The sequence below is a fragment of the Lactuca serriola genome, chromosome 8 (assembly GCF_051521515.1).
Source record: "Lactuca serriola cultivar US96UC23 chromosome 8, Lser_US96UC23_V15, whole genome shotgun sequence".
Classification (NCBI taxonomy): Eukaryota; Viridiplantae; Streptophyta; class Magnoliopsida; order Asterales; family Asteraceae; genus Lactuca; species Lactuca serriola.
The window spans coordinates 69,323,979-69,396,067 of NC_136415.1; the positions used below are offsets into that span (position 1 = coordinate 69,323,979).

At 34.7% G+C, this 72,089-nt stretch overlaps 4 protein-coding genes across 4 annotated transcripts; 3 read left to right on the top strand and 1 right to left on the bottom strand.

The window, feature by feature from the left end:
• The first annotated feature begins 2,046 nt into the window (after positions 1 to 2,046).
• LOC145066988 (secreted RxLR effector protein 161-like) lies at positions 2,047 to 2,808 on the top strand. Its single transcript, XM_079014221.1, has one exon. The coding sequence runs from the start codon at positions 2,047 to 2,049 to the stop codon at positions 2,806 to 2,808; it is 762 nt and encodes a 253-aa protein (XP_078870347.1).
• A 17,526-nt stretch (positions 2,809 to 20,334) lies between these two features.
• BGLU40 (beta glucosidase 40) lies at positions 20,335 to 28,496 on the top strand. The gene is made up of 13 exons (XM_079013359.1): positions 20,335 to 20,643; positions 22,455 to 22,521; positions 22,886 to 22,944; positions 23,059 to 23,134; positions 23,698 to 23,769; positions 25,633 to 25,720; positions 25,820 to 26,075; positions 26,866 to 26,981; positions 27,172 to 27,395; positions 27,591 to 27,622; positions 27,732 to 27,834; positions 27,916 to 28,024; positions 28,117 to 28,496. Exons 1-13 carry the CDS (start codon positions 20,506 to 20,508, stop codon positions 28,289 to 28,291), a joined length of 1,515 nt encoding a protein of 504 aa, XP_078869485.1. The 5' UTR covers positions 20,335 to 20,505; the 3' UTR covers positions 28,292 to 28,496.
• A 2,022-nt stretch (positions 28,497 to 30,518) lies between these two features.
• Positions 30,519 to 33,319, bottom strand: LOC145065925 (putative mitochondrial-processing peptidase subunit beta, mitochondrial). Its single transcript, XM_079013042.1, has 9 exons — positions 32,532 to 33,319; positions 32,230 to 32,394; positions 31,992 to 32,129; positions 31,731 to 31,882; positions 31,521 to 31,629; positions 31,311 to 31,409; positions 31,154 to 31,219; positions 30,953 to 31,060; positions 30,519 to 30,870 (listed from the first exon to the last, which is right to left on the bottom strand). Exons 1-9 carry the CDS (start codon positions 33,195 to 33,197, stop codon positions 30,784 to 30,786), a joined length of 1,590 nt encoding a protein of 529 aa, XP_078869168.1. The 5' UTR covers positions 33,198 to 33,319; the 3' UTR covers positions 30,519 to 30,783.
• Positions 33,320 to 57,994: 24,675 nt separating this feature from the next.
• On the top strand, positions 57,995 to 60,744 carry LOC145069378 (uncharacterized). Its single transcript, XM_079016295.1, has 3 exons — positions 57,995 to 58,432; positions 59,091 to 59,238; positions 59,371 to 60,744. The coding sequence occupies exons 2-3, from the start codon at positions 59,097 to 59,099 to the stop codon at positions 60,441 to 60,443; spliced, it is 1,215 nt and encodes a 404-aa protein (XP_078872421.1). The 5' UTR covers positions 57,995 to 58,432; positions 59,091 to 59,096; the 3' UTR covers positions 60,444 to 60,744.
• Positions 60,745 to 72,089: the final 11,345 nt, after the last annotated feature.

Sequence of the window (72,089 nt, forward strand, 5' to 3'; positions counted from 1 at the left end):
AAAACAAGAAGATCTCATATGTTCCTAGTAGTAATAAAACATTAGTTCCTTTTGCAAAAATCCATTCCGATGTTCGGAGTCCAACTCGAATCGCCACCCCTAGTGGTGCACGGTATTTTGTAATCTTTATTGATGAATGTACACAAATGATCTGGGTGTCTCTGCTTAAAAGTAAAAAGGAGGTTTACTATGCCTTCAAGGAGTTGTGCCAATCTATAAAAATTGTATATAGAAAAGAGATCTAAAGTCTACAATTGGACAATAGCGGCGAATACATCAACAATGAAATGGAAAGGTTTTGTAGGGAAAATGCAATACAACACCAAACCTCATGAACTATGACACCACAACAGAATGGGCTAGTTGACAAACGAAACAGGCAAATTCTTCAGATTGTAAGAGCATCACTATTCGACATGAATATGCCACTAAAATATTGGGGTGTAGTCGTTCGTTCCAATACATATCTCATGAATCGAACCCCATCTAGTGTGATTGAATTCAAAACTTCATTACAAAAATCACATGAACTAGTAGATCTACATGTAAAGAATAGCCTTGAACCAAATATTTTTGGGTGCACTGCCTATGTTCATCAAAATATCGGAAAATTGGAACCAAGAGCAAGTGTATCTTCTTGGGCTATGCTGACCAGAAAAAAGGCTATAGATGCTACGATCCAGTTGCATATAAGATGCACGTGACTCGTAACGTAGTGTTTCATGAAACCATACCATTCTTTGGTAGTGAGGGCTCGCTTCATGGGGAGGAACACAAATGAAGTGAACCCAAACAACCCAAGAACAGAACCAGTGAAGGAGTAGAGAACACAGGCCATAACATCTTCCCTTGTCCAAGTAATAAAACCAATGGATCCAAAGATGATGATGGGTTTTTTGACTTTAGGTTTGAAGGTGAAGAAGTACAAGATGATGATGAGGTTTTCGAAGCGTTGGGAGATAGTACAACCACCGTAACAACCGAATCCACCACCATTAATGATGTAGAGGTATTTGATGTATCTAACAACCTAGATACTACATCTAGTTTTGGTTTGCAGGAACATGAAGGTGAAGGAATTCTTGAACCGAAAATTGAACCAAGATTTCTAACAAGGAGTAACCGAGTAATACCTAAGAAACAATATCAACCAGATCTAAATGCAAAGTCCAAGCATCCGATCAGTAACTACGTATCACAACATCCTCTTAAAGGTCTGCATGCTTCCCTGGTTGAAGAATTGTCCTCGGTCTCCATACCTAACAGTGTACAAGAAGCCTTAAAGGAAGAAAAATGGAAAAATGTCATGAACTAAGAGATGGAAGCATAAAAAAAGAATCAAACATGGGACATAGTAAATCTCCCACCTGGGAAGAAGACTACTGGATGCAGGTGGATTATACAGTGAAACTTGATGCGGACGGAAACGTAAGCAGGTATAACGCGAGGCTTATGCCTAAGGGGTATACACAATATGGAATAGATTATGGAGACACTTTTGCCCCAGTATCAAAGATTAATACAACTCTTATTTTGATGTTCGTTGCAATAAATCAAGACTGACCACTAAAGCAGATACTTGGAAGGAGAAGTCAACATGGAAGGATAAGTCAACGTGTTTCTAAACAAATACTTGGAAAGAAGTCAACATGGATCCACCATCACGTATCAATTGTAACAAAAAGGTGTGTAAACTGAAAAGGGCATTACATGGACTAAAAAAGTCACCCAGGGAATGGTTTGGTCGTTTTTCAAGTTTCATGAAGAAGAATGGCTACGCTCAAAGTGATGATGATCACACGTAGTTCATAAAATAAAATGGAAAAGGAAAAGTGACTGCACTTATCGTCTACTTGATGATATTGTAGTTGCTAGAAACGATTCCATAGAGTTTGAATTAAAGGATCTTGGAAACCTAAAATACTTCTTGTGTATCAAGGTGGCTAGATCGAAAGTTGGAATTTTCATGTGCCAACGAAATACGTTCTTGATCTTCTAACTGAAAGCGGAATGCTTGACTGTCGACCTATTGATACTCCAATAGAGATGAATCACTGTTTAGAAGTTCTTCCGGATCAAGTTCCCACCAATAAAGAACAATATCAAAGATTGGCGGGGAAACTTATTTATTTATCTCACACTCGTCCTGATATAGCCTATGTTGTGAGTGTAGTAAGTCGCTTCATGCATGCACCAAGTGAAGACCACATGAAAGTCGTGTATAGGATATTGAAGTATCTCAATTCTTCACCAGGAAAAGGTCTATTTTTGGGAAAGAATCAAGATCACGGGGTGAATGGATACACGAATGATGATTGGGGTGGTGATCAAACAAATGGAAAGTCCACATCTGGGTACTTCACTTTCGTTGGAGGAAATCTTGTTACATGGAGGAGCAAGAATCAAAAAGTGGTCTCAAGGTCAAGTGTTGAGGCAAAATTTAGGGCAATGGTGCATGGTATATGTGAACTTCTTTGGATAAGACGAATCATGAGAAACTTGGGTATAGAATTAAAGACGCCCATGCAGTTACATTGTGAAAATGAAGCATCAGTAAAAATAGCAAACAACCCGGTCCAACATGACATAACTAAACACGTGGAAATTGATAGACACTTCATTAAAGATCACCTCGAGAAGAAAACAACGAGACTTCCTCATGTTGCCTCGAAAGATCAATCGAATCATATGTTGACAAAAGCAGTGTGTGGAAGAATTTTTTATGACTCTCTTAACAATCTGAGAATGTTGGATATACATTCTCCACCCTTGAGGGAGAATGTTGGCGATAGTCATATTCAAAGATAGGATAAGTATTGTTGTTGTATAAGTTTATCAGTTGCTTATCTTGAAGATAGTTAGTTCATGTATCTTATGTATAAATATTTGTACTTAGTTTATGGTTTGATATACAAAAAATACATAAGTTTCTTTCTCATACTTGTATGCTCAGTTTTTAAAGTGGGTTGGTATGAAAAAATTGTGCATGATGTTTTATTACATCTTAAATTTATTTATTGTTAAAATAGTTAAGATGTTACCTTTTTAACATTTAAATTAAGTTTCAATGATTAAAATTTTGAAACAACAAACGTCTCACAAAAATAAAAATAAAAATTGTGTTAAATAATCGATTCACAAATGTACTTCGAACGGTGTACATAAATTGCACAAATGTACTCCGAATGGTGTACATAATTAATTACCTTAAATCTCAATCTTTGCGCCAAAATAAAAATAAGTTTTTGAAGTTTTTATACCAGACAAGAACAATTATTTTCTTAAAAGTATAATCTTGTTTTTCTTCTCAAAAGTGAACTCTCTTCTGCAATCAGTATCAATTATGACATTTTGGCTTAAATAAAGACGCATGGATATATTTGCGTTTTTTATACCTAAAAGATATGATGGATAAGGCTTATTAATAGATCCACATATATCCACACAACCTCCAAACCCGTGAAATTTTATAAGGCATCTTTAGTCAAAGTAGGGTGTAAATGAGTCAAGTCGAGGTGAGTACTGCCAAGCTCAAATATTGACTCGCGTAAAATACTCGAGCTCGAAGCTTGGCTTGAACTCGTGTCGAGCCAAAAATTGAAACTCAAACTCGACTCGTGAAATACTCGATACTATCGAGCCGAGTATCGAGCTCGGCTCAACTAAAATTTAAAAAAAAATCATCAAACATAAATAAACATTCCATATGTTTTTATATTGTCCAAACTAGCAAAAAATCACAATAAACCATTTATGTCATTGCATTTTAAATACATCCAAAAAACCAAAAATAAACATTCTTCAATGTAATATAACAGAATTCATTCAACCTTCAATAACTTTTTCAATAGTAGCAAAAAACAAATTATAGACAAACCACCAATTCAACACCAAAACAGTCTATTGTACCGGTTTAAATAGCAACAATTAACAAAAGCAACAGCAAAAAACAACAACAACAGTAAAAAAAACAGCAACATAACCTACAAACAACAAAAATTAGCAAAAAATTTACAGTTCTAAACATTGTAAATATACTTACTTCTCATGTATCTGTCATGAAATGAGAAGATTGATCTTCATTTGTTGCTTCTCTTTCTAAAATGCATAAACATGAGAACAATAAATATATTTAAATTAGAAAATATACATAAAAAGTAGGGTGAGAAACAAATGAATCATGCCTTGTATTTTACTAGCACTCGATTAAGCTTGCGAGCTTTACGAGCCGAGTATTTTACAACTCAAACTTAACTCGATTAGATTCTTGTGTAGCTCGAACTTGAACTCGGCTCAATTAACTCGAGTCGATTTCGAAAATTTGTCGAGTCGGTCTCATGTCTCTCGTGAGTTGGCTCGTCTCGTTTACACCCCTAAGTCAAATTTCTAAACTTATCCTATAGATATTTATGAACCCAAAACAATAGCAATACATCTGTCCATATTTGAACCCTCAACCATTTGAAAAATAACTTATTTTCTGGTTTTTCTACTTTTTATTTTTTGGGGAAATCTCCAATAAAATCCTAAAAATTTGGTCCGGTTTACGTTTTAGTCTTAAACTAATTTTTATTTACGAAAAAGTCCTAAAAACCGGCAAAAATATGCATTTTCACCCTTTTTGACCGGTTGGAACCGGCAACAAATTAATTTGGGACTATTTCATAAACTAACCCAAAATATTGGGACTATTTCACAAAATGACCCAAAATATTGGACTTTTCTGCAAAACAAATATTATGACTTTTCTACAAACAAAAACATTATTATTATTATTATTATTATTATTATTATTATTATTATTATTATTATTATATTAAAAACATAAACAAGTATATTGATTTTTAAATTCATTATTATTAATATTTTTAATAATACATATAAATACACTTAAAAAATATATATATTAAAGAAATTATTTAAAGGTGAAGGTGGTGGTGATGGTAATGCTTTAGGCATTGAAATCATGAATATCTGCTTGTATGTCTCACTTTGTATATGATCATTTCATATTTCTTATTATTATTTTCAATTCAAAATATTAAAACTTAACAATTTAAAAGAAGTTGTCTATTTGAAAAATTGTGTACAAATAGTTTAAGATAAAAAGATTTCTCACTTTGTATATAAAAGTTTTAAAGGTAGAATGATTTCTTTTCAAATCCAACATATCCACAATAAATATTTACATTGGTGGCCCATATCAAAGATCAAAAGTATTGATTATAATATCTTGTTTAATAGAATGTAATATGACTTGTTTTGCTTTATCACACTATATCTGCTATGTGTCCAAAAAAACCACAATGATAAAGTAATGAAAAAGTGCAACACACATGTTGGTAATTCAAATACTTACACACAAGACATACACGCATATCACACACTCGTTATTTGTAAACAATTTGAAAAATCAGTAGCTTCTTTTAAATTGTTAAATGTTAATATTCTGAACTAAAAACAATAATAACAAATATGAAATGACCATATACAAAGTTAGAATATACAAATTGACATTCATGATTTCAATGCTTAAAGCATTACCATCTGCTCAGCATTCACCTTTATAAAATGTCTTTAATATTTTTGTAATTTAAATGTATTTATATATATTATTAATAATATTAATAATAATAAATTTAAAAAATAGGAAACTTATTTATATTTTTAATATAATAATAACAATAATAATAATAATAATAATAATAATAATAATAATAATAATAATAAGGTTTTTTTGTTTGCAGAAAAGCCCTAATATTTTTTGTTTTTGCAGAAAAGTCCCAATATTTTTGGGCAATTTATGAAATAGTCTTAAATTAATTTGTTTCCGGTTCCAACCAGTCAAAAAGGGTTAAAATACAAACTTTTGTCGATTTTTAGGACTTTTTCGTAAACAAAAATTAGTTTAGGACTAAAACATAAACCGGACCAAAATTTTAGGACTTTATTGGAGATTTCCTTAACATTTTAAATTTTATTATTTTATTATTTAAATAACCTTAAATTTATGATATATATATATATATATATATATATATATATATATATATATATATATATCAAGGTTGTAAAAATCGTTCGATGGCAGCTCGGCAGTCGATTGGAATCAAGCGATTAATCGGTTTGTCGGAGATTAATCGGAGGATTAATCCCTATAGATGTTTATGAACCCAAAACAATAGCAATACATCTGTCCATATTTGAACCTTCAACCATTTGAAAAATAACTTATTTTCTGTTTTTTTTTTTCATTTTAAATTTTATTATTTTATTATTTAAATAACCTTAAATTTATGATATATATATATATATATATATATATATATATATATATATATATATATATATATATATATATCAAGGTTGTAAAACTCGCTCAATGGTAGCTCGACGGTCGATTAGGTCAAGCGATTAATCAGTTTGTTGGAGATTAATCGGAGGATTAATCGGGGATCATAAATTACTAATAAAACTATTATAAAACTTAATATATCCTAAGAAAAAAATAGCAATTGAAAATTGAAAATTTTTAAATTTTTAAATTTTGAAATATTTGGTATATTATTTGAATATTTGAATATTTAAAAATTTAAAATTTTTAAGTTTTGAAAATTTTGGTGTAATATTTGAAATTTTGAAATTTTGAATTTTTTAAAATCTTCTTGTCGAGGACAACCAAGGACCACCGAGGACCGTCTAGCCTGAGTTTGACCGATATTGACCAATTTTCGTCAAGACCCCTAATCATAATCAGTTGTAGACCGCCTAGCACCTAGGCGCCGCCTAAGCCGATATTTACAACACTGATATATCTCCTTAATAAATGAAGGTTATTTTGCCACATGTCAATCTCTCATGAGTTTTGACACTTGTCATTTTGTGATATTTTTGAAATAAATATTATCTACTTGTCAATTTTTTGTTTGTTTCAATTTTTAAAATTAAAATCATATATTTATATATGTAAAGTATTAAATATCATATATATGATATTAAATTACAATAAATACGTTTTCTTTCTTTTCTTATTTTAAAGTTTTACATTAAAAAATATTTTTTGTTACACTTTAATGTTTAATATTTTTTTAAATCAACCCGTGTAATACACGGGGCTCACACCTAGTATATATATATATATATATATATATATATATATATATATATATATATATATATATATATATATAGGAGGGTTCAATTGAGAAAAAAAAGTTTGATAATAGAAATCATTCTCAGCCACACATTTATTTTACCGCAAAACACTTAGCGTACCATCGAAAATGGATAACGAATAAAAATGTGTTTTCCAACCAAATATGTTTCCTTAAACTATGTTAATCATTACCTTAATATACACACAAATATATTTTTTTTGTTTTTTATTTTATTTTTAGAAAGCTATTTTTATCGAATAATTATTTTAAATTAAATATATCAAAATTCATAATTTTTTATTTTCTATAAATAGACATCCATATTGATATAGTTTTAAGATAAAATAAAAAATTTATTTTTTTAAAGTTTCAGCTCTTGTTATTCATAAGTGAACGTATTTTTATTACAGTATATTCGTTATTCACTTATGAATAAAACGCATGCTTAACTTTTTTTATAGTTTAAGTATCATTCATATATGAATATAACACGTAATAAAGTTTTCTTACTTAAAATATATTTTTTACTTCATCTTTCTTCATATATTATATTTATATATGAATAAAACGTGTATTATTTGTCATCATATTTTATATTCATATATAAATAAAACATTTATCAGATTTTTGTTACAGTTAATTTGCTATTAATATATGAATAACTAGTATAAATGATACTTAAACTGTAAAAAAAATTAATCATATTTTTTTATTCATATGTAAATAACGAATGTATTGTAGTAAAAATCTGATGAATTTTTATTCACTTATGAATAACGATAGCTGAAACTATAAAAAAATTAATTTATCTTAAAACTATATCAATATGAATGTCTATTTATAGAGAATAAAAAATTATGAATTTTGATATACTTAAAATCATTTTTGGATAAAAATAGCTCCTTAAAAATTAAAAAAAACGAAAAAACAATGTTATATATATATATATATATATATATATATATATATATATATATATATATATATATATTAAGGTAATGATTAGAATAGTTTAAGGAAACATGTTTTGTTGTAAAACATGTGTATTCCTTTCTCATTTTAGTCGATACGTTGTAAGTTTTTGCGGTAAAAATAAATGAGTGGCTGGGAATAATTCCCCCATTCTCAACATTTTTTATTTTCTCAATTGAACTTATATATATATATATATATATATATATATATATATATATATATATATATATATATCAAGATAATTTACACACACACATACAGGTAAGATAATTTATAAGAAAAAAAATCCCCCCAAAAAAACACATTATCATTTTTAAGTAAATCAAGAAAAAAAACCATTTTTATGAAAAAATTTTGGGAGTATCAACAAAATCATTGTATAAGTGAATCATTGAAATATTTTGTTCTCTAAAAAATATGCCGAAAAAAAAACTTCTTATATTCCTATCAAAAAAAAATTTCTTACAGGATATATATATATATATATATATATATATATATATATATATATATATATATATATATATATATATATATATATAGGTTTAGGTTCTATGGAAAATAAAAAACTCACTTTATGATATGTCATGTTAGGGTAAATCTCATAGCAATGATAATGTTTTTATTGTGTTAAGTGATGCATCCAAGTTTTGGAGGGAGAGTGTTATAAATGGATGTATATAGAGCTTAGAGTCTTCTTACTTAACTAATTGTTCAAAGACATGTTGCTCACAAAGACAATATTTAGGTCAACCATAATCTATAGAGTGTATGAGAACAATATAGAGAATTTGAAAGTAAATTGTTACTTGTTGATATCTCGTATGGAGGATGAAATATTTATAATGTTGGTGAGGAAATAGATTATGGCGTGTTTGTACATAGTATTGTCTTATTTTTTGATGTTTGTCTGCAATAAGGTTGTGTGAGGTGCACGATCTGCACGATGTCAGACATGTGGCAGACTTGGCTGTGAGTCGTGCCCATATAGTTATTTGGCCCAAATATGAGATGGAACCGACCGTGTCGGAGTAAGGATCTCTTAGAATGACTCACTACTACTTACGTTTGGACCTTTGACTTTTTTTATAGAATTTTATACATTTAGACCTTAGAATGACCCACTACTAATTAGAATGACCCACTACTAATTACGTTTGGACCTTTGACTTTTTTTTATAGAATATTATTGTAACACTCATAAAAATTGCACCAATTTAAAAAATTTTAATTCATTCAAAAGTCATTAAGTTATTACAATTTGTTTTCAAAAGAGTTTAAATATCAGAGTATCCCCAGAACCGAATCACAAAATCATGAAGTATGAGGAGCGGTACGATCACGCCTTCGCCTTGTCACGATTTCCTGAAGTACCTAAAACCAAAACACTACAACTGTAAGCCCGAAAGCTTAGTGAGTTACCCCCAAAATACCAACCACATATAACCATACTCATATCATATCACAATACATAATAGCCATGCTTAACGAGTCTACAATGTGACCGGTCTGCCCGCATCGGGCCTTTAGTCCACCTAGTCCACTCTCCGAGTCTATCCATGTATATCGAGTCTACAGTGTGATTGGTCTGCCCGCACTGGGCCTTCAATCCACCTGGTCCATTCTCTGAGTCTACAGTGTGACTGGTCCGCCCGCACCGGGCCTTCATGTAACATCCTAGAATATCAAGAGTAGAGTTGAAGGGCTAAAAGTGTAAATGGGAAAGGGCAACTCAGCGAGTAGGGTCGCGACTCTAGTCGCGTGTTAAGTGACCAACTCGGCGAGTAGCATGGATGGACTCGGCAAGTTGGTGCTGAGTGGAGAAAACCCTAATTTCGAGGGTTGTGCCCTATATAAAGAACATCATATCTTCTCCCCAGCCTCTTTACCATTCCTTGAGTTCCAGAAGCCCTAAATTCGTGAGGAGACCCCATTGTTGAGTGAATTAGAGTTTGGAGAAGGATCTTTGGGGCTTTAAGCTTGAAGATTGGAGGCTTGTTTCAGGAAGCTTGGGGAGATCAGGAATCTACAGTTGGTTGGGCTCATTCCAGGGGTAAGGAACCATTTCCTTAAGCTATTTCCTTCATGGGTTCATGTGTGGTGGTTGATATGACATCTAAATTGAGATAGAAGCTTGGATCTGAGGATGCTACTTCAGATCTAAGCTTGTGATGGTCCTATATGTAATAAAGTTCCGATTCTTGAGTGTTTGGTGAAGCTCTTTTGTCCCAAACCCTAGCCCTAGAGTGTAAAATGCCTAGATCTCTTTGGATCCACATAAAGTTTGCCACTTTACGTGATGGATGGCTTGTAAAAGAGTAGATATATGGTTTAGAGCTTCTGCATGGCTTGGAAAGCCTCTGTATGGTTTCAGATCTAGGGGTACTCGGCGAGTCACAAGGGTGTACTCGGCGAGTTGCTTGAAGATAGGCTGGAACTCGACGAGTTGGAAGAACAACTCGGCGAGTTGGTTGAATATGGGCAGGAACTCGGCGAGTTGGAAGAACAACTCGGCGAGTTGGTTGCAGATAGCCTTGGACTCGGCGAGTCTGTTCTTGGACTCGGCGAGTCTGGTCGTGAGGTCCTAACCTTTCTTCTGGTTGAGCTGTGAATCGGTGAGTCAAGGGATGACTCGGTGAGTTGAGTGTGAAAGGACTCAGAGTTGTTGGACTCGGCGAGTCTCGGGGTGACTCGGCGAGTTGAGTCACGGATTGGGGAAGTTCTGTGCATGGGGACTCGGCGAGTCATCGGGTTGACTCGGCGAGTAGAGTCAGTAAGGGGTTGACTTTGACTTAGACTTTGACCAAGGGTTGACAAGTAGATTTCCAGGGGCATTTTGGTAATTATTGGCTTTTGTTTTGAGTTTAGAGTTTTGGTGTTGGCCAGTGTTGGAGATCGTATCAGTGGTCGGAGCAGCTTGGGTTTATCTGTTCAGTCGGCAGTTGCGAGGTGAGTTATCCTCACTATATCGACAGGGTCTACGGCACCAAGGTCGGCCCTTTTATCGGATTGTGATCCGGGTATCGTTGTTATGTTTTGTTTGTTGTGTTGCATCCTGGTAGTTAGGATGGTATATGTTAGAGACCTGGTTAAGGTCGGTATCCTGGTATTTAGGATGATGCTATGCTAGTGACCGGTTAGGTCGGTATCCTGGTTAGGATGATGTTATGCTATGTGATCTGTTAGATCGGTTTGATTGGATGTGATATGTTATATGATTGAATGTTATGTGCACATGGTTGTTGGACTGGGGTTGGGTTGAGGCGGGACCTGCTTTGTGCGGTAGGCCAACATACCCAGGGGGACCGGTTATCCCGAAGGCCCAGCGAGCGGTCCAGATAGGCTGTAGGCCCCAAAAGGGCGGACCAGACGTGCCGAGGCTCGGAGAGTGGACTAGGCCGACTGAAGGCCCAGTGCGGGCGGACCAGTCATACTGTAGACTCAGAGAGTGGACTAGGTGGATTGAAGGCCCGGTGCGGGCGGACCAATCACACTGTAGACTCGATGTATATGGTTAGACTCGGAGGGTGGACCAGGTGGACTGAAGGCCGGTGCAGCGGACCAGTCACACAGTAGACCCGAAGTGCATGGTTGTTCTGTGTTCTGTTATGATATGGCATGTTATGCGTGTATGGTATATGTGGTTGGTATTTTGGGGATATCTCACTAAGCTTTCGGGCTTACAGTTGTGGTTTAATGTTTTTCAGGTTCTTCAGGAGACCGTGGCAAGGCAAAGGCGTGATCGTACCGCTCCTCATGATTATGTTTTGTGATGTGATTCTGGGAATACTCCGAAATAATTGTATTGAAAATCGTTTTGTAATAATTTCATGAAATCGGGTTGTTTTTGAAAAGTTTAAATTGGTTGGAATTTTATGGTCGTTACACTTCAGTCGACCTGGTCCACTCTCCGAGCCTCGGCACGTCTGGACCGCCCTCTTGGGGCCTTCAGCCTATCCGGACCGCTCGCTGGGCCTTCGGTCTTTCCGGTCCACCCTGGGTATGTTGGCCTACAGCACAAAGCAGGACCCGCCTCAACCCAACCCCAGCCAAACAACCATGTGCACATAAAACTGTTAATCACATAAAAATCCTCAGCCCAACAAACAAATCTATCAGATCATACAGCATAGCAAGTAGCAACATCCTAACCAAGATACCGACCTAACAGGTCACTAACATAACATTACCCTACATACCAGGATACCGACCTTAACCGGGTCACTAAAATAACACCATCCTAAAACCAGGATGCAAATCCAACAGCTCAAAAACATATTAAACAAATACCCGGATTCTCATCCGATAAAGGGGCGACCTTGGTGCCGTAGACCTTGTTGATATAGTGAGGATAACTCACCTTGCAACTACCGAACCGAATCACGAAAGCACAAACCCGAAGCATTGCCTCCAACTTCAACACCTATAATCATCAATGATCCCCATGAAATAAATATCTGAAAATTACCATAATACTCCTGAAGGTCAGACTGGTCAAAGTCCACCTCCTTGATTGACTCTACTCGCTGAGTCAACCCATTGACTCGCTGAGTTCTCAAACTCAGAAAACTCTCACAACACGACTCAACTCGCCGAGTCACCCCAAGACTCGTCGAGTCCAACGATCTCTGAGTCCCATTCTGTCCAACTCACTGAGTCGCCATCCGACTCACTAATCCGAGGCTTTAACCAAAAGAGTTTGGGGTTCTGCAATCAGACTTGCCGAGTCCAAGAACAGACGCGCTGAGTCCACGACAATCTTCAATAGACTCGTCGAGTTGTTCTTCCAACTCGTCGAGGCCATGCCCATCTTCATATGACTCGCCGAGTCCACCCATGTGACTCGTCGAGTCTCTTCAGTCCTTAATCCATACTGAGGCTTTTCGAGCCATGCAGGGGCTCCAAACTTTAGATCCACTCTTCTAGTGCATAACTCCCACGTAAAGTTGCAAACTTTACGTGAAATCAAGGAGTTAAAGGTCCAAATCACTCTAGGGCTAGGGTTTAAGACAAAGAAGCTTCACCAACAACTCATTGACTGATGCTTTATGACATTCTAGACCAACACAAGTCTAGATCTAGAGTAGCAACCTCAGATCTAAACTCCAAACCCGAAATAGATCTCAATCATACCAAAATGGCCCCAAATCTCATTCAAGAATAGATCTAGAAGCAACAAAGGCAAGGTAACAGCTTATTACCTCCAAGATGTGCCCACACTGTTGTAGATTCTGGATCTACACCACTCTCTTGATGCAAGCCCTTAATATCTTCAAGCTTCTTCCACTAGGACACCTTTCAAAGCTTCAATCTCCCTCCAATGGCCTCACACACGAGCTTAGGGTTTTCTTTCTCTCAAGGGAAATAAGGAGGCTGAGCGAAAGACATAAAGTCCTTTAAATACGGTGCAAACCCTAAGATTAGGGTTTTTCTCACTCCAGCACCAACTCATCGAGTTCAACTTCCGACTCGGCGAGTTGGTCACTTAATTCGCGACCCTATACCCGCTTCGACTCGGCGAGTAAGCATACCTACTCGTCGAGTCCCTTCTTCGAAATTTCACTTCTAACCCTTAAATCATACTTCTGAAATTCGGGATGTTACAACTCTCCTCCACTTAAATTAGGCTTCGTCCTCGAAACCTACTTCGGCACACGATTTCGGATAACACACCTTCGAACCAACCTTCGATCTCAATCGACCCAGGTCTCTTTAGACACTACTATCGAATCCCCAAAAATATCAATCCCTTCCCCTTCAGGGCCCTGACAACTGATCAAAGTCGACCACCGGCTTATTTTCCCCGATGACAACACATATCAACTAAGTACTACCTAACGATACTACCATATCCCTGACTTACGCATTCATTTGCCGAATGCGAAAACTGGACACCATTATCAACCACCAGGTCCTGACCCAGTGTTAACCTGCTAACCCTTGCCCAACTGACGCTACTTCTATCAAGATACATTGATGGAAACTCATCCCATTTCCTCCCTAAATCAAATCCATTACCACTAATATGATAATACATTCCACAGCTTCCGAGCAACTCTCATGAACACCCATCTATAACACATAAACACATCGTACCTAGCCCAAACAGCCTCGGGTTGGAAAACCAGGCACGCCTACGATGGGTCCAGCCACCCCTAGGATGGAACACCACCACACACATACCCATGACTACACCCCTAATTGGACCCCAAGGGTCTACCCTTGCATCACTTCCGAACCATCTGATTCGACATCAGCGATAACCATTCTACAACCTCAACGGACATCCAACCCGGATGTGCTTCCATACAACTGGTACCATCTCAGTGCTCACTGTCAATAACTGAACTACTTCGATCATCCATTTACACTACGACTTTCCCTTCAGATGACCAGCACTCCAACCCGGAGCTACATATCTTTCCCTTCCATTCTTCCAAGAAGTCTACTCAACGACCTTTACCACATCCGTAAGTGCCATGGTGCTAAAACTCCACTCTACATTACCCATGTAGAGCAACTGCTATTCTCTAACTCACATATACTTCGAATCTGATCATATAACCAACAAGCCCATGCACAGCCTTTAGCTAACTCCATCATCATGATCACTTATTGGGGCCATACCATATCGATTTCTATTGCATGGCGACATACTCACTCGTTCTTCGTATACCGGTCTACTAACACATACAGATTCTTCAACATGACTGGACCGCCTTACCAGGCCTTCAGCCTATCTGGACCACCTTCAGAACCTTCAGCATGTCTGGACCGCCCTCTTGGGCCTTCAGCCTGTCTGGACCGTTCTTCGAGCCTTCGGCCTAACTGGTACGCCCACCGGCCTTCAGTCTATCCAGGCCGCTCAAAATTATTATACATCTCCCTGATCCATTCTTCCCGAGAATCTCTCCCATGCAGTCTGTTCTAGCCCTCTAAAGGTTCCGAACTCCAGATCCATTCTATGAATTTTCACCCCGGCCTAATCCCAGGCCTCACGTTGATCAACAACCTTACCTGAAACCACGGTCTGTCTCCTGCCCCATGTGTCCATCACATGCTCTAACCATACCACACTCTCGGCTAATAACATTGCTGAATTCCAACAGCTAACTAACCTTGGATGCTTGTTGTTTTATCTGAGAATTTTTCAATTTTCCCCACTTAGCGCACCAACTACTAACTACCAGTGACAAAATTGACATGGCTCTATTGACGCCTCTTGGTATCGCCCCTTCTCCATAAACGGATTCCCTCTGGGGTGAGCAACCTCCACAGAACAACTCTCTCGTCATTGCACGTCCCAAACTCTAAGGAAGTTCGAATCTCAACTGAACACTTCTCACATCGCAACTGCTATTCCTAGCAACGAGATCATATAGCATACCTTTCTATCATCAATCCTCCTGGACACTAACCAACTACCACTCCTATCTACTAAGATCCTCAATCATACTACGAATCATGCGGGGAAATGCAGACAGGTTTACAATATCACACAAATAACAAGATAACAGGATGGAAACATACATGCAGCTGCATCTGGCTCTGCCCTGACCTCCTCTGCTATAAGCTGGAAAACGCGTCCCTGAGCCCCCGGAGGCTCCGCTCCACCCTGACTCCCGCCCGTAATCCTCAAATTGGCCGGTGCTGGAGCCTACACCGGTCTTGCAACAAGCTGTGGACAATTGACCCTCAAGTGTCCAACCTGATGGCGGTGATAACAAATCCTCATATCCTGAACCGGGGCCGACTGACAGCAATCCCTCGCATAATACCCCTCTCCCCTGCACTTGCGACACGCACCACCGGATCTGCAAACTTCGGCATGACCCTTCCCACACTTCTCACAAGTGGGGTTGCTCTGACCCCCAATCCTGGAGTCAACGGTTTTGGACCGTTTCGGCGCCGGCTGCGACTGTATTGGGGTCTGCCTCTGCTCTCGTAACTGCAACTCAATCTCCAACTCACGCCGTCTGGCGGCCTCCTGCAACTCTAACAAGGTATCACATCTCTGCGTGGCCACAAACTGTCGGATATCCCTCTTGAGCATACTCAGATCTTGCGACATCTGAGCCTGCTTCGAAGTAAACTTCGGGCAAAACATCGTCCTCTCAGTGAACATCCTGGTGATCTCCATCACTGGTTTTGAATGCTGCTTTAGCTCCAAGAACTCCTGAGCCAACCTCTCTCTCTCTCAACCCGTGGAACATAACGAGTATTGAACATCTCCCGGAATTAATCCCAAGTAACCGCAGCCCGTTGCATATCAGAATAAGATCCCGTAGTCAACCTCCACCAATCCTTTGCTCCGAGCCTCAAAAGGTTAAGAGCACACCTCACCCTCTGATCCATAGGACATGAACACGTGAAGAAACAACCCTCCACGTCTGACAACCATCTCATAGCAATGATAGGATCCTGAACTCCATCAAAGGTAGGGGCTTCGTATTATCGAAGTCCTGATACTGAAAACCTCGACCGGTTCCTCCCTCTGCCACGACTACAGCCGTCTCCGCAAGAGCTGCATAGCGCTCATCGAAGCACTCATCCATGGCAGTCTTAATCGACCCAAACATCTCTGGCAACTCAGCCCGGAACATAGCAGCAACCTCATCATGCAGGATCTCAAGAATCCTGGCATCCAACTCATCCGTACTCATCTGACCAATGACCTCAGGTGGTACTGATCCATCCTGATCACCCTCTCCTGATCCCGATCCCGAACCGGATCCTGCCCCGAAACGTCTTGTAATCACCATACTGCAATACACCAGCAAGCCCCTTGGACACATCACATACCCACCCGGGGAACTAACTCATAACCAACACCCTAGAGAGTTGTGACTTCCTTTATATGCATATGGGTCTTGTGCTTTCAGTAGTACGGGCCCATACTACCTTCCACACCTACCCGTATTTGTCTCAAGTATCATCACAACACCCTAACCATATACACACATAGCGAGCGCTCAATCCTCACTACTAGAGGAAAGCTGAATATTTCATATAAGGGAAACCCTAGGCTAGTAGGCATCACATAATCAGGCAATTCTATCATGCAATTCTTGAAGATTCCTAGCCTAGTACTAGCATGTTGTTCTAACATATCACATAATCAAATAACTTGTATGGTATTTTAGGGTCTACTTACTGGCTCTGGCTGATCGTACCCTCTGCATCCTCCTTTACTTATTTCGAAAAAACCTTTTGAAAACCATTTTTGAAAATCCCTCCTTGATTTGAGACTGGATTCACACGAATGTTCCTCCAGTTCACTCAAACCAAGGCTCTGATACCAACTTGTAACACTCATAAAAATTGCACCAATTTAAAACATTTTAATTCATTCAAAAGCCATTAAGTTATTACAATTTGTTTTCAAAAGAGTTTAAATATCAGAGTATCCCCAGAACCAGATCACAAAATCATGAAGTATGAGGAGCGGTACGATCACGTCTTCGCCTTGCCTCGATCTCCTGAAGTACCTGAAACCAAAACACTACAACTGTAAGCCCGAAAGCTTAGTGAGTTACCCCCAAAATACAAACCACATATAACCATACTCATATCGTATCACAATACAAAACAGCCATGCATAACGAGTCTACAGTATGACCGGTCTGCCCGCATTGGGGCTTCAGTCCACCTGGTCCACTCTCCGAGTCTAGCCATGTATATCAAGTCTACAGTGTGATTGGTTTGCCCGTACCGGGCCTTCAATCCACCTGGTCCACTCTCTGAGTCTACAGTGTGACTGGTTCGCTCGCACCGGGTCTTCAATCGGCCTGGTCCACTCTCCGAGCCTCGGCACGTCTGGACCGCCCTCTTGGGGCCTTCAGCCTATCCAGACCGCTCGCTGGGCCTTCGGTCTTTCCGGTCCGCCCTGGGTATGTTGGCCTACAGCACAAAGCAGGACCCGCCTCAACCCAACCCCAGCCAAACAACCATGTGCACATAAAACTGTTAATCACATAAAAATCCTCAGCCCAACAAACAAATCTATCAGATCATGCAGCATAGCAAGTAGCAACATCCTAACCAAGATACCGACCTAACAGGTCACTAACATAACATTACCCTACATACCAGGATACTGACCTTAACCGGGTCACTAAAATAACACCATCCTAAAACCAGGATGCAGATCCAACAGCTCAAAAATATATTAAACAAATACCCGGATTCTCATCCGATAAAGGGGCGACCTTGGTGTCGTAGACCCTGTTGATATAGTGAGGATAACTCACCTTGCAACTACCGAACCGAATCACGAAAGCACAAACCCGAAGCATTGCCTCCAACTTCAACACCTATAATCATCAATGATCCCCATGAAATAAATATCTAAAAAGTACCATAATACTCCTGAAGGTCAGACTGGTCAAAGTTCACCTCCCTGATTGACTCTACTCACCGAGTCAACCCGTCGACTCGCCGAGTTCTCAAACTCAGAAAACTCTCACAACATGACTCAACTCGCTGAGTCACCCCAAGTCTCGTCGACTCCAACGATCTCTGAGTCCCATTCTGTCCAACTCACTGAGTTTCCATCCGACTCACTAATCTGAGGCTTTAACCAAAAGAGTTTGGGGTTCTGCGATCAGACTCGCCGATTCCAAGAACAGACTCGTCGAGTCCACGACAATCTTCAATAGACTCGTCGAGTTGTTCTTCCAACTCGTCGAGGCCATGCCCATCTTCATATGACTCGCCGAGTCCACCCATGTGACTCGTCGAGTCTCTTCAGTCCTTAATCCATACTGAGGGTTTTCAAGCCATGCAGGGGCTCCAAACTTTAGATCCACTCTTCTAGTGCATAACTCCCACGTAAAGTTGCAAACTTTACGTGAAATCAAGGAGTTAAAGGTCCAAATCACTCTAGGGCTAGGGTTTAAGACAAAGAAGCTTCACCAACAACTCATTGACTGATGCTTTATGACATTCTAGACCAACACAAGTCTAGATCTGGAGTAGCAACCTCAAATCTAAACTCCAAACCCGAAATAGATCTCAATCATACCAAAATGGCCCCAAATCTCATTCAAGAATAGATCTAGAAGCAACAAAGGCAAGGTAACATCTTATTACCTCCAAGATGTGTCCACATTGTTGTAGATTCTGGATGTACATTACTCTCTTGATGCAAGCCCTTAATATCTTCAAGCTTCTTCCACTAGGACACCTTTCAAAGGTTCAATCTCCCTCCAATGGCCTCACACACACGAGCTTAGGGTTTTGTCTCTCAAGGGCAATAAGGAGGCTGAGAGAAAGACATAAAGTCCTTTAAATAAGGTGCAAACCCTAAGATTAGGGTTTTTCTCACTCCAGCTCCAAGTCATCGAGTTAAGCTTCCGACTCGGCGAGTTTGTCACTTAATTCGCGACCCAAAACCCGCTTTGACTCGGCGAGTAAGCATACCTACTCGTCGAGTCCCTTCTTCGAAATTTCACTTCAACCCCTTAAATCATACTTCTGAAATTCGGGATGTTACATTTATAGAATTTCAACCACCAAGTAGTAGTGTTGTTGGTCTATTAGATTTCTATGATATATGAGCATTTGATTAATAATTTTTTTTGGGTAAAGCAATATTTTCAAATTTGAGATAAAAAGATTAATACATATCAACGGAATGCAATCGAGCAACAAGCTGCGCGGTTAGTCCTTTCCGGATGGCAAAATCATTTCTTTTGAAAACAACATTAACGGATCTAAGAGATGTAACATTAAAAGACATCGTTGATAAAAACAAATTCATAAATTAAAACTGATATTACCAATGTGGTCTTAAGTAATTAAGAAAATCTACATTGAAATTTTATTAAAAAAAATTGTATTTTCTTGATACATTCGAAAAATCATAAATCTATTTTAAATTCTTATATACATACAAAGTTAGTAACAATTTATACATTTTGAGGTTGTTGTAAATATATATATATATATATATATATATATATATATATATATATATATATATATATATATATATATATATATATATATTATTTATTATATAATAAAGAAAAACAAAAATACATGTTTGAATTTTTTTGTCAATTAGTGTTTTAAAAGTGTGAAACTAGGACTTCCTACATTCCGGCAAGCACCAGTTCCACCCTAACGGCCCCACCACCACACCACACCACACCCAACCTCCCTCTCTCCTTCGATTTGGTATAAATTCTCCACCAATCTCGGTGCAAAACCCACGAACATTCTCCCATTTCTACCAATCTCCATAATTTACACTCTTCTCCGAATCCTTCATCCGCCGCCTTCCGCCACCACTTTCTTTATCAATCTCCTCTTATATAAACCACCCATCCATCCATCCATCGGCATCAACATACAGGTGGAGGAATAATTAATGCTGTTGAGGATGAAAATGGTTGTATTTTTAGCATTAGGGATGATGCTTTTCTTCCATGGATGTTCTGCTGCTGAGATTAACAGAAAAAGCTTTCCAAGTGGTTTTGTTTTTGGAACCGCATCTTCTGCTTATCAGGTTTCATCTTCTTGTAAATATTAATAGTAAATAATAGTGCACTCATCTATTAATAGCCATACGCGGTTTCTACATTAAATTACATGTATAATAATTCTATACATATATTTTCTGATTTAAAAGCTAAACAAAGTATCAAATTTCTACTTTATCCTGAATATAAATAACCAACCAAATTCCATGAAACTGGTTCTGAAACTAAAACCGGTCGTTATTGGAATGTTGGAACTGGATCGATATCTGATAGAATCGTTTCCATTAGCAATTACATATATTTTTGAACGAAATTTTAATTTAATTTTAAGGAAAAACCCAAGAAATCGCATAGAAAGGTTACATTGAATATATTGAGAAAATGAACTGAATTTGTTTCTACTTGGGATGAGTTGTTTTTGATACATATGCCAATATTATCATGGGGAGTTATTATTTTCAAGAAGATACATATACCAATATTACCATAAAATTTTATTAATGTAAATTTTTGCTATATAATTGAATTAGAATATATCTATAGAAACTAAAAAGTATAAAATATGATGTATTGCCGTTGCAGTTATCCAATCCGATGAAAAGGACCCATACGATTCTGTTTTCTTCTTGTTATATATTTACAACCATTTAAAAAAATTATATATAAATTGTATTATTCATTTTGAACCAAAAATTATAAGATTACAAACTTCCATTCCCACAAAATCTTCCATTTTGTAATATTACATTTTATATTATAACTTTATTGTTATTATTATTATATTGCTAGGAATGTTTTCTTGTTATTATTAGATGGTATTTGGTATATTTCGATCAAAACAACAATTCCTAGGTGGGTGTGTATTTTTGTTTTCTAGTCTTTAAATATGACTCTAACTCAAGAACATTAGACATTTATGATGCTAGATCTTTGTCTTTTACGCTTATATTTATCAATTTATTTGAAATCTTCTCTAATAAATGAAGGTTTTTTTTTTGCCACTTGTCACTCTTACATTAATTTGGACACATGTCATTTTTTGGTATTTTTGAATAATTTTTTTTTCAATTTGTCATTTTGTCATTTTTTATCTTTTCTTAATTAACAATCAAATTTACACACCAATTGCTAATTGCCTTAATTAAAAATAGTCAATAAATTACAATATTAGTACTTATATATTGTATTTTAATATGTTTCCTTTTAAATTCAAATTTTAAATTTCAAATCTAAAATTTCAAATTTAAATAAATTTTTTTCTAAACATTTATATATTTTTTTTTGTTTTACCAAACTCGTATAACATACGGGTCTTACAACTAGTACATAATAGAATATAAAGTCATAAACAACACATATATCGATTCCGTATACGTATTGCCGTGCCTACATAGAAAGGATAGTGTTTCCATCTTGGGAAATACTGGTTTTTTTTACGTTTAATTATTTACTTAATTTAATAGATTTTCTTAAATAATTTTAATTTTATTACAAAAATATATTTTAAATACTTACTTTAAGTAGTAGACAATCTCAACTACTTAATCACTTGTACAACTATTCTTGATAAAAGTGGACAATGACTAGATCACATGATGGACACTTATGCTTCTATTTATAGAAAGGGTAGGGTTATCTTCTACGATTTGATAGTATTGTTTATCTAGAGTCTAGAAACTATATTAAGAACGACAATATGCATTTAAATTGTAACGTTACGATATTACACATTTATGTGGATTATTAAAATATATTTTTTTGTTACATAAATTCATACAATGGTTGTCGATACGATATTTCTCTTATTATTATTTTTTATATATTCACTTATTTACAGTATGAAGGAGCTGTGAAGGAAGATGGAAGGGGTCCAGCAATTTGGGACAAATTTGCTCATACATTTGGTAACATTTTTATGTTGTCCAGTAGAAGTTTGTAAAACAATAAATATTGATATGGCCCATATAATATATATGTATATTCACATTTAATCTGTATTGACATATAAATGGATAAATCGAGATGCATGTTTTGGAGATTGAAACTATTTTTCTTCTTATGTTATAACAAATATAAGAACGAAAAAGATATATGTTACCACTTATAAAAATATATGGTAATCTTATTTCTTGATAAGCTTTGTAATATATGAGTTAGAAAATAAACCAAGGTTACAAGTAGAAAAAAAAAAAAAAAAAAACTTTATGGGGTTAATTTATATGCAATTCATCCGATGTGAATTTACTCTTTTGACATTGATTTTTTTAGGTAAAGTAACTGATTTCAGTAATGCTGACGTTGCAGTTGATCAATACCACTTATATGAGGCAAGTAATCTTACTTCTATTTAACACTACAATATTAAAGGGGTTAAAAGTTTCATTTTCGTTTTCCAATTCATAATGCAAACACTATCACATTTAATAAAACATAAAATGCAGGGTGACATACAATTGATGAAGGATATGGGCATGGATGCTTATAGATTCTCAATTTCATGGCCAAGAATTTTTCCTAGTAAGAAGTTTTCAACTTTATATATATATATATATATATATATTAAAGATTACTTGTGTTTGATAAAATATTTTATTTCTGTAGATTGTTTTGAAAAATTCTACTTAATTATAACACAATGTGTTTAATTTTTTTATTCGGATATTATAATTTGAAATTTTTACTTATTCTAATGGTCCAAATTGTTTTCTATTTGAAATTTTGAATGGTATTGTTATAAGAAAATATAGTTTTTAAAACATAATATTGTAATAAAAACAAACCTAAGTGAAATGTTATTATAAAAATAAAACACGTATTATTTATTGTATTTTATCGGGTGTTTGGCTTATTTTTTTGAGAGACAAAAGTCCTTTTAAAAAACGATAAAATGTAAAAAATGTTTGGTAAAAAGATTTTAAAAGCTACTTTTGAATTTTTGATATAAGAAAAACTAACTTTTTGAAAAAGTCAGGAAAATATGACATTTTATAACTTTTCTAAAAATTACTTTTATCTCTAAAAAAAAGATAAGCCACACCCCTTAAATCCATGAAGTTAATTGTTTTTTTTTTTGTCGGCAGATGGTAGTGGTGCAATCAACCAAGCTGGAATTGATCACTACAACACTCTTATCAACTCTTTATTAGCCCACGGTATGTATATTTTTCGTGTCTTTAAATTTTTTTTTCTTATATTAAGTGGGTGTTTGTGATTTTTTATGTAAAATAGCTTAGGTTTCCTTAAAAACTGTTTATTAGTCTATATGATATTAAAACAGAATTTTAGAAGTGTTTAAACTAACTCATATGATGCCAAACACGATAATTTGATGAGTTATTTTTAGTATTTGACAGATTATGTTGATATATAATTATATACAAAAACGTCTAAAAACAACAAAGGTAAAAAAGTAAATCGGTATGTGTTTTGTTTGTGATGGAAAAGGAAAAATAAGATTGTGAATGATAGTATTATTTTAGGGTTAAAACTAAAAGAAGGGTAAAATGCTAATTTGGTTTTTAATTTGGAAATAAATTAGAAAGAAACAAATTATTAAACAACAAATAAGAGTTTGGAGATAAATGTCAACAATCATGTATCCAATCACAGATAAATATGGACTATGTCACAAAACATGACCTTCAATTTCTTTTTTTTTTTCTTTTTTTTTCAAAGTGAGTAGTAAGAAAACAAATTAATAAATCGTAGTACAATAAAAGAAAGAACCTGCACCCGAATCAAAAGTAGAAAAAAAAATCAATAAGTCAATAAATCAAAATTATTAATAAATAAATAAAACCTATAACCAAACAATAAATATCATAAAACAATACAAAACATATAATTATATACTCCGTAAAACATAAAAGGGTGATTTGCTACATTGCTACCCATCTATCATGATATTTAGCTAACTTGTCTCCCATATGAAATTATACCTTTAGAAGAAAAATAAAATAAAATAATAAATCCATATTCTAATAAATGAATAGGTTAAATCTCCTATTGACAAGTGGCATTATATTAGAACTTCTCATTAAAATTATATGCACTTTATTATGTCACTTGTCAACATATTAATTATCAATTTCAAAATTCAAAATTTAAATTTCTCACCTTAATTACATTAAATTTTAAATGTTTTCACTTTAATTATATTAAATTAACAACATTAGATCTAAAAATAAAATTAATACAAATTATAATATAACTTCACGTATTTATTTAAATTAACGATTGTAATTTTATATAATTAAAAATATATCTTTTAAGTAATAATTTATTTAAAATAATTGATTAATAAATTTGTTTTTCTAATATAAAATTTTAATTAATTTTATAACCGTGGTTTTCACGGGTTATAAACTAGTAAATAAATAATTCAAGTCTAGTTTCACATTATCCTCTTATTTCCTTATAAGGATCCTATTATCCTCTTAAGTCTTACCCTCAATCAACATTCTCTACCATTATTACTTTGCTTATGGTAATCTAATTTGGAAAAATCCATACCACCTCAATCTTTGTCAGTTTGTTGGCTAACCTGCAAAAGGTGTGTGTGAGAGAGGTTACACCTAAAAACATAAACAACTTATTAAAAACCATTATTCAAATCGATAAATATTTTTTATTTTATTTCATTCAATAAAAATATTTACAAACGGTATCAAGTTTAATAAACCAATAAATACTTTAAAATTATGTTTGATGAGCATTTAATAACATTTCACTTATAGCATTAAAGAAAAAACATTGTTTATATTCTTAAAAGAAAACTCATAATACAAAATCTACTTCGAATAGCTTTCAAAGACTATTAGATTTTTTATTTTTATATTTTATATAATTTAACACTTTTCAAAAAAAAAATATCAAACACTTCTATACACATAAAAATTCATAACTATCACTTATTTTTAAAAGAGTTAACCACAACCCAAAAAAAAAAAAAAAACATTTTCTTTAAATTAATATAATTAAAATCTTACACTATTTTTGAAACTAAACCTGCCTAGGAATCGAACCATACGTGACCCTCTACCATTGGGACCTTCCTGAAGCTTTGGCAGACAGATACAATGGATGGCTCGACCCTCGAATCATGTAATATTTCTTACTTATTATATCTATCTCAATTCTCAAATCAAAAACTCCAAAAGTTTATGATTTCATATGATTATTCGGATTTATTGTGTGACGCAGTAATGATTTTGCGACGTATGCGGAGACGTGTTTTGAGAAATTTGGGGATCGGGTGAAGAATTGGATGACGTTTAACGAACCTCATACTTTTACAGTTCAAGGGTATGATGTAGGGCTTCAAGCACCTGGTCGTTGCTCCATTCTTCTTCGATTGCTTTGTAGGGCTGGAAACTCGGCGACTGAACCCTACATTGTTGCTCATAATGTTCTTCTTTCACACGCAGCTGCATTTGATGTCTACAAAAGAAAATACAAGGTACATCATCTTTATTTGTTGCTTATAGCTTTCGAATATTTCTATTATGATTTTTTAGTTTGAAAAATTAATCCAGTTAGTTGTAAGACAATATAATATCGAAATATAAAGCAGTAAAGCACTTTGCATTTTATGTAAATGGATAGAATATTAAAGTATAGAAAAATAAAATAAATGTGTAGCTATGGCATTCAAGTATAAAGTAATTTTCATCACTATACATGGGTAGAATCTTTAAAGTATAATATAATGTCCTAAATATAAAAAGGACAGTTTTCAATTGCCTTAAAGGGGTAGAGTATTTAAAATAATTGTGTAGCTATTACATCCGAATATAAATAATTTTCAATTGCCATAATGGGTAGAAATGGTAGAATATAATCACATTGATGTTTATAGAGTATAACGTGTTAATAAGAAAAAAAATTGACAGTGCAATATTGTGATAGAAAGAAAACAAAAGTGGGATGCTATAGTAAAAAAAATATGTTGTTATTTCTTGCATTTGGCCAAATAATAAATGACAATAAATTTTATAAATGTACGACTTAATACGAAAAATAAATGACAATAAATTTTATAAATGTACGACTTAATACGAAACGACCCATTTCTCTTTTTCTCTCTATTAAGTCATACTTTTTACATTATATTAACAAAAAGCGCTAGTATATAGCTTACAAGATAAAGTCATATGTCCATTAAGTCCATTAAGTAAAAAAGAAACAACATAGTCATGTTTATAACAAATATTTGAATGGCTTAATCATGTCCTTTGTTGTTTATGTAGGCAAAGCAAAATGGGCGCATCGGGGTCGCATTTGATGTCATGTGGTACGTGCCGGGTTCAAATAAAACCGAGGATATTGATGCAACCCAACGAGCACAAGATTTCCAATTGGGATGGTATACTTTTTTCTAACAAATCCCCCCACCTATAAAATGAAAATAAAAATTAAATAAGGATGAATTTGTAAAAAGTTAGGATTTAATGAAAAGTCTCGTTTTCTCAACTTTCTCTCGTAACTCGTTTTTTCTGTATTAAGTAAAAGAGAAACATTCATATATAGTTTACCAGATTTTTAAAAAATAACAGGTTCCTTGATCCTATAATGTTTGGAGATTACCCGAGCTCAATGAGGACTAGAGTAGGAGACCGCCTACCAAGATTTTCTAAACTTCAATCGTATCTCCTCAAGGGTTCGATAGATTTTGTTGGAATAAATCACTACACAACTTGGTATGCGTGGCATAACTCCACTAGCATCATTGGTGTTTTGCTCAATGACTCTCTTGCGGATTCGGGTTCCCTTACACTTCGTAAGTTGTTAAAAAAACATCTACTTTGGTTTTTCTAATCCTTAGTACAAAGCCCAAACTTTTTTAAATGTGGTTATACTATTAAGTTGCATTGTACAACTCAATAATATATATCCTGAAGTCTGGGCTTTGTATTATAGTAATATATCGTTTTCACCGATGATCTAAAAATACGGTTGTTTTTACTCTTTTTAGCATGGAAAGACGGGAAAGCCATGGGCGATCGGGTACATAAAATCTTTTATGAGTTTTTTGGACCTCTTTTGTTAATCAGAAATTATTTATTGATAATTATAATGTAGAAACGTTAGTGGTTTGATTTGTTGTATTTTGTAGGCAAATTCTATATGGTTATACATAGTGCCAGAAGGGTTAAGAAGCTTACTGAATTACGTCAAGAACAAATATGGGAATCCTCTAGTCATTATCACTGAAAATGGTAATTTTTATTTTTATTATTTTTTTTGTCTATGGATAATTGTACCTTATAATAATCTATAATATGCTTTGGTTCACACAGGGATGGATGACGCAAACAGCCCATTTATCTCTCTCAAGAATGCATTAAAAGATGAAAAAAGGGTGAAATACCATAACGACTATCTCACAAACTTGCTAGCTGCCATTAAGTAAGCCAATTCAATTTTTTTATTTTTTTTAATAACAATATAATTATCCATTTAATAATAATATTTTTTTGGTAAATGGTAACAATGAGCAGGGAAGATGGGTGTAATGTGAAGGGGTATTTTGCATGGTCTCTATTGGACAATTGGGAATGGGCTGCTGGATACAGTTCAAGATTTGGACTTTATTTTGTTGATTATAATGACAAGTTGAAAAGATATGCGAAAGATTCTGCTATTTGGTTCAAGAATTTCTTGACTTCTGGTTAGAAGATTAAGATTCTTTCATGTTCACAACATGAATGTTATGAATATGAGATTCGAAAATGGAAAAGAAAAAAAAAATGTATGAAGCAATTGTTTTGGATTTGTTGTATACAGGTAGGAAAATGAGCACATATATGCATAATTTATAGACATTGGACTGATGAAGCAAGTATATTATTGATTGTGCAATCAAACACTGTTTGGTTTATTGCCTGCATTATGATTGCCATTTGTTAGATGAACTACTAAGGGGCTGTTTGTTTGCCTCTTAATAAGAGGCATATCTGAATCTTTTCCATTAAGAGTGTTTGTTTAGCTATTAATTTTACATCTGAATCTGAAATTTATATCTTATTCGGTCGGACTTGTTATTGCATCTGAAAGAAGAAAAAAAGGGCTGCTTCCCATTTTGCCCTAATCGCATAAACATGCTCCCCCTCCATCGCACACAAGACACAAACAAATCCTCTGAAGCTCCGACCTCCTTCCAGCGTCAACACCACCTCCGACACCTCCCTTCGCCACCGCCTCTGTTCTCTATCCTTCCTTCAGTGTCGCCGTCCTCTAACCTTCACCTTGCACAATTGTCCCTATTCGAGGCTGGCAACAATGGAGACCTTCCTCTAATTGTTTTGATTGTTGTTTGCTTTTTCTGTATGCCACCCTCCTACGTTCACTCCGGCGCAATCGTTTTCTTCGTTTTTGCCCTAATCGCATAAACATGTATGTTTTTCGTTCTTCATAAAATCACTATTTCGCATAAACATGTATGTTTTTCGTTCTTCATAAAATCACTATTTCTTTGTTTTTTTCTCTTAGTTTTTGCTGAAATTGGTAATGATGTTTTGTACTATTTCAAATATTGATTTTTGCTGTTTTGTTCTTCAGAAAATTGTGATTTTTCTGATGTTTTTTGCTGCTATCTTGATGATTTGTTGATGTAGTTCACGATCTCATGCTTTATGTGATTATTCAATTTGATGTATGTGTAGCTTCCACTTTTTTTATTCTGTTAGATCGTGAATTTGATTGCAATTAAGAAAGAAACACTAAATCAAATGTGGTGCTTATGTTTCAAATATGAATTGTAGTTTTATGAACTCTTATTGTTTTATGAGTTGTGTTCAGTTTGCAATTAGCTATTGTTCTTCTCATTATTGATTGCAATTTTTGTTGTGTTGGGGCTGCCATAATTCAATGTTATTAATAGTTTAAAGCTTATTGATTTTGTGTTTCTAATTATTTATTATCAGGTTTCTCTTTATAAAAGAGACTAAAAAAGTGAAGAAAGAATCAAGATTCATGGTGTTTAATATGTATGTTTTTCAAAGTTGTAGACATTGTGATCTTGATTACAATTAGGTTAGAGATGATTACAATTTATGTGGAATTGTTTATATATATAGCGAGGAATTTAAAATGTAAAGTGTTTTGATTTTGAAATTGTTTATATACGTACGATTCATGGTTTTTAATCAGTATATTGGCATTGTACTTCCTATTTCTACCTAATTAAAATAATTGGTCATAGTTTTGAAAGTATGATGTTTTAATAAGAAGTATAATATTGTAATTAAAAGAAATGATACAAAAGGGTAAAATGGTCATTTTTAATATTCAGCACAATAATTCAGAGGTTCCAACCAAACAACATTTTAAAATTCAAATCTTAGACCCTCTTAGCAATTCAGACCACTTAAAAATTCAGGTCCTGCCAAACAGCCCTAAGAATTACATTAAGTTATTAGGTTTGAAGTACATTTGATTGTAGAACTGTATTAATAATAATAATAATAATAATAATAATAATAAATAAATAAATAAATAAACTACTATATGAGACTGAGGTAATTTTGTAATAAAGATTGCACGTTGTTAGTAGACCTCAAAAGCTTTAACATGTGAATTCGACGCTAGAACTAGAAACGCTTCTATAGTTCTTCTCCAATTCAATTTCCCTTGAAAAAGAGGTCCTTCCTTGAGTCACTCTCTCAAAAGTCATTTAAATGAAGTGAAGTGGTTCAACCTATGGCTAATCTCTAAAACGTTCACAACTTGTCAAGAATAACCCCTCAACTCTATTTTTTCAACTTGTACCCTAGCTTGGAACATTTTAAGCTTCCTAACTTGTAAATTTTATCCCAAACATAAAAACTTATTCAAAGATGGTACATCCCCCTCAACCTCCACTCCAAAACCAAGGGAAATGTAAAAGATATAAAAAGCACTATTGACACAAAAAAGAAAAATCATAAAATGAAAATCAGTACTCAGTAGTAGCACAGTATACATTTTGGTTGTATAAAGTGAAAAATTCAACTTGTACAGAGGCAATACAAAAAAAGCCTTGGCTTTATTCTAGCTTGGAAAGAAATCATAAAATTTGTGTCTTACCCTCCATACAATTGGGGACTTTAGCAAAGCATATGATATGATGCCTCATTGTAAAAATAAATGACCACAACCACAACCACAAATAAATCAAAAGTGTGTGTCTAATAACGGAGCATGTAAGTACGACGACGGAACCAATTGTAATCTGGCAGTAGCTTCACTGGCCCTGATGCTGCAATCGCTATGTCCTGTAATTATTAATTAATTGGAGGGTCAAATTCGAACAACAGTGAAACAACAGGGGCTAAGTTTGAAATTTTGATTAATTACCTGGTCGAATATGAATCTGTTAGCTACACGTTTGATTGTGGCAGCATCAACTGCATCGATTCTTGCAAATAACTCAGCAAATGGGATTCTACGTCCATAAGTAATCAACTGCAAAAATTATATTTCAAATCATTAAAACTAATACAATAACAATAATATATACATTTTATAAAAAAATTATATATATAATATCTAGTGCACCTGTCGTCCAATGTCCTCAGCAATAGGACTGCTTCCATCAATGTGAAGAAGCAATGAAGATTTAAGCTGTGCAAATAGTTACAAAATCGTTATTTAATAAAGCTCCAAAATTTTATATAAAATGAAATAATGATTAAACTCAGACTACTCAAATTACCTGATTTTGAGCACGAATAACATCATCGTCTGTGACTCGGTAACAAAGTTTGCTAATTTCTTGCATTATTGCAAAAGCTAAATCATCAAGGCAATCAGGCTACAAAGAAAAACACATATTTCACAATCTTTAATTCAAAAAAAAAAAAAAAAAAAAAAAAAAAAAAAAAAAAAAAAATTGTTCTTTTTTTTTCATATAACAAAGATTCACCTTAGCAACAGCATAGACACCAAATAGCCCAGTGTCTTTATAGTTTGTGTTAAAGGCCATCATGCTCTCTGCAAGTTCACTAATCCCCACCAGCTGAGCAAGCTGTGAGCTGTAAACAATTAAAGATTTTAATACTAAAATAATAAAAACAAATTTACAAGTTTAAAAAAAATTAAGAAAAGTTTGAAGATTGAAGAAGATGAAACCAACCCCATATGTTTCCCAGCTCCTGCAGATTTGTTCCATGATCCAAGCATAGCTTGTATCACCATCAAAGCAATAGAATCAGGATCTGTCCACGATGCTCCATTAAAGGCAACAGCAAATTGAGCAAGAGGCATATCATCATCCCTCATACGAACCTGATTAGTTCAGAGTTTAAATAACATAAACACTTTAATTCATTAATCTAGGAAAAGAATTATTCGTTCAAATATCATGATTTCAAGACCCCAAAACAGTAACACAAACCTCTGATCCAGTGAAAATTGCAGGCTCCTTTGCTACCAATTGTGTTGTGGTCATGGGATTGGCTGATAGTTTTGTGAACATGCTCTTCACCTGGTCTACAAGCTCCTCATGCTTAACAGCCCCAGAAGCTGAAATTACCTGTGACAGATAACATTTTTACAGCATACTATATTAATAACTTCACAACCCAACTATACTAAAAATGGTTTGTAGAAAGATTAAAGTTTGAGTTGGATACCATTCTGTGAGCTGCATAGTGGGTTGAAATGTAATCTTGGATATCTTTCTTTGTTATCTTCTGGATGTTTTCAGCAGGTCCAAGAATGGTCCTTCCGAGGGGAGTGTATTGGAAAGCAGTAGCATGCAAATGATCAAAGATTACTTCTTCTGTCTGTGCTCCCACCTGAAATAACATATACATTCAGTAAAACAGCTTCTACATGATTATCCTAAAGCTGTAGTTGGAACTTAGTGCTGATTCTAATCCTTAGCCTACAAACCAAAATGAATCAAGGCAAAAAAGAGTGCAAACACACAAACCTCTTCCATCTCACGTAGAATAACACCACGCTCACGATTGATCAATCTTTCATCAAAAGTCGAGTTCTGCAATATATCTGATAGAATATCAAGCGCCTTAGGCACGTCTCCGCCCATGACTTTGGCGTAATAAGTTGTTTGTTCCCTCGAGGTATACGCATTCAAATGGCCTCCCATATTCTCAATTTCCTCCTCCAAATCCCTAACCGATCTTTTCGATGTCCCTTTAAATATCATATGCTCCAGGAAATGAGCAACACCATTGTTCTCTTCCGTCTCAAACCGCGACCCTGCATCGATCCATACGCCAACGGTAGCCGTCTGGGAGGCGAGATTAGACTCGGTGGCAACACGGAGACCGTTAGGAAGAGTGGTGACTCGAGTCTCGGGGTAGGTGAGGATAGATGTGTGATCGGTTAGGGTAGGGTAAGGCGAGTTGTGTTTGAGGAACCTAGGGTCGGGGTTTTCGAGTCGCTTGAGCTTCGATTTGACTTCTTCGGCAACACGATCGTAGATCATTTGATGAGGATGTGGTGGAGCTGGTGTGGGCGTGTCGGAGACGCTGGAGACGGCGGTGGCGGTCGAAGCGGATCTGGAGATGGTGGTGGTGGCTGCTAAAGCTCGGTGAGAGCGGCGAGATAGCTTGAGGAGGTGGCGCATCGCCATGGCTGGTGGATGTGCGTTGATGCGATTCCAATCTGAAGTGAGATTGGGAGGTTATTAGGGTAAAGGGGAAGGGTGGGCGTGCGATGGAGACGAAGGTTATGTAATAAGTGAATAAAGAGGAGCTAAAAACGACCCTATTTCTCCATTTTATGCTCTTTGAGAATTTATTTATTTTTTTGCCTTCTGCAAAAACAACCGCAAAAATATAAATCAATTTTTTTTTTAAAGTAAAACCCGTATATTATACGAGTTAATTAAAACATAATGTTAAATAGGAACGATTAAATGAGAAGTTTATTTGAATTTGAAATATGAAATAAGTGAAAATTATGAACAAAACATGCAAAAAATAAATTAATTAAAATTATGCGTTTAATTGTTAGACCCGTGTACTAAACGAGTTATTAAAATAAAATATTAAATACAAAGGTTTAAAATATAAATTTATTTGAAATTGATTGAAATTTAAATTTTAAATTTTAAATTAATAGTTATTATAGTAGGTTTAATTTATAGAAACTAAATTAATGATATAGTGGAAATGAATAATGAAGTAATTGACAATTGAAAAATAAATATATTTCAAAATTATGACAAAATGACATGTAGTCAATTAAATGAGAAAATGACAAGTGGCAATAACATTTTCATTTATTAGGATAAGAAGATTCATGTTTTTTTATTACTTTATTATTAGTTATTAATTAATTATTATCGATAAATATTTATAAATATCAATTACAGTGACATTTGAATAATATGTACTTATGTGGTTCGTTAACTTTTTTTTACAAAAAGCTTGTCAAATGAAATTTTTATTTTTTTAAAGGACAAAACTTAACCATTTTGAAACATAATTATTCTATTAAGTCATTTTCTTTATATATAACTATTAATCTTTTTTTTTACATATGATCATTAATTTTTTTTTTTCACGTATGACCATTAGATTTAAAGGTCATATATGTAATAAAAGAAAAACACAAATGATTAAATGTGTACAAGAAATAATTTAAATATCATATGTATATAATTTAGACTATCTTCATTCATCAGTTATGATAGAGATGTTCTATTTTTTCTTCTGATGAGTCGCATAAATGACGGTGGTATTAGTAATGGTAACTCTTCTTTATTACTGTGAAAGTCTCTATAACATCACCTACTCAAATCTATTTATCGAGCAGATCGTTGAGGCTCAATTGATTAATCATGCGTAAGCATTAAAGCAAACAATCTCTCTCTCTCTCTCTCTCTCTCTCTCTCTCTCTCTCTCCTAATTGTTCTTTTCCAAGTCCATTGCCAATATTTATTCATCTTTAATTGTTCTTCTTTTTTGTGTCATTTACACTTGGTTGCCTCAAGTGTATACGAATCCGCAAATCTCTTGCTTAATGGGTCGATGTTAGCTTATACATATGTTGGGTTTTTATACATCAATACATATTATATTAATGCAATGGAATAAACAGATCAATACATATCCGTACATGCATCCTATGATATAAGGTTTTACAAGTTATAGGAACCTACTTTTGAATTTAACTAAAGAGAAGGATAAAAACACTTACATCGTGATCTTTTGATTGAGACCATATGGTTGACAACTCTTGCAAACGATGAAGGTCCTAAAGGAGAATCCCTCTAATGTTGTCAGACCAAGACTCCAATAAGCAAAACAAGGAAAACCCTAATAAGGGATAAGTCGAAAAATTATATAACCCTATAGAGGGGTTATAATATTCGAGCTTATGGAGAAGTAAGAAATAGGGAGAAATAATTGTGAGGCTTAAAAGGGATCCCTAGGTTTATATACATCGACTTGAATCCCTAAGTTGATCAGATTCATAAGGATAATCCTTATATGTATCAAAACCTGCCATATACTATGATAAGGCTCCTATAAATCATCAACATCCTCTTCCAAGAGGCTAGTATAATATTACAAGCAATCTCTATGAATTATTTAATATCCAAGCCTTTTAATTAATTTATACAATTTAATTAATTACCAAAATAATTTCTAATTAATTTATTAATTCATAATATATTAAAAACCTGTTTTTCTTCATTTCCTTAATGCTAATTGTGTCATGAAGTCAACCCAAAAGGACCTTGTTATTATTTACGTGACGTTCCTGGAAACAAGTCTACTCGAAACTCTACTTGTCTTTTAGGGAGTAGTCCAGGAAGATCTTCGGGAAACAGAAAGTCACACACCACCGGTATTCTCTGCATCTCCTTTTTCTCCTTTGCATTGATTCCAAATGTCAGATATGATGTACATCCTTTGGCCAAACATTTCCTGATTTTCATCATGGAGATGGTCCGAGAATTCACTCGACGTTTTTCCCCATACACCATAAATGGTTCTCTTCTAGGTGAGTTTACTCTCACCATTTTCTTTCTACATAGCATCTCAGCATCATTCGTACTAAGCCAATATATTATTAATACTATGTAGAAACCGTTTAACTTAATGGGCAATAATTCCTCATGGAACTTATTCCTATTCAAGTCAATAACGATGTTCAATCGCCAACATGTACAAACTTGCCACTAGCAACCTCGACTATTAAGGCGTTGTCTATTCTATCTACAAGTAATGTTAGTCTTTTACCAAATTTATGAAAAATATAGGAGTAGTTAGCTCCAAAATCAAACAAAATATTGGCAGGAAAACCATTTACTATGAATGTACCTAAAGCAACATCAGTTTCATCTCTTGTTGCTTCCAGGGTTATCTGGAATGCTTTCGCCTTTGGCTTTGGCGGCACATTCAACTTTGTGGCTTCCTTTTTATTTGGGCAATCCTTCGAAATATGTCCACCACCTCCATATTTGTAACATTTCTTGTCATTAAACATATAATATTTGGAATAATGACTAGTCATTCCACATTTGTAGCAGGTCACTTCCCCATCGCATCTTCCCAGGTGCTTATTCTTACACTTCTCACACCACTTGACTTCAATGTAACCCCTAAACCTCTTTTCGTTTGGGCCAAACTTCGAGAATCTACTCTTGTAACAACCAAAAAATAATGATAAAAAATTTTCTTTTTTAAAAATCATTAATCCTATACATCAGATGTCTCAAAACAACCATGATACAAAATGTCAATTCATCGGAGTAAAAATAGTCATAAGTGCGGAATCATGAGGGGGATGTTGTGTCATCATGTAGGACCCTTCCTTTTCATACTGGAAGTACCTGAAACCAAAAACACAAATTGTAAGAACAATGGTTAGTGAGTTTCCCAAAGTACCACATACCAAACATATAGTTGGGCGTAACCCTGAGTTGTATTCCAACCTAAACATACAATAATGGGCCCAACCATGGGGTCTGTTTCAGCCCAAACATACAATAATGGGCCCAACTCTTGGGTTTGTTTCAACCCATCATATACTCATCGGCCCAACCCTAGGGTTTATTTCAACTTAATTATACAAATATACAAGAATCATAAAGACAACTAGCATCCTACATGCACAATACAGTGGGTCGGTATTGGTGTGTTCGACCCACAAATACAGTGAGAAGACTCACCTCATAGAAAATTCTTAACTACTACTGCTCTCACTATTAGAATATTGTTGCTACGTACCACTTATACAGTCATACTAGATAAATCCTTAGATCTTCTTCCAAACTAGGTGTTTGACTAAAAGTCAACTTGAGTCAAAAGTCAACGATCAATGTTGACTTTAGTCAACCATCACACCATGGCCATCTATGGCCATGTCGTGGCCCTCAATCATCCAGACAATCGCAATTTTCCCATTCGTCATGTCGTGGCAACCTAATGTCATGTCGGGGGTACTAGGTTTTCAACCTCTTAATGGGTTAAGTTGTTTTCTTCGAACCCAAGAGCTCTAAAGCTTAGATTTGGTCTAAAACAAGGTCTATAAGGATAAAGTTTCCTATTTTACCCGGTAAAACCACCCAAAAGGTCGAAATCTCAAACCCTAGGTTCCAATAGGGATGTCAACGGGGGCAAACGGGGCGGGGAGTGCATCTCCCGCCCCCGCCCCCGGAATTTTCTCGTTCCCCCACCCCCGCCCCCGCCCCCGAATCCCCTTCATTACCCCCACCCCCGCCCCTGTTCCCCCGCCCCCGATTGATTTTGGGCTACTTTTTTTTTGGCTAAAAGAAGTTGTTATTTAGGTTAAAAGAAGCTATTTTTTAGATAAAAAATAATTATTTATAGCAGAATTTTATATGTTAAAAATAAAAAAAGTTATGGCATTTTAAAAAATTATGCTAACAACTTAAAAACATGTTTTTTGATGAATTTTGGAAGCTCAAAATCATGTTATTGTTTATTATATTTATATAATTAATATATGTAAATATATGTGCAATTTATTAACGGGGTCCCCATGGGGATTTCGGGACGGGATTGTCTACCCCCGCCCCCTCCCCCGAAATTTAAACGGGGGTTAACCTTGCCCCCGCCCCCGTCCCCGCCCCCGATTTTTTTTTAAAAAATCCCCCAAACGGGACGGGGCCCCCACGGGAACGGGGTCCCACGGGACTTTTTGACATCCCTAGGTTCCAAAAAGGCAAAATAATACATAACTTCATCCATTAATCGCTTACTCCACAAAGTCCTTAACTTATACACTCCATAAGGGTTTCTAATACAAAAAACATCATAAAAGTCAGTGCTTTATAGACATGCATGTCCAATGCATGTCTTGAAGCCATAATGAGTCAAAAATAAAGGTTTTCAATGGAAATCTCATGCATGGATCAAAACCCAACTAAAATTCAAATCCAAACCAACAATCATGTCAAATGTTCCAGAGATTCATAAAGTTGCAAACTTTATGAAATCTCATCACTCCAACTAACAAGAACATGAAGATTTAAGTATATAACTTAAGATCTAGCAACATAACACGATAAGAATCGAGTATTTGACACTTACAAAGGTCTAGAAGAGTGTAAAAACAAAGGATGAGGACTAGATTGATGAATCTTAGCTCGCTTCTCCTTCTTTCTTCCGCTAATGGCTTCACGGAACACCAAATAGGCTTAAATAAATGAGAAGGGAAATTAGAGTTTCTCATGTCTCAAGGAGGCTGATGGAAGTTGAGGGTGAGTTAACCCTAGCCTCCCCATTCCTTTAAATAGGGAGTAAAACCTAGAAAATATGATTTCCCATATGTCAGCTGCCACGTTGTGGCCATATGATGTAGCGTCGTGGTGGCTTAAATGAAGCACGCAGTCCATCTGTTGGATTAGGTGTCTAAGTCAATAATTATAATTGGTATGTACTTTACCCGATAGTAGCATGGTCATTTTGGGTTGCCTTCATCATAGCCATTTGATAGGATGGATATTTGAGAAAGAGGTTAATTGTGATTTTTAATATATTATCAAAATAATATATTAATTGAGAAATCATATTGTTTAATTAGTATTGATCAAGAATTAATTTAGAATTAATTTAGTGATCAAAAGAGACTGATTAAATTAACAAAGACTGATCAGGTAAATCAGTGATACTTATAGTTTGGGCTAATGATCCATATTGATTAGAGATGGACGAAATCTATGTGAGGGTCCATGAAGATTTCGTCCAAGGGTCTATCAAAAGGGTTATTGGATTCCTTAAGGCCTAAGCAAGTGAATTAGGGTTTTCTAGTTAAAACCCTAAGGATCCTATATTATAAATAGAACCCCTAGCACTCCCAAAATCGGCCAATGCTTCTAAGGAAGAAACCCTAGCCGATTTTTAGTGCCTCATAGCCTCTATCTATCATAATCCTCCATTGTTATTGGTGTTTATTATTAGAGGTATCACATTTGAGGTACTAAGCTCTTGAAGGTCAAGGACAACAAACTACAACAAAGAGGTATTCATCTAACTTGTTTTTATGTTGTAATTCTCAAGAATTGTATGCTAGTTAGGGTTCATGCTTTGGATAAACTAATATTGCATGTATAATTTGAGAAAAACTAGATCTAAAACATTAGGGTTGCATGTGCACCATAGGATTGCTGTAATCCTCAAAACCCATCAGTGGTATCAGAGCTTAGGATGTTTTCTATTATATTTATGCATTGGTTAACTGTTCAAAGCTGAAGCAAACTGAAATCTGTATTCTGCCTGATGAACTCGACGAGTCCATAGTGGGACTCGACGAGTTCATTGCCTGACTCGATGAGTCGGCTCGTCTGTTGGCAGATTTTTTGGGATTTTGACCAGAATTGGATTAGGATCATTACCAAAAACTGTTTTGGATCATAAAATTTTGATTTTTCTGATAAAGTAATGATTATCCTCATCCAATTAAAAGATAATTGTCAAATTCTAAGATAATTACTAGATTATATGATAAACTAGTAATTTGATTTGAATTATCTTGCCATGTAAGTTGGATTAGGTCGAATTGGTAACATATAAAATTATATGATTATTTAATTAGTTTAAAATTTGATCTAAAAGATTTTGAAAAGTTTCAAAATTTGTCCTCAAGTGAGATTCCGAAGCTCCTGTTCTAGCTTTTTCTCACAACTAGAAATTTCCAAGTCTAGAAACCAAGCCAAAAGAGTCCCGTACATGTAATAGTTGTATCTATGCTAATATTATATCTTGGTAATGTAATGTTTTTGAGGATTATGCTACCCTAAAACTCCTATGAGCCATGCAAATTAAGGTAATATTGAACTTACGTCAAATATGATCAAATAAACAAACATATTAAAGATCTTACACATCTAGGCCATAAACACTTCCCTAGGAAGCACCTTGACCGTGAACTACACCTTGTGGAATGGTTTTGGTCGTGAACAACTTCCAAGGAAGCATTATGTCCGTAAACCACCTTAAGCCTTCAAGCATGGACCATGAACACCTTCCTAGGCCACCTTTAGGCCGTAAACCACCTTGATTGGATCCCTTTTGGCCATAAACCCCTTAGGGGGATTCCTTTTGAGTGTAAACTCTTGTTCAAGGTCCATTTGGATCGTGAACCCTTCCCCATTTCAAGGATGTTTACGGATTATGAGCTGTAAATGGCTAATTCCAAGGTATATCTCAGTAATTCATGCATTACCCAACAGTAATCAAAGTAAAAATCCTATCAACTTCCTTATCCCATAAAAAAAGGGGCCGTAAACCCCATTTTCCCATTTCACAATTCATTTTACATTCTATAAACTTCGTGAAGTCTCCCAAGAAAGCTCAAGACTTTGTAACACCATAAAATTCGAGCAAATTTAAAAGTTTTTTAAATCATTTGAAACCATTCAATTATTACAATTTGTTTTCAAAATATTTTATACATCAGAGTTCCCATAAATCATAATCGTCAATCGAGGAAGTGTACGGTCACGCCTTCGCCTACCCGCGGCCATCCGATGAACCTGAAACAATAAAGTGAAACTGTAAGCCCGAAAGCTTAGTAAGTTACCCCCAAAATACCCATACACACAACCATACACATACAACAATGAACAACATACTATGGGTCCAGTCAACCATCGGGTTGGAATCCCCCTGGCCCTCAACCATCGGTTGGAATGCCAACATAACATAACACATATACAAAATAATCAGCATGTATTGGGCCCACAATTTTACAGACTGGATTACCCATGGGCCCACAATTTTACAGACTGGATTACCCATGGGCCCATAGTATGAGCCCGGATTGCCTTCCGGGCCCATATCTCACATCTGGATTGCCATCGAGCCCACAGTACGAGTCTCCCTCAGCTCGTATCTGGAATGCTCCCGAGCCCACAGTACGAGTCTCCCTTAGCTCGTATCTAGAATGCTCCCGGGTTTGTTGGTTACCACACGAAGCAGTTTCACCTCAACCTATCCCACATTGTATGTCGACATATAACACAACTAATACGCATACATATAATCACATCATACTACAGGTAGTCCTACAGATGTACCTAACTGGCATAACAACTAGCATGCTGACAGTCAGGCCAACTATATGTCACTAAGCATAACCACATCCAATCTACCAGGATACCGATCTAACAGATCATACTGGCATATAACCATCCCGTCTACCAGGATATCGAGCTAACATATCACAATAGTAACTATCTCAAATAACAAATCAAAGGGCCGGCCTTGGTGCCTTAGACCCTTGAGTATAGTGAGGATAACTCACCTTTCAATGCCGGACGGAACCACGAAATCACGCTCCCGAAACACTTCCCCAAACTCCAACACCTATAACCATCAATGATCCAATTCATAAATATCCGCTTACCAATTACTCTCAAAAGCCAAACTGGTCAACCCTTGGTTCGAGGTTAAAGTCAACTGTCAAGGTCAATAGTCATGTTGACCTCAACTCGTCGAGTACCCTCAGCTACTCGCTGAGTTCCTTGCATAACTTGCCAACTTGCCGAGTCACCATGCCACTCGCCGAGTCCAAGGAAATCTTCATCAGACTCGCCGAGTTGTTCATCCAACCCGTCGAGTTCATGACCATCTTCATATGACTCCCCGAGTCTACCATGCGACTCACCGAGTCCCTTCAGTCCTTCATCCATACAAATGCTTTTTAAGCCATGCCAAGGCTCTATACTACAGATCCAAGCTCCCAAGGCATGCTTATCACGTAAAGTTGCAAACTTTACGTGCATGCAAGGCTCTAATGACTCAAAATGCTAAAACCAAGCTTGAAATGGGGTTTTACACTTAAGGAGGGGTTCATGCTTGCCAAAGCTGATAGCTTTATGGACTTATAAATCAAAGAGAGTTCAGATCTAAAGTTACAACTTCAGATCTGAGCTCATACCCAATAATAACTTCACAACCAAGCCAAGAAGCCCTAAATTCATCCAAAGAGATCTAGAAAGGAATGAGGCCAAGATCATGAATTGATACCTCAGATGAAGCTAGCTGAGATAGACTTCATACCCACAAACATTCTTGCCTCCAACTTGTTGATCTTCAAGCTTCTTGCATCAAGGTCTTCTTTCCAAGCTTGAAATTTACACTAATATAGAGCACACACACATGAATTAGGGTTCATGGGCTCTCAAGAGTCTGCAAAGGAACTAAGGGAGGCTAATGATCCCTTAAATAGGGTGCCAAACCCCAGAAATTAGGGTTTCACCCTCCAGCTCCAACTCGTTGAGTCACTCTTCCGACTCGGCGAGTTGGTCACTTAAACACGTGGCCCAAACCCGCTGCTACTCGACGAGTCAGGCAACCAACTCATCGAATAGATCTTGAATTCATGAGAATTCATAACCATAAATTGGTATTCGAGAATCGGGGCGTTACAGACTTAATCCCAGAAACCATTTTCTTTACAATCCTCCCTAGCCTTTGGTAAGTAATTAATGCCTTGAAATGGTTCATACATTTATTTAATGTGAATCTTCTACTCACACATAAATTATGTGTTCATAACCTTATGCTAGAAATCCCTCAAGAAGTTCATCCAACACTTCAAGTGTTCTAGGCTCCCATTTCTCACCTCATTCCTTCAACTACACATTCTCCTACCCAAGGTGAGCTTCATACCCCTCTTTTTGATGTTTTCATGATTTTTGGGGAGAATACAAGTCAATGTTTTGTTTAAATCTTGATATACTAGCTTATTATACATGTATGCCGATTTATATATGTGTTAAATCTATGAAAACTCCATATAAATTAGTCCTAGAATTCGAAATTTTGTGCAAGATTCAAGTGTTAGAACCATAATCTACAAATGATGTATAGAATCAAGAACTAGTATGTTACAATATATGAGTTACAATTTTTTATGACAAAAACCCTAATAATTTCTTAAAAATTTGCTTAAAACAAATTGTTGGACAAAATATTTGGAAGTGGTTAGAAAATGAAAATAAGGATATTTTTTGGGGACCACTTTCGGCCATATAAATTTGGGAAATTATTGAACATGTCAATTTCTAAACGAAAAAAATGAAATTTTGGATAAACAAGGGCCTTTTTGAATATTTTCATAAATATAAGTCTAAAATGAACATTTTAGAAGAAATGAGTCATTTTCAACAATTCACCAAGTTTCGAACCACTTATGACACGTTCTGGCAAATATGGGTCTTATTTGATACTTTATAAAAATAAGGGCCATTTTTGCCAATGCCGATAATATTGGATCATTTTTAATAATTATGATTCCAAGTGGATTATCCTCAATAAACGAAAATGATAGATCTAGTCAACGAGCACAACTATTGTTATTTATTAAATAACGGATTTCATCGATTTGCACAAAAACCTGTTAGTATTCTAGTCAGACGCATCTCCAATGTGTGTGTATATATATATATATATATATATATATATATATATATATATATATATATATATATATTATTAGAGTACGTTTTAAAGTTCTGTAATGAGTTATAACCAAAGTCTCCTGGAGGGATAGCGGGAATTTGTGTATAGATCTATACGGGGTTGACACCCCACACCTTCGTTGTTCGCTACAGCTAGACCGGCCAGTCTAGGGTGACAAATGTCTTTAAACAAACGCGGGCGCCTGAGAAACGCCAAGACAAGCCTCTGTCATATTATTATGGTTATAACGGCTCACTTAGAATATAACAGTGAATTGTTTAGAAATAAACATAAGTTACGCCTTTTGACCATAACAACGTTTGTGTGTATACTTTAAACGAAGCTTTTACCACACAAGTATTAGGGTTTTAATAAACTATTTTATACATCATAAAATATAGGATTTTCTGGGGAAAACGATTGTATACGATTTCGAAAACGATAAACTAATACACACAAGCAACTATACTTGATTGAAAACGAGACTTACAACTATTTTAACAAGAAAATATTGGATTTTCTGGTTTTTCCAACTATCACAGATTTTTATACAAAATGCTTATGAACTCACCAACATATTTTATGTTGACGCTTTTCAAACGACTTGTATTCTTAGGAAATCAGTAAGCAGGTTTGTGGACCGCAAATGCTGAATTATTTTGATGTAGTTTGGAATTTACTCACCATTGTTTCTTTTTTGTATTTCAAAAACACAACCATGATGTAAAACAATGTAAGTTTGATATATTGATGTATGATGTTTGTATTTGCTATGTTTCATTTATATTCAATTGTTATGATAATGCACAATGAAGTCACCCGCCTCCGGACATTTCCGCTGTCTGGTCCGGGGGTGTGACACTTCTGTTCCTCGCTCCTTGGGTAGTACTCTTCGAGCATAATGATTTTGAGATCCTCCCAACTCATCGAGTTCGCTACCGGGGGTGTTAGGGCTTTGACGTGGCCATTCCACCATGAAAGGGCCCTATCAGAAAAAGTGCAGGCTGCAAACTTGACTTTGCTCTCCTCTGGGCAGGCACATATTATTGATTCCGTCTTCTCGAACCACCGATTCAGAGCAATGACGCCTTCTCTTCCATTGAAGGGTTTGGGCTTGCACTTTGTGAAGTCTTTGTAAGTGCATTCCCTTGGGTGCCCTTGGTTTTCACTTTGATTGGAACTGTTTGTCCCATTTCCACCTTCGTTGCTGCTACTGCTGATTTGGCCACAACAACAGCCACAACAGTTGTCACTGCAACTTGGAACACTACAGTGTCCATTTGTGGGGGAGGTGGCGGTGTTGGGGCTGTTGATGTGTTGTTCTTGCGCATGTTTGACTTCCTTGGTAGCATGTTACTGCTATAAAGTTTAAATGTGGAACAACGATAAGTTTTCGATAAAATCTATGGATCGGGCATTATTGTAATGAAATGCCTTGTTTATGTATGTGTATAAATTCTAGTTGTTCTTTAAATTTGCAAGCAATTCATAATGAAATTTACTATAACAAGTAAGCAATTACATAACAAATAGTGACACCCAATGAAATAAAAATGCATAACTATTTCATTGATAATATGGCTCTAGTACATAGTTTTTAGTGAAAATTGACCTCTTAAAAAGGGCTACATGAAAGAGTAGCACTAACGCTTACTCGTAAATGATGGGTTTTAGGCATAAGAACAATCCTATGTGCTCATACAAACCCTAATGCTTGGATCTAGGTTTCTCTATTGTACATGCTTTGAATCCAAGACTAACAAACTTAGATCTAACATATTATAAACTGAATTAGGGTTTATAGAATTACCTTTGATTTTTATATAGCAATAACAATCAATTCCTTGCTTGGATTGGCTTCAAAAGCTTAGTGCCTCAAGTGTTGCACCTCTAATGGAGTCACAAACACCATATACAACTTGGATGAAGAGGAGAAGAAGAGAGGCTGCCCAAAAATGACTAGAAACCCTAGAGAATCAGTTGTCCACGTTTTTGGAGCCTAAGGGGTCCTTTATATACTTATGTGGGCTGCTAGGGTTTCAGTCAAAACCCTAATGGACAGCTTAAACTCTAAGCAGCCCATGGAACCTTCTGGATAAGGCCATGGACGAAAATATGATGGCCTCCCATCATAATTTCGTTCACCCATTGTTCCTTTAGCATTCATTATCCCAATAACTCAGTTATCCAATAATTGCAGTCCAGTCCCCTAAATTTAATTAATCTCTTTTAGCCACAAAATTAATTATCAATTAATTCTTGACTAATATTAATTAAACAATATGATTTCTCCTTTAATATATTATTCTCATAATATATTAATAAATCATATTTAAACCTTTCTCTCCTTAAATCATCCTACATATTGCTACGGTGAAGGCAACCCAAAAGGACCATGCTCATAATCGGGTCAAGTACATACCAAAATAGTTATGGACTTAGACACTAATCCAACAGTCTCCCACTTGGATAAGTCTAATAACTATTTTCCGTATGACTTCATAACCTGATCAGCAATCGTTGCTTTCAAAAGCCGCTGTCAACTCTGATCTTATCAGATAGCGTGTCCTTTAGATAAGGGATTATATATTCCTCCATTCTGAAGATATCGTATAGACATAAGACATGAATTTTAATCATTCTCTCTATACTGTTTCCCGACTTCCGATTTATGACGACTGATAACAGACTACAATTGAACACATCAACTTAGTCCCGGCTTGGCCAAGCACTTAGGTGTCATCACTAAATCATCGAGAGGCCCACAGATATCGCTTTTATCCCCTTTTGGGTAAAAGGAATGGATAAACTTCGACTCAAATGTTTGCTTGCATTTATTGATCAAATCACACACAACAATAAGTTTTATAACACCAAGTTACCGGTGCGTTTACTTATTATCAATGTGCAACCGACCAACAAATAACAACTCACACGTCTCGGTTTCAAGAATATACAATATTATCGTCTAACTAATCACTCGTGATAAAACCATGAAGTGATCCAAGTGAGTGTGGGTTTAATCCAATACTCTAATCTTATCAAAGCACTCATGAACTCTGCAGCAAACTTGTGCCATGTCTAAACACTTCAGACAATCTACAGACAGATTCATGACAGTCTTTCTTCATACATACTCCCAACGTATGACCGACTGTTGATGTTTGAATAACCTAGTTATCCTGGAAGTCAAAACATGCAAACTGAAACATAACAACAATACTTAATCCTATATGGCCCCAAACTTGTGAGAGTAAATAAAACACTTCTATTTATCCACCATATTGATTACTCATTATTTATCATTTAATGTTTCGGATAATCAACTTATTACTTGAATTACAACAACAATTGTCCCATGCTCTAAACATGCACACTTTGTTTCCTATGGTCCATGCTTTGTGAAATAGATCATCTGAAAACTTTTCCAATGATGCTTATTTCACAATTCCTTAATCCTAATTATTAGTGTAAGAACACAAGGTTCTTGCCACTACTAGAATATGCTAGATTCTAACATTTTATGCAACGATCCCTTTGCAATATCATAGCACAAAATTCACCAAGACTTAGCCAATGAAATTACAAAGTACTCTATCGTAAATTGTTACAAGACAATTCTATAGACGTGAAGTCTCATATTCAAAGTGTATTCCTTTGAACATCCTTCTTGCATAAAAGTTTCTAATCTAGACATAGATTCTCAATATCCAACTCCCAATATGGAAACATTTCCACATTTGCCATATGACAACTCATTATGAATAGAATCTTATCTATTCATAATAATGTCGATATGGTCCATCCAATACCATACTTCCAACTACTCACAAGTGAATAATCCTCAGCGAACTTTGGATCGTCCTTTGATAGTTGTTTAAATATTTTAGTCAAAACCAATTCTAGTCCTTTTTCCCTCTTAATGCGCTAGACATTTGAAAAATTTTTAGAATGGTAAATATTATAGCATTTGCAATCGATCCTATACCCGAAGCGTATGGGACACGATGCATAATGTCTTACATAAAGATATGATACTTTACCAATCTTTTGCCATAATATTTTACGTGTCATGTTCTCACAATTCGAACTATGAAGAGGGATGCCGTAATCATAATCGAATTTTAAGAACACACAATGTATCCTTTGACTGAAAATATTAAAATTTCTCAATCTAAGCTTTAGATTTTGAAATTAAGTATAATATTCTCTCCCTTAATTATATCAAAACAACTTTTCAACCCATGCAACTTTGCAAATACTCGCCATAATAATCATACAATCATAACACTTATGCTCTCACTATCATGATGATTATTATCATATAAGCATAACACTTATGCTCCCACTAGCTTTGACATGTATTCAGAAAACAAATGAACTTTCAGAAAACAATGCCTATTGAATTTCTGAAATTCATATTTCTAATACCAGATGCTTCGATAAGCCTTTATCTAAGCTTCTTAACCTTATACACCTTTGCCTTAGATAGCTCATATGTGTGTTTGAACAATTTAGAACTTATGTTACTAAGTTCCAAATGTTCAAACTAATTGCCAAATCTCACAATTCGAACTATGGAAAGGGATGTCGTAACCATAATCAAATTTGAGAATACAATTTTCACAATTGATATCTTCTTAAATTCTCTCTTAGTGAAAGCATTTCCTCACAGTCATTTTCATGAAGGAGGGAATCTTATGACACTTAGATTTTATGGTGTATGAGTTCCTATCCATGTGAATTTGCTAAAACTAAGATTTGCGACAAATCCAAACTCATATGGACTGAACTTTCTTAATCTTGATTCCTTGCCTTATGGTAACACGAGTGACCACCATGTCTTCCAAGTAGTTTAGTAACTTGTCCTTACATATCAATGTACTTTCCATCGACTAAGGCTCTAGTATGCATTCAAATGAGAACTCATAGAACTCACATACGCAATTAACTCAATTGGGATGACATAGAAACAAGATCATGTCAGCACGATAGGTTGTAAACCTCAAGTCCTGTGCTAGTGATGATCTATAAGGTTTATTCTTGATTTGTTCTTGAAACCTTTCAAGACCATTAAGACTCCCATTGACTCCTTGACATATAAGATTCTCTTGTCAAGAAACATTTCTTGATAAAGCAAATATTCAAGAGTTAGTGTAGTTCTTATCAAGACAAAACACTTCACATAATTGGTCCTAGTTGGTCTTTGTCTTATCGAAGACAGCACAACTTTCCAATTTCAAATGTGCAAGAATAAGAAAACTTTTCCAAATTCCACATTTGATGAGTGTTATAAACCTACTTAAGACTTTCCACTCAATGTCACAATCTTGACTCTAAGACTTGATATTGGAACGAAGTATGATTGACTTCTTGATTTAACCATTTCTACAATACTTGATTCCTCTTCTTAGACATGTAATTGCACTAAGACTCACTTAGAGGATCTATTGATACATGGTTCTTAATCTTTAAGACTTATCATAAAACACAATAAAAGGTACTCTCCCTTCTTCTTAGAAAGGAGAAACTTTTATCTTTCTGCCTACTTGATTCTTCTTTATTCGTTCTACTATTCATTGAAACTCTTTCAATCAACTCAGAATTACACTTAATCTTATAAGTATAATCATATTTACTAAACTTTAGTAAATCATGATGAATATCTTTGTCACTCTTGTGGTGGACTTGATCAACGCACAACCATGTGTACTTGATCTCCTTGTCCTTCAATTGACACTTTGCCAAAGAATTAGTCTAAGTTTCCCAAATGTGAAAGTTTTTCATTTATCATACAATACACATTGCATGATTCCAAGTTTCTGTCCAATTGAAACTTGTGCGATGAGAAACTCTCCCTATTTGGTAAACTTTTTACATTTCCACAAATAATACAATTAAGAATCAAATCCATTATTGCTAATAATAGAAACATTCAAACATCAATTCTTTCATACATGCCATTGCAAGGATAAATAAATAAGATAAAGTCAAAATTCATTTTATTGCGGAAAAAAATTGTCCTTACAATGCAATTCAATTGAAAAACTATGTTATTACATATTTCTTAACAATCTATTCTAACTCCAAGTAGTAGCTCAAGAATCCATTCTTCAAGTAATGCGATCGAAATCCATTTCTTCACGATTAGATTCAGCTCACTTCTTCCCTTAAGCTTCCTCTCTTTTCTTCGATCCTACAAAACATCAAAATGCAATCTTATCACATCATGTATTAAGAATCTAGAATAGGAACTTAAAAGAGTTAGATAATGGATTTTACCTGAAGTAGAGCCATACGTTTTGACTCTCCCATCTCTTAGATCTCTCAGGTCGTTAGGGCAACTTCGTCTCCAATGCCCCTTCTCTTGGCAATAAAAGCAAATGGACTCCTTTCGCACAACACATCGGACAATCACAAACTTAGTTCTTTCTGGACTTCCAATGTTGCCAGTGTCCATTGAAGTTTGGGAGTTTGATTCACCAGACAAATTTGCTTGACCAGCACGCCAAATCATTGCTGATTCAGCAGCTATAAGCAAATAGGTGAGATCAATTAGGGTCACGTCGTGGTCCATCATATAGTACTCTCTAACGAACTCACTATATGATTCAGGAAGTGACTGAAGAACCCAGTCAACAACCAACTCACTTGAAATCTCGACACCCAACATGTTTAACCTATCAATGCGTGACTTCATCTCTAAGACGTGCGCACACACAGGTTTCCCATCTTCGTGTTTACTTGCCAAAAGGGATTGAGTGAGCTTGAACATTTCAAGCCTTTGAACTTGTGGGTCAGGGAGAACAATTAGAGGAGGTGGAGGAAGTGAAGCATGACTCTCATTTCCTTGATCGTATCTCGGAACGTCATCTTCATTTGGAAAGCTTGTTCCAAAGGATTTGGGAAGACCATTGTAAAATGTAGACATCTACAAAACAGGAGAAAATTCAAGTTAAGTTGATTAGAATTCTTGATGTAACACCCAAATGAAACATCAAGCTAGGATCCAACACAATACTCTACAACCTAGAAGAGGGATGTCGTAATCTAGTTGCAGAATATTTGAAGGTAGGTAAATGACGATTTACCAATTTCCACCATGAAAAACGAAAAGGAAGTTTAAGTTTTAAATGAATTGAAACTCCTAGATCTTTTGAGATTCATTGAACTTTTCAATGGCATGTTTAATCTCGATTATGCCCTACTATTTGTGACTGGGATGTCGAGGATCACAAACAAGGTGTGAATAACCATACGAATCACGTGGCGCACCCAATGCTACTATCACCTAATCAATGTGCCGGTTAGCCACACACGCTCCATTGATCTATGATAAGCATCGAGCCACCCCTCGCCACCAATGTCATCCCCAAATTAGTGTGCCGGTTAACCACACACGCTCCACTAACGTTTGACAGGGGTACGAAGTGTAATTCTATGGGTTAGCATACAATTTCACATTTTGCCTAAAGTAACTATGATTTGGGAATTTGTACAAGCATTTAGTTACTTTGTACTTCATTATACTTATAATGGAAGGTTTCTGTCCTATCCTACCCGTTCGGCTAACGACCCTCCACTAGTCAAGAGTGTGGTGGGTAAGAGTGGATACCCATTCAATCGCCATTTTATAGGCAATTTCCTTAAACACCCCTTATAGACCAGCTTCGTGAATGAGGCCTACTAACGGTAAGACTGACTGTTTACTCATACATATATATAATATTAGACTTTTAATGTTATATATAGTATAGGGTGTATTTTACACTTTTAAAATACTAGGTGGTTTAACTTAGTAAATTATACTTTTAATTAAATGTAAACCAAAAACTTTATGGGTTTATTAAATCACTTTTAATTATACACTTTAATTAATTAATAAAACCATAAGGGTGTGATTTGAACTTTTTCAAATTTCTAGGGTTTTAGAATTTAACATTTCAAAATTAAACTTTTAATCAACTTTTAAATTCCAAAACTTGAGGGCAAGTTTTGAAACATTTCAAAATATTAGGGTTTAACTTATTTAAATTTCACAAACAAAACTTTTAAGTTCAAATTTAAACTATAAAACCTAAAGGGTGCAATTGAAACTTTTTCACATCACAAAGGATCAAATAACAAATAATAATTAATTTAGTCATTATCTATATTTGACCTAATCTTATTTCAATCACTAGATAATTACCAAATAACTTTAAATAATCCATATTTATCACATAAACAACCAATATTTAAAAGATTTGAAATTATCTATCGTTTTGGCAAGGATAAACATATAATTAAGATAAAATTCGGATTTTAACTTCATAAAACAATTTAAGCATCAAATCCAAGTCAAAACAGCAGCTAAATCCCGAAATACCCTCTGCCTGACGCACTGACTCGCCGAGTCAGACCTGGACTCGCCGAGTAGGGCCAACTCGCCGAGTCCAGATACTGACTCGCCGAGTTGAGTCGGGCTGGGGCCAAAAACTCGATTTTCAGCAAATAAAGCAGTTAAGCATCACATACAACTGAAACCAATCAAGGCTCTGATACCACTAATGGGTTTTAGGCATAAGAACAATCCTATGTGCTCATACAAACCCTAATGCTTGGATCTAGGTTTCTCTATTGTACATGCTTTAAATCCAAGACTAACAAACTTAGATCTAACATATTATAAACTGAATTAGGGTTTATAGAATTACCTTTGATTTTTATATAGCAATAACAATCAATTCCTTGCTTGGATTGGCTTCAAAAGCTTAGTGCCTCAAGTGTTGCACCTCTAATGGAGTCACAAACACCATATACAACTTAGATGAAGAGGAGAAGAAGAGAGGCTGCCCAAAAACGACTAGAAACCCTAGAGAATCATTTGTCCACGTTTTTGGAGCCTAAGGGGTCCTTTATATACTTGTGTGGGCTGCTAGGGTTTCAGTCAAAACCCTAATGGACAACTTAAACTCTAAGCAGCCCATGGAACCTTCTGGATAAGGCCATGGATGAAAATATGATGGGCTTCCATCATAATTTTGTTCACCCCTTATTCCTTAGCATTCCTTAACCCAATAACTCAATTATCCAATAATTGCAGTCCAGTCCCCTAAATTTAATTAATCTCTTTTAGCCACAAAATTAATTACCAATTAATTCTTGACTAATATTAATTAAACAATATGATTTCTCCTTTAATATATTATTCTCATAATATATTAATAAATCATATTTAAACCTTTCTCTCCTTAAATCATCCTACATATTGCTACGGTGAAGGCAACCCAAAAGGACCATGCTCATAATCGGGTCAAGTACATACCAAAATAGTTATGGACTTAGACACTAATCCAACAGTAAATAAAAACAAGATAGGAGCAGTACGTGCCCTACTCACGGCGGGGAGTCTCCCGTGGGCCAGAGGATGAAGTCAAGGCGCCCTATAACTCTGCTATCCAACACTCAGATGCAATCACTCACTCTTCGAGAGCCGTGTGCCTCTCTTGATACTATCGCACTTCCGCTCGAGTGGTGGTAAGGTCCTCATAGAGACTATTGATGAGATGACATGTCAGAGGGCAGTCCTTCTCCAAAAGTCGAGTTCGTGTGTCAGTGGCCTCAGTAGCGGCTCCTAGCTCCACGATCCGGTTGGCTGACGACCTAGCCTGATCTCCGAGGTGGGAGATGCGTTGTATCATGACAGGAAGAGCCCTGTTTGCTGGTCCTCCATTGCTGAGGTTATAGAAACCTTGTTGCATGCCATAGGGCGGGCGCTGGTGTTGTCGTCGGCTCCACCTCTCCAAGTGTTCCGCCCAACGGGGCGTGGGTCTATTGTAGCCTAAACGGTCTGTAAGGACTCGGGCGACATAAGGAGGATTTATGACTTCGGACTCCACATTCGATTCTTCTTCTTCTTCTTCTTCTTCCCCCTCTTCCTCCACCTCTGGATCTTCTTCGGGTTCTTCCTCCATTAGTTCCTTAGGATCCTTTTCGGGATCCTCTTCGATCCATCCACCATTTCCCTGGTTGGGGAAGTAGGGGTCTCTAGGTAGGTAGAATCCTGCCATGATGTCTGTGCGAGAATGGAGATGTGAGAAATATACGAAAGACTTAAGTGTATGATATTGTAGTATTCTAAAATACTCCTAAAATATATTTTTTTTTTTTTATGTTGGATTCGAAAGTTTTAGGGCTGGTAAGTTCTAGACTTGTAACCCACCACAATCATTCTTAAACACATGTTGGTCATATCTCACATAAATATAATTGATCAGGCTATATTCATCCAATATATGATTACATAATTGTCTAGGCTTACCCGTAGTGTCTAACTCCTCTAAATACTTTTATATGATTCTTATTATGACACTGTTCCTAGTATCTATATTTTTAAAAATATATTTGTAGTTAGAGTGTTTTAGCCCCATTGTGTTTATGGTTTTATATCTTGTATGATTTGATATACTAGTTCACTATAAACAATGCTTTGATACCAATCTGTCACACCCCGGAACTGGAACGGCGGAAACGTTCGAGGGTGGATGACGTCATTTCACAGTATCATAACAATTGAATATAAATGAAACATAACAAAGCAATCATTCATACATTGAGAATTTAAGTTTACATTGTTTACAAACTTTGTTTGCTCAAAAGTTAAATACAACTAATTGAAAAATAGAAAACATGAAACAACGACGCTGACCCTCAAAATGGTTTGAATACCTGTTTATAGATTTCCTGAGAATACAAGTGATTTTGAAAAGTGTCAACAATAAAGTTTGTGAGTTCATAAACATTTTGTATGAGAAGGATTTGTACGGTTTCGTGTAAAATGAATTTGTGTACTTCTAGAAAATCCGATATTTTCTTTAAAAACGAGTTGTAAGTTTTATACCAAAAAATGTATGTATTTCATTTGTATCTCTTTCGTGTAAAATGATAATGTATGTTGCCAGAAAATCCAATATTTTCTTAAATGTGAATTGTAGTCTTAAACCCTAAGACCAAAATGTAAGTAATGATGTACTGAAAACAATATGTAGTTTTATCTTTTTATAAAACTAATGAAGTGTAAGTTACCCCGTAAACATAGTAGTTTTGTTGATCCCTATGTTACTTATTATAACCATGCTAATATGACTGATATGGTTGAATGATGTTCTTCAGGCGTCGGAGCTGGTAGACATTTGTCACCCTAGACTTGTTGGTCTAACTGTAGCTAACAGCTGAGGTGCGGGGTTGTCAATCCCGTATAGATCTATACATAAGTATCTCGCTCTCCCTCAAAGAGACTCTGATTATAATGCAGGACTTAAGGTGTACACTAGGTAGGTATGGTGAAGTGAATGTCTCACAAGAGCATCAACAAATTTACGTGAACTATGACTCCTTTTTCTTGAAAAATGAAATAATTATACCTTTGAATAATTATGTGGTTCTTCTGAAATGAAAGTGTGGTTTGTGACTCCCAAACTATACCAATTATAGTTTATCTTGTATGTTTGTGGAGACTATTTATATAATCTTTTATATAAATACAAAGTTGTTATATTATCTAGTGTCAAAATACAAAATCAAAACATGATATCTTTGGGTTATAACCCACCAAGATAGTAAATGACTATAATGTAACCATTTTTACTAGAAATTTTATCTTTTAGTAAAAATTCCCAAAACTTTGTAGTTTTCCAAATCACATTTTTCCTTATGATATTTGTAGCATATAATGAGTTATGTTTTTGTTAACTTGGCATATCAAAACTAATATATCACAAATATTCTATAAAAAGTAGTGGTAATCATACCTTATGTAAATAATATCTTATTTTTAACATAAAGATGAAAACATGTAAGTATTTGTGTGATAAACAAAGTTTTACTTGTATCCCCCCCCCCCCCCCCCCCCCAAAAAAAAAAACATGAATATATGGGGGGTATAAACTCACCTTGAGTGGATTTGTGGGTTGTTTTGAAGTGATGGAGTGAAGATTTCAAGCCTAAACTCTTGAATGGAGTTGATGAACTTCCTTGGAGGTGATATTATCCTAAGGGTTTAACAAATAATATTGTGTGTAAACAGGATGAACTTAACATAAAAAATTAAAAATGTATAGAGTGCTAAATAATCTCGAAATTACTTACCAAATTCTAAGAACAATGCTTGAAGATTTTTGGAACTTTGAAGCTTGCACTTGGTTATTTGAGAGGAAACGAGGTTTACAGAAGATGAAATGGAAATGGTGATGTTTGTGGAAAGTGATCTCGTCCATTGCAATAAGGCTAATTGATATGACTTTTGACTAGTTATCTGTTGGGTAATATATTTATTTGTTGGATGTTTTGCTTGGGATACTGCCGAATTTGCATGGGAAATGGGGGATTACATCAAGTCATAAAGTCAAACCCCTTTATCTACTTTATTTGGCCAAAAATCCCTTTGAAAATCCTTAGTATGGCCGAAATCACATGTGATTTCGGCCTAGGGAGAGATTTCGGTTTAATGGCTTTTTGTTTGAGTTGATTTCAGTCCTAGGCTATTCCCTTATAGTGTTTTTGGTCTTAGTGGGGGTTCTAAGGTGGTGTTTTCGGCCTTAGTGGGGTTTCTAAGGTGGTGTTTTCGACCTTATTGGGATTTTAGGCCTAAAACACTTAAAGTAAGTGGTACCATTTTGATATATTCTAGCTTGTTGACTTGTCAATGTTATTTATGACATGGTTTCTCAAGGTATATATATATATATATATATATATATATATATATATATATATATGTTAATTTATGATAACAACGCCCTTATGGTTTTTAAACTATATATATATATATATATATATATATATATATATATATATATATATATATATTTGTATTCAAACCCACAAATGATGCCCCTTTGGCTTTCAAAATTTTATTGCAACAAAGTTATATATATAGACGTTGTGGGTGCTCTTATAAACAAGACCTCTTAGACTTTGTTTGACCCAAAATTTTTAGTTGTCACATATTATGCCAGGAGCATCTCTTTTAAATCTTCCCAAGATATAGCATAGGTAGCGTCAATGCCCATAGTCTTAGCATGATCATTCCACCAGAGATCGAGTACAGGGTATTAAGATATGGTTTGTAAAACACATTACAAACACTAAATCTCTCATCGAGATCGATTATAGAAGGATTCATGAGGATTCATCCATTTAGGGGGTGTTTGGATTAGATTTTTAGCTTATTGCTTATAGCTTATTTGTGGTGGGAATAAGCAATAAGCAATAAGCATGAGGAAGGATGCTTATTAAAATTAGCTTATTTAGCCTAATAAGCTGGATTTTATCCAAACACTTAAATTAGCTTATTGTGGGAATAAGCAATAAACACCTCTTTTTTTCCTATCCAAACACCCCCTTAATGTCATCCTCTTCATTTTAAGCACTAAATGAAGAAACTTCCTTAAAGAGTTCACTTTAGTGACAAGTATACAATTTATAAGGATTGATTGTTCAAAAACGAATCAAGCTCTTAAAATCTCTAATTTTTCTATCATCTTCCTCTTCCTCTTGGATATCGTTCTTTCTAATGAGAGAGTTCAAGTCCCCAAGGGTGGTAGGAGTGGGAACACCCAATCCACTGTCACATTAGCTCCATATCAACTTTTCTCCATCTCCTTTCTTTCATATTTCACAACCAACAACACATGAAAATAACATCTTTCACAACCCATGCAACCCACTTACCACATCATTATTTTTAATTTAGTTATGTAGAATATCAAAATAAAATAAAACATAATACTTTTTAATTTTTGTAATCTTTAAAATTAACTTATACTCTTTTTAAACCAAAAATTATTGAACAATATTAAATTAAAAAACCACACTGTAATAACATAAATTAAAACCACACTACAATAACACAAATTAAATCCTAAACGAAAAACAAAATAACTAAATAAACCATATTACATACGATAAACGAAGACAAAAATAAGTACTTAAATTCTAAAAAAAGCAGGATGTTTTTTTTACAAAAAAATATTTCAAGCCGCCATGTTATAATGTTTGCGATACTCATTTTTTGTTGCATTTAAAACTTTTTTTATTGGAAACTCCAAGTTTAAGGGTATTCATTTTGTGGGTGAAATAACATTAAACTTTTTCATTTTTCCTACATATATTTTAATTTTGAATTTTTTTTGGTGTTATGAATGATTCAAACCCAAACTATTGCTTAAAATGATATATAACTGATCGTGAGAAAAATTAATATGTTGAACGATCCAAACCCCCGTGCCCTAACTTTCCTTTTGACGTTTATATTTCTTTATGACACTTTAATAGTCCGATAAACAAATTTATTTAAAAGAATATATTGGAAAAAAATTGTACAAATGTTTTTACTTTTGTAATTGTATGTAACCCGAAAAGAAAATAAAACAAAAAAACAAAAGAACATGCAACACATGATGTACATGTGTCATCGGCTTATTTCTCTCGAGGTAAAGTTGGTTTTTTTCCGAACCCGGTTTTGCAACCAGACCGCTTATGTTGTCTTCAATAATCAAGAACCGTATCCATTTCCCCCTTTTCATCATGTTCTTCGAAATCTCTCTCAGATCAAGCTTCAATTTCTATTTATTTATTCATTTACCCTCTTAAATTGATCTTTTTATTTGTTAATTTCTATCATTCGCTTTCGATTGATCCAAGTTTTTGATCAATTCGATTATCATATTAAATTTTAGGGTTAGGGTTTGTTCTTCGATGTTCAGATTGAGGATTTTCCTCCACCGATCCTTTTTATTATCGGATCCCTTCAATCCCTGTAATTTACCCTACGTTGACGGTTCTTAATTTATAGCTTTTTCGTCCAATTTACATTCTAGGGTTCTCGAAGCGCTCGTGTTACGAAAACTCGCTTTTTCTGCAAAATTCATCGAGGGATTCGGTAAGTTTGCTTGTTAATTACACTTTTCCTTAATTTTAATGGAAAATTTGTCGATTTAGGTACAAGTTAATACGTAGGGTTTGTTTCAAGGAAAAAAATTAGGGATTTTTTCTCCTCACTCAATCTAATTGCAGGAAACCTGAAATTAAGTATGACTAGCATGTTTAACTCTTTTATAATTCAAAATTGGTTTTTTCCTTTTTTCCTTTTTTTTTTTTTTTTTTTTTTTTTTAGTTCTCGTTACTCAATTTGTTTACTTAAAAGCTTGAATTATGTATACTTGACAAGTTTAACCCGATTACAATTGAAAAGTGAAGTTTATGAATATGTAAAAATGGTAGTATTTTATTTGCGATTTAAAGTTACAAGTGTTATAAATTTATTTTGCAACGCTTGTTTCTTGATACCAATTTCTGAAGATCAATTACAAATTTTCTTATCTCACATTGTTTTTATTTACAGCAAGCTCCTCTATTTAATCTTATAAAAAGTCCAGTTGACTTTTTATCTATTTGTACTTCTTTCTTTTTCCCTCCTTTAATTTAATAGATGAATGGAGTATTATTTTGAAATTTAAGGATAAAATGGTCTATTTTGAAACTTAAGGATAAAATTGTCATTTAGTTTATTGAGCATTATGGTTTACGGTTTATTTCAGGTTGCAATGGGAACCAAAAGACCTTTTGATGAGGATATTCAGGAGTTTATAAAGCATCCAAAGCATCTTGAAAATGGGAATAAACCTGATCCATTTGGAGAAGAAGATAAACATACTCTTGAAACATCTCACAATCTTGGGATTACAGGTGAAAAGACGATTATAATTTATAAAAATATAAATTCTTATACCATATAAAATAATATGGGTACACATCAAAAGATTTTCGAACTATTTCATTATCTTGATAAAAGAACACTTTTTGTTAAAAATGGTGTAGGTGAACATGGAGCTACCTTCTTCCAAACAGGTGATTCCATTAAAACCGAGAAGCTCAATTCTGTCACAGAAATGGCGAACGAGTTTGAAACCAGTGAACACTCACGTGAAAACATTCCCGCCCCTGTGTTCCCCTCGAATCTTTTCCCTGAGTTTTTCGAATTCAACATGCCAAGACGACAACTAGTTCATTTTGATGATACGTATTCATCTATTTTGAATAATTCTCCCAGAAAACAGGTTCCAATTGGACCAGATCATCAAGCCGATGTCCCTGATTTTGATCCAGATTTAGCGAGGAATCTCTCTGAGAATCGAGAGAAAAGTTCATTAGCCGTAATTGTCAGTTCACCTCCGAGTGAAACAGATTGTAAATGCTTGGATTCCGGTTCTATCCGATGCGTTCAACAACACATCAATGAAGTCCGATTGAAGCTAAAAAACTCTCTAGGGCTTGACAAATTCATCGATTTAGGGTTACACGAAATGGGGGAAGAAGTATCGCATAACTGGACTGACGAAGAACAACAACTCTTTCAAGACGTGGTTTACTCTAATCCCGTTTCTCTAGGTCGCCGATTCTGGGAACAACTCTCGATTGCATTCCGATCCCGAACAAAGAAGGAATTGGTAAGTTATTACTTCAACGTTTTCATGCTTCGTAGACGCGCTGTTCAAAACCGATCGAATTTATTAGAAATCGATAGCGACGACGATGAATGGTGGGGAAGTAAACGCGGGCCTTCTGGCTCTGGTGTAAGAGTAGAAGACGAAGAGTTTGTTGTGGTCGGACCTTTCGGCGATTCCGGCGGTCGTGATTCTTCTTCATCCGAAGACGGCGATGACCATGGAGATATTCTCGTCGGTGTTCATGGCGGCGATTTACATGACGATAAGACTGTAAGTGAAAGCGAGCAAGAAAAGGTAAACGGTGGTGGGTTGAGATCGGAATCGTATTTACATTGGGATCCGCCGTACTCCACCATGGGTTCAACGAAAGGTGTTGATCTGTTGCCGACTTGTAGTATGATCGAAGAAATATTTGGGTCCTCAAAAAACGGGAAGAATACTTAATGAGGTAACTTTTTTCAGATGCTAATATAAGCCCCCCCCCCATGTACTTTTGTACATTAATTTTGTGATACGAACTATATGGAGGATTTGTTTTATCCCTCGATCTTAAATTGCTCGCAAAAATCTTTTAATTTATACCACAAGTGCATTACGGTGTTGTGTTTTAGTTACAGTTAGATTACGTGACATGACAGTTTTATACTGTGTTTTAGAGGAATGTCTATCGGTCAAAACTTGTAACTTTGTACCCTTTGTGTTCCATCTTAAAATAATATGTAAAATATAGTTACAAATTAAATAAGGTATTCTTATATAATATTAAATACTCATGTATTTCATTCCGTCACCTAAACTAAATTATAGGAAATATAATAACTCATTTAGTTACGTTATGTATTTTATGACATTAACTATTCGATCTAACAAATGGTAATTGTATTGGATGGCATAGAGTCACTACTAGAAACGTAAGTATCAACTACGAAAATGGCAACAACGACAAAAATATGCCCCCGTCCCCCCACAAAAACCTTGGTCGCTAAATGTTAGCGACAAAATTAGTGAGGGAATTACTTGTTGCAAAACGCTCACTAATTATTTGTACATGTTTTCTACTTTTAGTATATTTAGCGCCAATCTATTAGGTGCTGAATATGTCTATATGCTATAGCCATAATTCACAAATGAAATTCAAATTTTATATGACTACCAAATTAAATATTAATATTCGACTAACAAATAATAAAGATTGATATTCGATTTCAAAGTATCAAAACCAAACACATAAAAACAAAAAAAATTATCGTTATTCTATACATATTTGTGATTTCTTATTTCTGGCCTCAATTTCTTCAAGTTCTGCCTTAAACTCTTCCTTCATATTCTCACAAATACGATCAACAATAACCCTTGCCTAGGTTTTAAGCAAGCGCTTTTTTGTGTTACAACCTACATCCTTGTCCTCAACCGAGCCTGAGTACATGGCAATGTCCTTTGTACGTTCCAAGTTATGCTGATATGTGGAGTATTTGAAAAGCTTTTTAGCCCAAACATATGCTACCACGATTTTATGTGATAACAAATCATTGATTGCTCTAACTAAGAACCCACATCATTCACGGAAGAAACAAACATATTCGAATTACATCAACTAATCAGGTGGCCGATGTTTTCACAAAAGCATTAATTAGAGGTTGGAATATTCAATAGATGAACGAAAAGTTTTTTTTAAACGACAAATACAAATATATATTAAACTACTTCTAAATTATTCTACCTATGTCCACAGTGAGACTTGAACCCTTGACCTCAAGGAGGGATTGCAACACTGATAAGCCCTTTGGTGAAAGAAAAGCTTGGCATGTGAAAAGTTTAGATTAAGGGATATGTTAGAAATTATAATCTAGACTTAATCCCGTTAATATTAGTTGGTTAGTTACTTAGTTATTGTTATATTAAGTTGATTACGGTTATCAACTATCCAATGTGGCAATTATTATCGGTTAGAAGGAGATGCATATATAGGTGTCCCTTCATTGTAAATAAGTCTTGTAGAAATTCTATGTTCTATGTAAGTATCAAACATAGTATGTGATATAATAGAAGTGTGAAATCCTTTTGGTTATTTGAGATTCAAGAGATTATAATAAACTAGTTATTATAGGTTCAATATTTTCAAAAAGGGATTAATTTTGGGCTAATTTTGACACAACTCATGTAACATAGCGATAAAGTTGAATGGTTGGGTGTTTTTTATTATGATTTTCAATAGCTGAATCATTTCAGTGATATATTTGAAACTAGGTGTGAAACATATGTATTATATGGAGTAAATTACACGAATGGTCCCTATGGTTTAGGGTAATTTACACGTTTGATCCCTGACTTTATTTTTTAACTCGGAAGGTCCCTACTGTTTGTTTTTGTTACGCACTTGGTCCCTATCTTACCTAAAAAGACTATTTTACCTTTGATTTTTTAATTTTTTTTTAAATAAACACACCCAACCCTACCTACCTCACATTACCTTACCTATCTCACCATTTTTTTCTATTTAAATAATAGTCTTTTTAGGTAAGATAGGGACCAAACGTGTAACAAAAACTAACTCTAGGGACCAAGCGTGTAACAAACACAAACAGTAGAGACCTTCCGAGTTAAAAAAATAAGTTAGGGATCAAGCGTGCAAATTACCCCAAACCATAGGGACCATTCGTGTAATTTACTCTATTATATGAGTTTATTTAAAAAAAGTTAAATATGAAATTTTAATAATTTGAATTTATAAAAAAAATAAGAAAAATTTTGAATTATTAAAATTAATGAGGCTTTAATGTATTGAATACATTACATATATAATTTTTTCTAATAAATATCTTACATATATATTACTATATATATTAAATATGAAATTTCAATTTAATAAAATGAAAAATACAATAAAATGACAAGTGGAAAATAGAAAATTAAAAAATTCTAAAAAATGTCATGTATCAAAATAAAGAAGATGACATGTGACAAAATTTTTTTTATTTATTACGAAGGATTTGATTACCAAATTATAAATTAAGCAAAAAATAAGTAGTTATATACTTATAGGGAAATCTCCAATAAAGTCCTAAAATTTTGGTCTGGTTTACGTTTTAGTCCTAAACTAATTTTTATTTATGAAAAAGTCCTAAAAACCGGTAAAAATATGCATTTTGACCATTTTTGACCGGTTGGAACCGACAACAAATTAATTTGGGACTATTTCATAAACTGACCCAAAATATTGGGACTATTTCACAAAATGACCCAAAATATTGAGACTTTTCTGCAAAACAAATATTAGGACTTTTCTGCAAACAAAAATCTTATTATTATTATTATTATTATTATTATTATTATTATTATATTAAAAATATAAACAAGTATACTGATTTTTAAATTCATTATTATTAATATTTTTAATAATACATATAAATACACTTAAAAAAATATATATTAAAGAAATTATTTAAAGGTGAAGGTGGTGGTGATGGTAATGCTTTAAGCATTGAAATCATGAATATCTGCTTGTATGTCTTCACTTTGTATATGATCATTTCACATTTCTTATTATTGTTTTCAATTCAAAATATTAACACTTAACAATTTAAAAGAAGTTGTCTATTTGAAAAATTGTGTACAAATAGTTTAAGATAAAAATATTTCTCACTTTGTATATAAGAGTTTTAAAGGTAGAATGATTTCTTTTCAAATCCAACAGATCCATAATAAATATTTACATTGGTGGCCCATATCAAAATTCGAAAGTATTAATTACAATATCTTGTTTAATAGAAAGTAATATGACTTGTTTTGCTTTATCACACTATATCTGCTATGTGTCCCAAAAAAAACCACAATGATAAAGTAATGAAAAAGTGCAACACACATGTTGATAATTCAAATACTTATACACAAGACATACACGCATATCACACACTCGCTATTTGTAAACAATTTGAAAAATCAGTAGCTTCTTTTAAATTGTTAAATGTTAATATTCTTAATTAAAAACAATAATAACAAATGTGAAATGACCATATATAAAATTAGAATATACTAACAGACATTTATGATTTCAATGCTTAAAGCATTACCATCCGCTCAACATTCACCTTTATAAAATGTCTTTAATATTTTTGTAATTTAAATGTATTTATATGTATTATTAATAATATTAATAAAAATAAATTTAAAAAATAGGAAACTTATTTATATTTTTAATAATAATAATAATAATAATAATAATAATAATTAGGTTTTTTTGTTTGCAGAAAAGCCCTAATATTTTTTGTTTTTGCAGAAAAGTCTCAATATTTTTGGTAAATTTGTGAAATAGTCTCAAATTAATTTGTTCCCGGTTCCAACCAGTCAAAAAGGGTCAAAATACAAACTTTTGCCGGTTTTTAGGACTTTTTCGTAAACAAAAATTAGTTTATGACTAAAACATAATCCGGGCCAAAATTTTAGAATTTTATTGGAGATTTCCCTATATTTATATTGTAATTTTGGTGTATGCTAAATTAAGCAAATTATAAAGTTAAAAGTTGACTTAAGTCGGTCTCTCCCCCAACAAAGAAGGCTTAATGAATTGAAGTTTGCGTCAAAGTCAAAAGTCTTGTATCTAAAGTGCCGAGTTTTCTCAACTGTTTTCAATTACACCACTTAAACGAAAATGGTATTATTTATATTATTAATATATCTAAATAAAATAAATATGAAAAATGCATTAATTTAGTTTTTTATGATTATCGAGTTAGTGAACAAATCTTGGGCAAATATCACAAACGTTTGTATAATGGTTGGTTAAATTTATTTCTATTGCTTTTATGTTTATAATTCAATTATATGTTTATAATTTATGACTAGGTCTAGTTTGTCATTTATAATCAACTTGTTAAATCCTTATTTGGAATAAGTGATAAAGAAACTGAATCTAGTACAGCGTGTTTATTATTTAGTCGTTATTAATGACATATTGTGACTAAAAAACGTTTTAGGATGAAAAAATAACTATCTAAATTTATACTCTGGTCTTAATTTCAACCTTAGGTATTCATATAATAATATACTTCCTTGTGCATATTGTATTTACAATTCCTTAGGTTTTTTCATATGTTAAATTCAATATCTTTAAATAATAAAATAAAATCTCAAATTAAAATGCAAAATCCTAAAAGTCGAATTAAACAATTGCCCAATACCATAAAACATCCGTACAAGAATCTAGGATGGTAATATCATTGGAATTTCCAATGTTTTAAAACTAATCATAATGATTCCTCCAATAAGATTGGTATAAGTTGTGCAATATTTAATAATCGACATGAAATTGAAAAAAAATGACTACTGGTAACTGCATCTTCACGGACTGCTTCGTTAACCATTTGCTAGGTGGATCTCATTTCATTAGGATGTCCTTCCTTCTTTATTCCACCATGAATATCATCTTCCTATGAAAACTAGGGGCTACATGCTATGTGTCCAAATTCTTGACAATTGTAAGATTTTCCACCATCATGTGTACATGACTTTTCATAATGTCTTTGTTCCAACATCTTAAGAAAGTAATATCATGTATCACCTTTGACTCCTTATTTGAGTACTCAATTATATCATTTCGCTCAAACTTCCTCCTTCTATTTGGTATTGGTATCCAAACTTTCTCCGCCCTTATGTTGTTGTCTTTGTCTTGATTCTCGTTATCCTTATTTCACATGAGAGTTCTCAATCTTTATAGATTTTATCATAGCCAAATCTAGGGATATGACTTAACTTATAGAGACTTGATAGCCGATATCTCCATGGTAATTCCTTGAAATATTAACTAAACTCAGTCTCCTCATTCGATACTAGTCTCTTTACAAAGGTCATGGTATCAATAGTTTTGTATTGTACTCTGTGTGGTTAAATTATCCTTCTTCAAACCCATGCAATCTTTTCTGCCTGCCAAATTCCATCCACCGTGCAAAAATGTTCTTTCGAGTTTTTCTAGAAATCAGTGCCATGACAAGTTGTTTAAATCATGTAAGCTAGCTTATTGTTTGAGGCTAGTCCACTACATGCACAATTCTTGGGTTCATGAGATTGACATGCATTAAATTTCATTTTCATCTCCGGTATTCAATTGTGAACCAATATGGGGCCAAACATTCCACCATATGAAACGTTCTTTTAGTTTAAATGATTAATTTGTTAAAATCATTTAATTTCCTTTATATTCATAACTTACATAAAATACGGTCCCAAAGTGTTAGTTTGAAATAGTTTACAGTTCAAAATATTTAGAGTATGAGAGTTGACCAATCATAATATCACAACATCCGTTAAAAAATCATTGCAACAAAAGTGACATTTTAGAAATCGACGCCATCCTCGATTGTCATATTCTTCCTTTTCTATCTAAATACATTTCAAAATACATTTTTTAGGATTTTGGAAGTGTAACACATGAATCCTGGTATGAACTTCTATCTTGAGTATTAAGTCAAAGACTTGGATTTGGTCATTTAGCCCTAACCACAACGTGGTTATAGGATTACCATAACGTGGTGATTGCCTTGTCACCACGATGTAACGTCCATTAGTGCCACGACGTGCTGCCGTCATGAGCCCAAAACCCCAGGGCTAGATTTTTGTGCCATATTTAAGGAATGATGGGTCTAGGGTTTCCTTCAACCCCAACCTCCATCCCTCCAGAATTATTCCACAAAAACCCTTGCCTCCCTTATTTTCTTTAAGAATTTTTAGTGTGTTTGGTAGCACTTTTAGAAGAAGAGTATCATCCCTTGGAGCTTCTGAAATGATTCTTGAAGAGGTCCATCAGCTTGTGCATTTCCTGGACCTTTATAAGTGTCCAAATCTCCATCTTGATGGTTTAACTTCATAGATTTAGCTTATTTTGGTATTTCAGTCCATTTTCATGGTTTTGGTAGAAGTAGAGAGAAGGAATTCAGATAAAGCTTGAAACTTTATCAATATAATGTATTCTTAATGAGTTTTATATTTTGGATCTAAATCCAAAGAGTGTTTTGGAGCCATGCAATGAAACACAATCACATTTTTGCCCATTTTGACCTAAAATGGTGTAGGGCTTGCATGGAGTGTTTAGGATCATAAGGTTAAGATTTTTATGGCTCATCTTTGCATGATTAAGCCTTTTGGAAAGTTTAAGCATTGCACCTAAAGGATTAAGGACCTAATAAGAAGTTGAATCTGCTAGGTGAACCACGGCGTGGTAAGATTTTGTGTCGTGACTGATTTATTTTAGACCACAATGTAGAAAGGGTTTTACCACGACATGGTGGTATGATGAATTGACTATTGACTATTGACTTTTGACTAAGTTGATCTTGGGTCAAATTTAAGGGTTTTAGGTCATAGACTGAGAATTAACCTTGGAACACGTGTTTAGCTGGACGTTGTGCCCGCCTTTCTGTGTTGTGAGCTATTGAGGTTTCTACTTGTCCATGAGGTGACTTTCCTCACTGTGTTACTTTTATAGCGTGCTGTATGTGAGTTGTTGATAGCTCGGGGTTGCTGATAACCCAAACTGTTGTATGTGAGCTGCTGATAGCTCGGGGGTTCTGATAATCCAAATTGCTGTAATTAAGTTGCTGATAACTCAAGGTTGTTGATAACCTGCAATTGTCTTATTATTAGTTGTGTTGTGTTGTATGTGATACTTTAGGGAAGTCACTAAGCTTTGGCCTGCAATTGTGGATTTAAATGTTTCGTGTACTTCTAGGGATCAGGTCAAGGAAAAGGCGTGACTGTACACATTATCCAGTAGATTCCAAGATTTGAGATATGGTGTGATCTTATACTTCGAATGTCATTAAAGGGTTATACAATAATAAAAATACCCTTCAAAGTTGTTTAACATATCTTAAAATATTTATGTTCTTTACAAGCTTATATAAAGGCTATGGAAGCAACTAGAGGTCTAAAGGATAAGCCAAACTCAAGTTACAATATTTTTAGATTTTGGACAGTGTATAAACCAACCTCGACATATTGAAACTAAGCATAAAACCTCATGAGTTTAGCCTAGAATGTCCAAAATTTATGATTTTTATGTTATTAGCCATTATACTTTGGTCCCCTAGTTTCCAAATTGTCCATAAGTCCTCATATTTCACAATATGAGCATATTATGACACATTAGCTTGTGATTTCAATACTCTATCTGTTGGATTAGTGTCTAAGTCCATAACTATTTTGGTATGTACTTGACCCGATTATGAGCATGGTCCTTTTGGGTTACCTTCACCATAGCAATATGTAGGATGAATTAAGGAGAGAAAGGTTTAATTATGATTTATTAATATATTATGAGAATAATATATTAAAGGAGAAATCATATTGTTTAATTAATATTAGTCAAGAATTAATTGATAATTAATTCTGTTGCTAAAAGAGATTAATTAAATATAGGGGACTAGACTGCAATTATTGGATAATTGAGTTATTGGGCTAAGGAATGCTAAAGGAACAAGGGGTGAACGAAATTATGATGGGATCCCATCATATTTTCGTCCATGGCCTTATCCAGAAGGTTCCATGGACTGCTTAGATTTTAAGTTATCCATTAGGGTTTTGACTGAAACCCTAGCAACCTGCACAAGTATATAAAGGACCCCTTAGGCTCCAAAAACGTGTGTAACTGAATCCTTAGGGTTTCTAGACGTTTTTGGGTGCCTCCTCTCTTCTCCTTCTTCATCTAGTTGCTTAGTGGTGTTTGTGACTCCATTAGAGGTGCATCACTTGAGGCACTAAGCTTTCTGAAGCCAATCAAAGCAAGGAATTGATTGTTATTGCTATATAACAATCAAAGGTAATTCTCTAAACTCTAATTCAATTTATTATATGTTAGATATAGGGTTTATAGCTTTGGATATTCAATTGCATGTTCATTAGACAAACTAGATTCAAAAGCTATTAGGGTTTGCATGTACACCATAGGATTGATGTTTTGCTTAAAACCCATCAGTGGTATCAGAGCCTAGGGTTGTTTGTTTGATGTATTTGATGCTTTGGTTGATTATTCATGCTTAATGTAACACCGTAATTTCCAAAACAATTTTTCGCATTTTATAAAAACATAATTCATTCATTATTCATAAAACATCATTGTTTAAAACTCAATTCATAACATATATCAATCCCAAGATCTCATAATCATAAAAATCCCATGTGTGTACTGATCAAGCTGGCGCCTTTCCGCGATCCTCACTAGTACCTGAAACACATAACACAAAACACTGTAAACACAAAGCTTAGTGAGTTCCCCAAAATACCATATATAACTCACATTAGCCACTCGAGGCTATAACTCTGTGGGTCCGTACACCCAACTCTGTGAACCCTCAGGTTCTAACTCTGTAAACATGCAGAGCATAAATCACATAGAATAATGCAGCGCAACACATAACACACATACAGCATACAAACACTCTACCACGTAACTCTGGTTACCTACTCAAGGTAAAGTATAGTGAGAAGACTCACCTCGGATATCTCAGTAAATCTCTGACTCGGTGAAATATGGTCTAGCCCCTGCCTAATCACATGAAATAAATACTCTAATTAATACAACCCTCTGGGCTAGGCTAAACTCTCTCTCTCTCTCTATACATCCTCTAGGAAGGGAAAAAGACTATCTTACCCTTCCGATGACTCTAAGGTCCAAACATTGACTAACCCTAAAAGTCAACGAAGTCAACGGTCAACCTTGACCAAACTCGCCGAGTGCACAACTGTGACTCAGCGAGTCCACACGTGTTCTTCACCCTCCTAGTCCTCATTATACTCACTGAGTCAACCTCAACTCTGCAAATCATCACCGATCACATTCTGTGAAGTGTCCCGACCCAACTCACCGAGTCCGGCTCCTGACTCAACGAGTATCATCGTGCACTCGGTCCTCTAGATTCCCTCTGACTCACCGAGTCGCTTCCCCAACTCAGTGAGTCACCAACTGTGTGATTATCGGGAAAACCCTCGTCCTACTCGCAGAGTCGGCTAATGAACTCGGCGAGTTCATGCCATGCTCAAGCTAAACTGACCTCCTGAGGTCAGATCCGCTCCTCTAAACCATAGATCCATCTTCCCAAAGCATTATAATCACGTAAAGCTAGCATCTTGGTGCTCATGCAAAGGCTCAAAGGCCTTATTTGAAGATATGGCCTCTAAAATGACATCCTAAGCTCATGACCTCCATTAACACCATAAAGCTCAAGGGAAAAGGGTCTCTGGACCTCTTTGGGTCCAGATCTACAACACCAACACGAGAAAGGACCAATTACTCCTTATAACCATCCTCTAAAGGGATAAAAAGCCCTAACTCTAAGAATTACGCCATAAACTAAAGAAGGGTCGAATGAATACCTCAATAGGAAGTCTCTGAGCTTAGGAATCACTGGATTAGCACCTTCTTCAGCCTCCTCTTTGTTGGAATAGTGTCTAAGGCTGCAACTATATTAGGCAAGTATTTGACCCGGTTGTGCATGGTCCTTTTGGGTTGCCTTCACCATAGCAACTTGATAGGATGATTTATTAAGAGAGAATAAATATTATTAATATATTATGAGAATAATATAAAGAATAATAATATTGTTATTTGATTAATATAAGTCATAAATTAATTAGAATTAATTTGGTGACTTAAAGAGATTAATTAAATAAGAGGGTATAAACTGTCAACTGTTTGATAGTTAAACTTTAGACTGTAAATCCATATTGGATAGGGGTGGACGGATTCTAGAAGCTAGGGATAGCTTAAAATCATCCAAGGCTATCTAAGGAATGGATTTGGATTGCTTTAAGAGAAGATTATCCAACTAGGGTTTAAGCTGTAACCCTTAAGGTGTCTACAAGTATAAATAGACCCTATGGCAAAGGGAAATCGGCACTTCATCTAAAGTAGAGAACCCCTGGACGAATTCCCTCCCCTCTCCTCTCTCTCAAATCATCCTCCTTGCTATTTGGTGTTTGTAAGCCATTAGAGGTGTGACAATTGTGACTCTAGAGCTCCAAGACAACAAGATCAAAGAAGAGATTCAAAGGTATGATTCTAGATCTGATTTAGTATTGTTATTACACCTAATTAGTCATTAGAAGTCTTGGATTCAAAGCATGTTTAATTAGAAAGCCTAGATCCGAGCATTAGGGTTTTGCATGCGCACATAGGAAAGTTCTTATGGCTAAAACCCATCAGTGGTATCAGAGCCTAGATTGGTTTCTATTAAATTGTTGCTTGTTTGTTTGAATCTTGCTTGCAAAATTCGAATTTTGTGTTTCTGTGTCATGAACTCGACGAGTCCCATGGTGGACTCGACGAGTTGGCCTGACTCGACGAGTCCAGTTGGGAACTCGACGAGTTCTAGCGTCAGGAAGAGCAAAATTCGGGATTTCTTGATATTTATCTTATGGAAACTTGCCATAATCATATTAGATCAACCCTAATCCGATTTTTTGAAATATATGACTATAATCTTGATCTAATTAAAGATATTTATCAACTAATAAAATATTTAATTTCCTTATATGATAATTAATTAATTATTTTTATTAAATTGGTAATTATCTTGCATGAAATCTTGAATAAATCAAATATAGATAATTAGGGAATTAATTTTTAATTAAAATTATTTGTTATTTGATCCTCCATGTTTTAAATGTTTAAAACTTGTCCTCAAGTTTTGAAATTTATATTTTGCGATTAAAAGTTTTAATTTAGACAATTTAAATTTCAAACCCTAGATTTTAAAAGGTTTAAAATACAACCGTATACTAATATAATATTACAAGAATAATATATATATATATATATATATATATATATATGACTAAATATGCTAGTCTTACTGTTAGTAGGCCTCATTCACGAAGCCGATCTATAAGGTGGGTATAAGGTTGCGACCTATAAAATGGCGCTTAATGGGTGTACACTCACACCCACCGTTTGCTTGATCGGTGGAGGGTCGTTAGCCGAACGGGTAGGATAGGGCAACCTCATTAAAAGTATAATATGTAATATAAAGTAACTACATATTTTTAAAATTTCCCAATCTTAGTTACTTTAGGAAAAGTGAATTGATGCAATCCCATGAAATT

What these genes read in the sequence shown, in the direction of transcription:
- LOC145069378 (XM_079016295.1), top strand. Translation starts at nt 59,097, where the DNA reads ATGGGAACCAAAAGACCTTTTGATGAGGATATTCAGGAGTTTATAAAG. An exon ending in TCACAATCTTGGGATTACAG is followed by an intron (nt 59,239 to 59,370) that starts GTGAAAAGACGA and finishes AAAATGGTGTAG; the next exon opens with GTGAACATGGAGCTACCTTC.
- BGLU40 (XM_079013359.1), top strand. Translation starts at nt 20,506, where the DNA reads ATGCTGTTGAGGATGAAAATGGTTGTATTTTTAGCATTAGGGATGATG. An exon ending in CCGCATCTTCTGCTTATCAG is followed by an intron (nt 20,644 to 22,454) that starts GTTTCATCTTCT and finishes ACTTATTTACAG; the next exon opens with TATGAAGGAGCTGTGAAGGA. An exon ending in ATGGCCAAGAATTTTTCCTA is followed by an intron (nt 23,135 to 23,697) that starts GTAAGAAGTTTT and finishes TTTTGTCGGCAG; the next exon opens with ATGGTAGTGGTGCAATCAAC.
- LOC145065925 (XM_079013042.1), bottom strand. Translation starts at nt 33,197, where the DNA reads ATGGCGATGCGCCACCTCCTCAAGCTATCTCGCCGCTCTCACCGAGCT. An exon ending in CTGAGGACATTGGACGACAG is followed by an intron (nt 31,061 to 31,153) that starts GTGCACTAGATA and finishes TAATTTTTGCAG; the next exon opens with TTGATTACTTATGGACGTAG. An exon ending in ACAGATTCATATTCGACCAG is followed by an intron (nt 30,871 to 30,952) that starts GTAATTAATCAA and finishes TAATAATTACAG; the next exon opens with GACATAGCGATTGCAGCATC.
- LOC145066988 (XM_079014221.1), top strand. Translation starts at nt 2,047, where the DNA reads ATGAATCACTGTTTAGAAGTTCTTCCGGATCAAGTTCCCACCAATAAA.